A 72,089-nucleotide genomic window follows, 5' to 3' on the forward strand; every position below is an offset into this window, starting at 1 on the left:
TATTGAATGTTGCCCCAATTTGGGAGGAAAGATGCTACAATTCTCTAAAGTGTCCCTCATGTCTGCAATTTACAGGTTATAGAGCAAAGTAGCTAACACACATCCTTGCTTTAGGCCCTCTGATGTTGGAATAGAATTATTAAAGTGTACCTGTTCAATCTGACAGCCACCGTAGTACCAGTTTAGAATTGTTTTATAAAATGTAGCACTTCGAGATTTATTTCCCAGTTTCAAAGCTTTTCCCATAGCCGACTGCGTACAACCAGGTTGAAGGCTTTAGAATAATCAATAAAGGCCACGTACAAAGAAGTATTTTTGGACATCGCCTTTCGCATCAGTTGCTGGATGGTCCAAATGTCATGCCCTTTCTAAAGCCAGTTTATTGCGGCAACAACAATTCCCTTTTCTTTACCAAATCGGAAAGGTGATCTAAAATTACAATACAAAACAGCCAGACGCTCCTAGCATTGCCAGAAGGCTGTAGATGTCAGGATCATTCCTGGGACCCTTCTTATGAACCGGGATCAATAGAGATTTCCTCTAAGCGGGGGGAATTACACAACAATTACTACTTTAAATAGTTTGGAGAGTATGCCAGCCCAGAGCCACAAATCAACTCATAAAAAGGAGTTTAGCCGGGCCATCGGAGCTCTGGAGGCTTTTAATTTCACGATTTTCGCCTGTATTTCACTTATGCTAAATGTGTAGGTCTAGTGAGCCTCTCAGAGCAATCTCTCGAGGGAGAGCAAGTTTAGGGGTACCAGATTTACCATATAGCAGTTGGACATGCGCTACCAAAGCCTCCTCTGTCAATGTAATTTTTCACATGCTGTTGTTGAAACTTCCTGAACAATTTCTAAAAAGACTTACTATCTTTTTTTTCCCTTAGGGTTTGGTACATCAACTGCCAATTCACCGTTTGTGTCGAATTTGTAAACATTTTTACCCAGTTCTTATATTTGGTACATAGTTTGGCAATATGATTTCTGCAATAATCATGCGCTATAAATCCCCGCTTGAGAAGGCGAATCTGGGTACGCTTGCTATATAAAAAAAACATTTTTTTTGTCTGCTATTGCTGCATCATGAAGACTCTTAAAGGGCATGTTTTTAACAAAAGACCCCCTTAGACATACCATGGATCTTGGCATATCCTGACCAGATATCAATTGCAGAATCAACATCGCATTTCTCAAACTCAGTTATAACTAAATAGTCAAGGTACATACATCGATTAAAATAGCAATATGATGTTTACTCCAAACAATTATATTGCCTTGCAATGAAACTTCATATTGACCACACATGATTTCTGGTTTAAGATATTCCAGATACCCAAGATTAAACTCCAACATTTTTTGACGACTATATTCAGATGCTGAAATACAACCCCCCCGTAACTTCCCATTTGGGGCACCTGGGACAAAAATGTAATCAATAATACTGGTATCTGCCCCATTAGACCAGGTATACCACATCACAGGACGCAATGCATTCTCATTCCGATAGACGAGGCCATAGGCTTCTAATAAATGTAACCAATTAAATCCCTTCTTAAACTGATTGTGTTTTTGAGGTAGCATTTATTCATTAATTCATTTGTTTAACCATATAGCATGGAAAGGCGCTAAGCAGCTTGGCCATAGTATATTATACATGCATACATATGTAGTGAGCTGGATTAGGCAGTCCACTTCAATCATCCATGTGTATACTTATAGCCATTACAAGTAGGGTGGCAGAACGTTCCATTCCGTTTTCTATTCAGCACAACATACAGCAGTTTGCTTGGAAGCTAATAGAAACAGCTCATGACACTGAGGCCTTGGACAGGGACTCGGGGGCATTTAGATAGATACATTCACTCAAAGCATGTACTGATAATTGTGCTCTACGGTTTTGTTGATAACTTCATCCAGGGTTTCTACTGATAAATAAGGCTAGGGTACATGGCTAGTACCAACATTATTATTTACCATAATTGCGAGAAATATGGGAGGTCATTTGAATCCTGAAGCTAGACGCTGAGAGGACATTGAATGTTTTGGGTAAGGGGATTTCCAAGAGTGGATACCCTATAAATATTCTGGCAGCCCACAGAACCAGGCTGCTGATGCCATGCAGGGATGGGAGGCGTGAGCTCTGAGCCTCACCTATATTTGATTTATGTTTATTTATTTTGCTATTTATATAGCGCACCTAACCCGTAGGCATCTGGGCAATTATCTTACAAAGGTGAAGTACATACATTACTCAGTTACAATGACTTTGTTACACGGTTCCTTGCCACTTACATATAGGAGAGTGGTACGCACATTTCTTAGTTTCCATGACTTTTGGCATTAGATCAGTAGTAAATATACAAGACACATAAATACAACTGTTATTCACACACATACAAGGCATCATTTCATATACAGGTATTATAATAATGCTGTTGTTCACATACATACGTAGGCTGAGCTTGCCACCTAGAGAGTACTGTTCAGTAATTAAGGGATCAAGCTGTTCGTGTGTTGTGTAGCATGAGTTAGTCATTTGTTCCCTGTGTGAAGAGGTGGGTTTTTAGTAGTTTGCGAAAAGCCCAGAAGGAGTTTTCATTTCTCAATGTGGCTGGTAGGGCATTCCATTGTTTCGCATCTATTGTAGGAATGCTGCTGCCTCCGACTTTTTGCAGTTTGAATTTAGGCGTGGCTAGAAGGTTCAGTTTAGCTGAGCGAGTAGGCCGGTTAGAATGGGCTCTGTTCATTTTGTCTGCTATGTATGTAGGCGCTACTTTGAACAGATGTTTGTATGTTAGTGTCAGGGTTTTGAAGTTGATGCGTTCTTGCACCGGGAGCTAGTGGGCCTTTTGTTGGGTGGTGGATATGTGAGTAGATTTGGGAATGTTAAACGCCGTTCTCAAGGGATTATTTTGTAGGACTGGACAATATACGCGCTATAGCCAAGGTGATACAACTGTCTGGTGACAAGAAAGGTCTACATGCGTTGATCAGCTTCCAAGTATAAGCTATTGCTGACGCAGGGGCATTTACCTGTTTGTCTAGAGTTAATGAGGAGTCCAAGTGAAAACCAGGGTTTTTTACTTCTTTAGATACTTTTAAAGTCAATGTCAAAGGATTGGAAGGCTTCATTTAGTTTGGTAAGGCGGAGTTGAGACTATATGATATGCAGCTCTGTCTTATCATTGAGGCAGAGTCCATGGTGGGCCATCCAGGCTTGGATCGTTTGGTAGATGGCAGTAAGCGTGGCAGAGTCTATAGCATGGTCGCCTGTGTTGCACTTCTGCCTGAAGTGCTTGCCCCGTGGGCGTGCGCGCTCGCGCAGCAAGGGAAAACACAGGAGCCGATGCGCAGTGCTTCTTACTTTATTTCTTACATCGGCGGAACTGCCGAACCCCCGTTCCCGTCCCTCCCCTTCCCCTGACGTCACGTCCGGGGCGTCATGTCCGTGGGGCCTCAACGGAGACCCACCCACACAACGATGTGGGCGACCCGACATCTCCCCCCTTTTTAACATGTAAGCCCTAGGGCCTCACTCTTACCCCATTTCTTCAATGAGTCGCATTGGCTTCATGCGGCTCCTCTGGGGTCGCTTTGCCTTGCTCGGGGTCGGTCTTTCTCTGGCGGGGTTTAGGAGGTGTGCTTCTTCTCCTGACTCTTCCCCGTCTCCTTGATACGCCTTTTCACATGGCCTGTCGTCGTCGCTGTCTCTGTTCATTGTCCATTGATCTTCCTGTGCTGGACAGACGCGCTTGAAGTGCGAGCTGTTCCTGGTCACCAACGACCAGTCGTCCCTTTGTGCGGTGACCATGGTGCCTTTCTTGTGCGTCACTATCAGGGGGGTGGACGCAAACGTGGCTTCTTCCTTACGATTCTTGGGTTGCTTGAGCCATACTTCGTCCCCTGGTTGCATTATGCTTTCGCGAGCTCTTCTTTTCCTGTCCGTGACTTCTTTGGTCTTCTCTTTCCTCACAGTGTCATTAGCTTTCGCTTCCTGCTCCAGCTGTGTCGGCTCTTGCGGTCTTAGATCCTCAGGCAGCCTCGTGGTGATCGGCCTCCGGAATAGCAGGTCTGCAGGGCACACTCCCGTCGTGCTATGCGGCGTGTGCCTGTAGTCTCATAATAACTGATTGAGGGCCTGTTCAAATGGCTTATTTTGAACATGGGCGATTTGTAAGGTTCTCTTTATGTTGGCCATGAACCTCTCGACCATGCCATTTGCTTGGGGCCATCGGGGGTTATTCGTCGATGTCGAAACCCCATGTATTTTGCGAAGTTTTGGAAGTCTTGACTTATGAAGGTGGGGCCGTTGTCCGACTTTATGATCTTTGGGATGCCATAGGCAGAGAGCATCCTGTCGAGGGCCGGGATGACACTCGATGTGGCGCTGCTTTCTACTATCTGAGCGTCCGGGTATCTTGAATGTTCGTCCATGAGTACGACCACATGTGTCCCGTTGTTCAGTGGTCCAACCAGATCTACCGCTAGCTCCTCCCACACTTTGTGCGGCATCGGTGATGACTGTAGTGGGTTTAGATGTGGTGGGGGCGCCACTTGCGCGCAGACATAGCAGCTCCCAACAATGGATTCTAGTAGACGATCAAGCTGTGGGAACCAGGCTTTCTGTCGAAGGAGGCGCTTTTTGGCGACTACTCCTCTGTGCCCTTCATGCGCCAGGTGTACTATTCTCTCTCGGAGTGGTCTTGGGATGACGACCTTGCATCCTTTTAGTAGCACGCTGTCTTCCACTACTGTCAGCTCTTCTTTTACTTGGTCCAACCACTTGACGTCCTCCCTCGTTGTTTCCGATTCTTCCCTGGCCTGTTGTCTCATGAGGGTCGTCTTGTTGGCCTGTAAACAGTGCCTTGCAATTCGAAGCGCTGGGTCCGCCTCTGACTGCATCGACAGTTCAGACCATCCTACTGGGAGCGGTTGCAGGTGATGTATGATATAGTTAATGTATGCGTCCGCTATGGACGGCTGTGAGACGGTCGTGGACATGGGGTGTCGTGAGAGGTAGTCCGCGGGGTTCTCTTCTTTCCCCGGGCGATGCTGTACTTGAAATCGGTAGTCCTGTAGGCGCAGGCCCCATCGGGCTATTCTTGGCGGCATCCTGGCTTTCGGGCTTCCATATATGGTGAGCAGTGCCTGATGGTCCGTGATGATGGTAAATTCCTTGCCAAACAGGAAGAGGTGGAAGTATTCGCAAGCCCAGACGACCGCCAGGCTTTCCTTTTCCGCCTGCGAGTAGGCCTGTTCTGTGGTCGTCAGGCTCCGTCTGGCATATGCTACCACGTGTGTGATGTGTGGCTCCCTGGGGTCTTTCTGGGTCAGTATGGCGCCGAGTCCGACCGGGCTGGCGTCCACGATAAGTTCGGTGTCACGGCTGGCATCAAAATATGCCATGTCCTCAGCTTGTGATATGGCCTTTCGTATTGCCTCAAACGCTGCTTGGCATTCTTGTGACCATATGAATGGCGTGTCTTTTCGGGTGAGTAAGCGTAACGGGTTGCTGACAGTGGCATAGTCTTTGAGATACCTGGAGCAGTAACTGGCTAGGCCCAGGAACGACCTTAAGTCTGTGGTGTTTACAGGGGGCGAGGCCGAGTTGAGGGCCTCAACTTTTTCTGGGTCGGGCCTCATACCTTTGTCAGAAAAGATGTGCCCGAAGAATCGCAGGGATCCTTTTGAAAACTCGCACTTGGATTTGTTCAGGGTTAGTCCTGCGCCATCTAGCGCCTGGCATACTCTGTGTACTGCCACGTCATGTTCTTCCTGTGATTTGCCGTAGACTAAGACGTCGTCCGAATAATTTAGACAGTTGGGGACGTGCCTGATCACCTTGTGAATCTCCTCCTGAAAAATTTCAGCGGCCGAGGAAATACCAAAACTGAGTCTTTTGTACTGAAAGAGTCCAAGATGGGTAACAAAGGTGGTGATATATCGGGATTCAGGCGTGATTTCAATTTGGTGATACCCCTTTGTGAGATCTAATTTAGAGAAGACTCTCGCGCCGTGAAGGAGGTGGATCATGTCGGTGATCCTGGGTGCCTGATGCCTCTCCCTTTCAATGGCGGTATTGGCTCTGCGCATGTCTACGCATAGGCGTATGGATCCTTCAGGTGACTTCTTGGGGACGGGGACGATGGGAGATACCCAGGGTGTCGGACCCGACACGGGTTCTATGACGTTCATTTTGATGAGCTTGTCCAGCTCCTCTTCCACTTGGCGTTGGATATTAAATGGAATTCCTCTATAGTGTTTGGCCACAGGTTTGACTCGAGGATTTATATGGAGATGAACTTTCCTGTTTCACAATTTGCCGAGGCCGGTGAAGAGTTTCGGAAATGAACTTTCGATTGCTTCCGGTTTGGCAAAGTACTTGTGGGCCATCAACCGGTATAAAATGTGCACTAGGCCCATGTTTACCGCTGTCCAGAAACTCAAAATGCATCCGCTGTTGGCCTCCGTGTCCAGGATGTATAACGGAATCTTGGCTGTGTGTTCTTTGTGGGTGCACCATGCCGTGATCATGCCCTTGCATGGCAGAGGGGTAGTGGAGCCATAGGGATATATGTCTACAGTGGCTTTCTTGATTTTGGGTGGCGTGGCCAGTGATTGGTATGCTCGTTCGCTTAAGATGTTGACCGTCGCTCCGGTGTCTACGAGAAATTTCACTGGGGTGTCATTCACTTGAAGTGTCAATATGGGACTGTGCTGAGTCGCCGCGGTATTGTCCTTTAGGGCCCACACGTAACCTTTCCTCCTTTGATCATCCTCTGATGATGGGGAGTCACTGCTGGTGGGGGACCGTGTTTCCACGTATCGTACGAATCGCCGTCTGTGCGATCGTCTTGTGTCCTCTGATGAGCGTTTGTCTTCCCGGGTGTATCGGCTTCTGCGGTCGCTGTCTTCTTTCCTGTTGTGTCTTCTTTCGCTGTCTCCCAATGATCTGGGGGGGGCTCTGACGAGTGTATCGGCGTCTGTCCTGATTTCGCTGTTTAGGTGGTGTATGTGTCGGTGCGTTCTTGCACATGGCCCTGTAGTGATCCATTCCTCTGCACGCAGCGCATTTTTGTCCTATCGCCGGGCATTCTCCTGTGTGTGGATATTCGTATCCGCATTTGAAGCATGTGGCTCCGAGGTGTTTGTTTCCTTGAGCGGGGTGGGTGTGCAGTTTGTTGATCGATTCAGTGTTTTCACTGTGTTGTTGTAGGGTCACCTTACCCAGACTGTCCAATTGAGAGTCCACCGCGGCTTCCATGCGGGCCAGCGCTAAGATCTCTTCTAGCGACCTTTGCTTCTGTAGGAGTTGCTTGTGAAATGGTTGCGAGAGGCACCCCGCTATCACTTGTGACCTGAGCGCTTCTTCGTTGGAGTATCTATGGAACTCGCAGTGTTTGAGTTTAATGCGGAGGCGCATTACGAAATTGTCTATTGACTCCCCTTTCTCTTGTCTGGTTATGTGGAACATGTGACGTTCATAGTCAACATTTGTATGTGGCGCGAAGTATTCTGATAATTTGGCGTGTAGCTCCCCATATCTGACTGTGTCAACATTTAACAGTTCTCCTGCAATGTCTCTTACCGGAGGTCCCACTGCCATGAACAGTGTGTTTTTTAGCCTTGTGTCATCTGTTAGCCCAATGGCGCCGGTGTAGAATTTAAAATCTCGGAGCCATATGTTCCATCTGGGTCCCAGGTTTGAAGTGTCCCGTATTTCAAAGGGGTTGGGCATATGCATGACTTGGGATGCCCCTCCCTCATTTCGTACCTGTTGGGCGATATCTTGCGCCGTGTCCGCATTTCCTGGTGCAGTTGCCGCTGTTGCTGCCCCTCCAGAAGAGGATGCCGTGGTGCTTGCCGTTTCTGACATGACTACGGACCAAAGATGTACCCGTGTGTGGGCGAGTGAATGTGGTGCTTGTCTTCCCCACGCTCCTGGCTGGTATCACGTGGTGCAGGGAAACGGAGCGCTGTGCCCTTCAGCGTGTGGCGTGGGGATGGCCTTCTGGCGTTCTTCCCCTTGCTCCCGAAATCCACCGGGTTTGCTGCGTGCACGTGCGCCCCCTCCGTCGTCAAGGAGGCGGACGCGCGGTGCCTGTGTGCTTCTCCCGGGCTTTTTGTCACGCGGGAGACAGGGCAGCGTTGATGTCGTTTGCCGCGAGCCTGCCTTATCAGTGTGCGCTCCCTCTGTAGGCAGACACGGGAGGCCCGTGTGCTTCTCCTGGGCCTTCTGTCACGCAGGAGGCGGGGCAACGCTGAGTGCAGCTTACCGCTGCCGAGGCGCGCCGACGCGCTGAACTGCCGATTGCAGACCTCGACGCGGCTTCGGCGGGGCCCGTACCCGCTCGTCGCCAGTGTTGCACTTCTGCCTGAAGTGCTTGCCCCGTGGGCGTGCGCGCTCGCACAGCAAGGGAAAACACAGGAGCCGATGCGCAGTTCTTCTTACTTTATTTCTTACATCGGCGGAACTGCCGAACCCCCGTTCCCGTCCCTCCCCTTCCCCTGACGTCACGTCCGGGGCGTCATGTCCGTGGGGCCTCAACGGAGGCCCACCCACACAACGATGTGGGCGACCCGACAGCCTGTAATAGGTATGAAGATTTGGTTGTCATCTGCGTAGTTAGTATAGGTGACACCCAAATCGTCCAGACGATAAAAAAGGGGCTTGGTAAAAATATAATATAGCATAGGAGAGACACATGAGCCCAGGTGGTACTCCACATGTTACCGGGCTGGGTGGTGCTTTCGCGCTAGGGGAGAAGACTCTCATTGTTCGATCTGACATGGATGATTTTATCAATAGGATGGCATTAGGGGAGAAGTGAGCTGCTGACTCTAGGGGACTGATTCATGGAATTTGTGCGCCAAAAAACGGGGATTTGTGCGCCATTCTGCCCGCAAATCCCTGTTTAACAAATGGGGATTTGCGGGCAGAATGGCGCAAAAATCCCTGTTTTTCGGCGCACAAATTCCATGAATTAGCCCCTTGGTGTTTGCATAGAATATTGCGGTCAACAAGATCAAACGCTGTTGAGGGGTCAAGTAGGAGGAGTAAGGCTAGTTTACCTTTGTCCTTTAGTTGATACATTTGGATTTTTAGGTCCAAAAGAGCGGTTTCCGTTCCATGTCTTGGACGGAATCCTGATTGTCGAAGGCCAAGGAGGTTATTAACTTCCAGGAAGTTTTGTATCTGTAGGTAAGCCACTCTATTATTTGTGTTTGTATTTATTTTAATATATATATCGCTTTAATCCAAAGCGCTTGCAAGGGCACTGTTGTGATAGGGCGGTAGTTGGTTGGTGTATTAGGGTCCAGTGTGTTTTTTTTTTAGAAGTGGGAGTACCCATGCATTTTTTAGGTCAGTGGGTACCATATTGTTAGCAATGGAGGCGTTAATTAAACTCGTAATGAAAGGGGTGAGTTCAGAGGCACAGTCCTTGATGACTGTGGCTGGGCACGGGTCACCTTGGCACCTTGATGGTTTAAGGCTGGAGATGAATTTGAGGACTTCCTGGTTAGTGACAGTTGTGAATTCAAATAGAGGCATTGGGCTGGTATTCATGGCCGGGATTGTTGAACGTTGGGGGTATGAAGGTTCGGTAGTCTTTTTTTTTTTTTTTTCGATTTTGGATTGAAGTAGTCCTATTTTTTCTAACAAAGCCTTCTGAATGTTGGAACACCAGTTTGTGTCCTTATTGCAAGCTTCCACTGGTGGTACAGGGGACTCTAATTCTCTAAGGATGGCAAAGAGTTCCTTGGTTTTAGAGTTGGCCTTGGTAATACATTCATTATAAGAGATGCTTTTGGCTTGGAGGACTGCTTGTTTATAATCGTGTGCCACTGTCATGAATTCTGCGTTGTTTACTTCATTGGGCCATTTTTTCCAGTTGGTCTCTGCTAGTCTTTTTGTAGTATGTAGGGTTATTAAGACAGGTGGAAACCATGCATTGAGGTGCGCTGCTGGCTTAATTGGCTTAGCTTTGCGCAAGGCATGTATGTCATGAATACGTTGATTCTTTGCATTTCTAATGTTGAATTTGACTGCCTGAACTGGGTGCATTTCTGGTCGTGGTGCACTGTGCTTTGCTTCATATTTTAGATGCACAAGTTGATTCAATGAATTATGCATCTTGGTTGGTTTTTAGAAGTAATAGAAATGGTTTGAGAACCTTTAGAAGTTTTAAACTTTTCCCTATAGACTGGGAAAAGTGCTTTAGTATTCAGAAGGGGAATTGATAATACAAAGTGCTTTGCTGAAGAGAAGTGATTTGAGACTCATCTCATGTAAATATATTAGCTGTGGTAATTGTAATGTTGGTTTTTGATCAAACTCATGGAACTCATGCTGATTAGCAAGATTGGAATGAGGGATTTTTTGATAATGTATGTAAATAAAATACATTTTTCTACATTCACGTTGTCGTTCTTGTCTTTGGTACATTATTTGCACATCAAGTGAATTATATAGATGGGTTCGCATATCAGAAGCATTGCATTATTTGTTCTTTTGTCTCTCTCCATTTGTCCCTGTGCCTTAGGATACATCAAAGAGTTGACGGAAAGATTGCTGCACCCATGAGTAAAATGTCAGGTTCTAAGATTTTATTGAATAAATGCTATGAAAGAGGGGGAGGGGTGAAACATACTTAACGCCTACACATCTGAAATTGTAGTGAGAACACAAATGGGCTCTGGTTAGGCACAGAGAGAGGAGGTCCTCTTTCTGCTGACCCAGTAACTGACAGTGTTCAGATGTAGGTGCATCGCCCACCACCGGAGTGCAGGTACTGCCTGAGGAAGATCATCTAACAGGGCAGCAGGATCTTGGCAGTGACGTAATGACCACGTGCCATGAGGATAGTAGCAGGGTTAATACGTTTAGGTTAACAGTCAAGATGTACAATTACACGGGATGAAGTGGGCTGAGGAGACAGTGAAATATCTGGGAGTCTTAATGGAATGGTCACAAATTATTGTACGAACGCAACCATGCCGACTACCTCAATGCGCTTGAGAATAAACTCAATCTATGGAGCAAGTTCCCATTATCATTAATAGGATGAATAGCCATTCTGAAAATGATTTTTGCACCTAAACTCCTTTACTACTTCACAACTATACCTATCTGGCCTGGTAGACAATTCTTTAATACACTCTGGAAACTATCAGTGGGGTTCATATGGGGCGGGAGGAACGCTCGAGCAAAATGGGAATCTCTCACGGCACCATACGACAGGGGGGGACTGGCAGCCCCGACTATGAGATGTACTACCTGGCAGCTCAAACCCAGTTTGTGGGCCTATGGTATAGCCCGAACAAAAATATTCACATATTGACCTCGAGAGACAGTCCGCCTTACCAGGAGATATACTGACCACCCTCGTATGCATGCACACACTCGACCCTTGCCCCTTTGATCTGTTACACACCACGCCAGATGCATGGAGGCGAGTGATGTCCAAATTAGAGATCACAAACCCATACAGTACACATATTTCATTATGGTATAACACTGCCCTCCCCACCACAATGAACGTGGATATTCAACGTGCCTGGGACCCAAAACTGGAAATGAAATTAGGCTACCTCTTCCCTGAAGGCAGGTTCGTTACGCTGAATGCATTTAGGAGTAAACTAGGAAACAGCCCAATGAAAACACTACAATACTACTGCATGAGAGCAGCGGTCCAACGAAAATAGCCATCATACCCGGTCGAACCCGAATCCAATGAATATATGAAAATGCTAATACAACCTGACAACAGAAGAAAACTATTAGAGAAACTAAACTACATGATACAACAAGGCATTCCATACCCCAGTATCCTGCGAGAAAAATGGGAGGAGTACACAGGGACTACAATAGAAGAACACAAGTGGGAGAAAATGTGCAGCTTGGCCAAGAAAGTATCACTTAACACACGGTTACGACTGATACAATACAAAGTACTGAATGGCCTTCACTAAACCCTTGCACACATCACCAAGTTCGACCCACAACGAACACAATTTTTCCTGAAATGTAACTCGGACAACGCAGACATAATACATATGTTCTGGAGCTGCCCCCATTGCATCAACACTACATAAGATAGTAGACATCCCCCCCGACGCCTCTCCCATTGAAGTACCTACTGGGCAAAGTTAACATCAAACCCGTAGACTCTTTAACCTTTGGTGCGTAACAGCCAAAAAATGTATATTACAAAAATGGAAGACGAGAGAAGTGCCAACATTGAAGCAATGGTACATCGAAATGACATATGTGAACGAGAATGAGGAATGTTAAGTACTAACTGTCATGGCCGTTTCACAGCCCTAAGACATATGGGCCCCATTCCGGTCCCACATGGAAAAATTGACCAGAACTAATGCCTAAGGCGTAAGGGAAACAACAACATGGTAAATAGATTGTACATGTATTACTGTATCTGAAAGGTAACATTGAATATCACTGTGTAACCTGTATTGTAAATTGATGAAACGAATTACAAGGACCTCTGTGTGTAACTGCCATATGTTAAATAAAGTTGATTTTTTAAAAACAGTCAAGATGTGACACAATATAGCACACAGTAGCACATTGTTGCTGTGCACAAGCAAGGCGGTGCGGCTTGACGACTCTAGGGCCTCTCTTCTAACCATCCGCAGTGGTCTGCCTCGATTGTTTGTTGACTGCTGGAGCTCAAACTTGGAGCTTGACCTTCGGAGCTTGGACTGGGACCGGGACAGGTTTGGGAGCTGTGGCCCAGGCAGTTGCTGCTCTCTGATTATCAGTCCCGGGCAGATGACATTGGCAGAGCTGGAAGCCTCAGTGAGCTCTGTTGGCAGGCTTTGCTGGGGTTCTATGCGTACTACTTACTGTTGCCTGTGTGTTTTCTGGCATCTGGGAGCATTTAATGGCTAAGTCTTTGCAATTGGTGTAGCTGGTACATTGGGCCCACCTTTATTAGCTAATCTCCTTTTGGTGGGCACGAACGGCAGGGGTTCTGTACTAGAGGTTCTATTCTCTTTCCTTCATATCAAAACGCCTGTTATTAGAGCAACCAGGTATAGAATAGCATTGAGCCCTGTCGATATGTCCTCTAACCCCCATATACATAGGCACCGTGTGGCTTTGGAGGTCTCTAAGTATTCTAGTGATAAAGCAGGCTCTCCTGCCCTTTTGTTACTGGATGAGTTGGTTGTTCCTTCAGCGCCGGGTGACCGCCACATGCTTGCTATTCAAGCTAGAAGTTCCTTAAGAAGGCAGCGCTTACAAAAAGAGAAAAGGGATTTACAACTCGATGACTTTTGTCAATCCTCTGCTCTGCTGATTGATGGTTGCGGCCAACCCACAGTTTTGTCATCCATCAGTAAGGTTGTGCTAAAAGAGTCCATGCCTGCCATCGGACAACAAAGTTAATAATGGTCCCTCTGAGACTACTAAACCTGAACAAAGTGAAAACATTGGACCCCTGGAGATCTCTCAACTTGGGCATTCTTCAGAAATTCAAATTCCAACCCTGTTAACGTCTGCAATATTAGATGCAATGCACCCCACTTCCAAAAGTATGGATGATGTCGTTGCAGAAGTTTATTTTCAACCCCAAGCTCTTTGCAAAGAGAACAAATGCCAATAACAACTGGCAAACCGTTAAGGAGAGAATTATTTCTGGTCTGATCAAATGTGAGAGTGTCCAGGATTTTGAGGTTTGTGTTGACTCCTTTGAGAAGAACATTTCACTGTTAGTTAGAATGGACAGAAAATGCCAAACAGACATTACTGCAATACAGACAGTTACCAATAAGGCAGAGGTGAGCTGCCAAACTAACCTGATGTATGTTACCAACCTACCTGTGACCAATGAAGTATCCCAAGTTTCAGTGCCTAAAACAGCTATATTGGATGGCTCCATCATCCCAACCTTCGAGGTGTCCGCAGACTCATCTAATCTTTTGAAAGCCAGGAAGCCCATGAACCACCTGTCGTACTCCTCATCCACTAGGGTCCTACGTATTCGTAAGTCATCTATGCCAGAGATCACTGAGCCATTCCTGAAAGGTCTGACTGCTGACCGAAGAAATATGGTCATTGTGAATGTTCACAAATTGTATAAACCAGAGCAGAGAGAAGGTTTGTTAAACAAAGTCCTGGCTTGGTTACGATCCACAATTGGCGAAAGTTGTTTTAGAATTATGGACATAAGATTCTTGCGAAGAGACCAAATCAAGGAGTGGGCCTCCATTAATGGACCAGATTCCATTATCATTGGTTATGGCCAGAGTGACCTTCCTTCCTTCTTGAATATTTGTAACAAGCTGGGAACACCCTTACCTAATAAGAATTTAAGACTTGTAATTGATTAGTTAAATTCAATTTTTTGTCTTGTCTGTTGTTATGTTTTATTTATCATTGTTTGTTACATTGTAGCGCTCTGAGGCCTATGGGCGAGTTGGCGCTCTATAAAAATTAAATAAACTATAAAAAAACAAAACATAGGCAGTGGTTCCATTATAATGTGTGCTTTTCGCCAGCATTGTGGCACATAACATTGTATTGCTTGCATTCCCTGCACTTAAAAGAATGGATGCAGCACATCATTTTTCAAGTAGCACATTGCCCCACATCTGAGCATGACATGAAGCACACTGCAGAACACTGTACATACTACACTTTTTCTGCACCGACGATGGAAGGAAATATATGGTGCATGGAGTCAGATTCCTGCATGTATCACACTCCATAGAAAACACACAGCTAATTGTGTGACACACCTGCCCACAGTCCAACTCATGACACCACATCTTCGAATTGCATGGCAGCTGGACAAAAATTGCATAGCAAACACACAAACATTCATCAGCTGGCGCAGCACACCCACACAGCTCACCTCGTTATATTTTTCCTGCATGTGCCCCTTTTGTTTTTGGTAGTTTTAGAACACCTAGTGTGAAGCACATGACACACCATCATTGAGTCTTATGCCTGTAGGGATGCTAGGTGCTATGAGCAAGAGCTTTGCCATTTTTGAGTAGGCCTCAGCTAGAGGTATTGAGCTGATATTATAGTGTATTAGGCCACAGTTGTTAGCTGAGAGCACTTGATTGAATTTTGTTTTGTCCTGCAAACATGCAGAGAGCTCAAGGACAGGTGAGGAGGGGTGTGAGATAGTTGCCAGCTTCTTATTGCAAGGGAATCATCCAGGGATGAATGCTCGGTCCCAGAGAGCAAACACTGCCTCATCAGATAGAGAAAGAAAAAATAATGTTTGTGAAGGCTGCAGTAAGGGTTCTCAGGCAGCCACAATGTGAAATGGACTCAATATTATGGAGAAATTAGCAGAAATGATGGTCCAAGGGCGGTGGTCATCAGTGGACCGGTCACGTTTTTTCTAGAAGGCCATTAATTGCAGGAAGGGTACTAGAAGTTGGCGTACCAGGACTGCCAAAATGTAACAAGATAGGGAGTTACATAGTGAGCAGGTGCAAATGGTGGGAATGGGAAATGAATAGAGGATGTGTGTGCCATGTTGGTTTGTTACTTATTGGTCCATCTTGGTGGGATGTTGCAGCCCCAATTGTCTGAGGTGGCATGGTCCAATTAAAATTAAGCCCTTTATCTAACTGTTTTCTCGAGATGGGATTTGTGCATTGTTCGGGCTGACCAAGGAGTGTGTGATCATGATGGGTGGGTGTGTTCTTTTGTGACAAAATGGTAACTGACAATAGTTTTTCAACAATGTATAGGGCTGTTTGGTGAGCTAGTGACTACCAGCCAATGATAATGTTTGGATGATGTTTTTGCTACATTTGTTCTGTGATATATTAATGTTCTGTTTGTGGCTATAAAATGTCCAGCAAACAAGTGGCGAGTTGAAGTTGGCTTGTTCTGTTCACCTTCACTTGATGTACATGTTTTTTCCTGCATGTGGTGCACTTCTTTTTGAGTTTTTGTGGATTGTTTTTCCCTGCCTTTGGAAGTGTTGGGAGCACCCTTAGCTCAACATTTGGAGGCCCCAGAACCTGAGGGGAGGAGGGCTCTCTGCTGCATGCCCAGGGATGTGGAGCCAGCCTGTAGAGACCAGCTCCAGTGTGCACAAACAAGAAGGTATCGCCCATGCCGAGTTTCCGAAAGGTCTGCCGTATCACTTGGGCCTGGCCTCATGCCCCGGGTGGTACAAGCATTTGGGAGAGGTCCAGCGTCGAGGGCGTTGGAGGATCGACAAACACGTGAGTGCACCCTTGCATGAAAGCACAAGGCGCAGCCTTGTAATTGATCTTGTTGAATGTTTTCTTCTCCCTTTTTTATTATGGAGTAGTGCAATTAGTGCAGGGACCTCCTAGTAGTTAGGGAAAGGCTCTGTCATGTAGTAGTGCATGCGGATTGGAAAAGGGATCTCTCCAGAGGTGAAGAAAGATTCGCAGTGCAGTGGTGTATGAGGATTTGGTGAAAGAATCTTCTCATGTTGAGAGAAAAGATGACATCAAAAGTAGTGTAATATTGTGGCATAGTAGTGCATGCAGATTAAGGAAGGGGATCTACTATGTTGGGAAGAAGAACAAGTTACTTACCAACTGTAACGTACTTTCGACTGGATGTTCCTCCCACGTATTCCTCATCTTGTGATAAATCGTTATCTCCAGCTTCGCTGCTTCGGAAAAAAGTTTTCTCGGCAGAGGGCGCTGTGCTCGAGGTCGTGGCGTCGATTGTCCCTCGACGTACTCCGTACTCTGTCGACGTCACCGATGGTATAAATAGCTCGAGCCGCGCCCGTTGCTTCAGTTCTGTTTTTTCGATGAAACATATAGGAGGAACACCCAGGCGTGTCCCATGACCGATACATTCTTCGTGAGAGGAAAGTGTAAGAAAACATAAACTGTACTGTGGGGTAGGATGGGAGGGTTGATGAGGAATACGTGGGAGGAACATCCAGTCGAAAGAACATTACAGTTGGTAAGTAACTTGTTCTTCGAATGGATTGTGTCCTCCCACGTATTCCTCATCTTGTGATAGGCTCCCATAGCAGTATCAATTTTTGGAGGTGGGAGTACCAATTTCAGTTTTCGTGGACAGAATGCAGAACTGCCTTTGCAAATAAACCCTTTTTAGAGGAGGCAGTATCCAAACAATAATGTTTAACAAAAGTATGCATTGTTTTCCAGGTTGCAGCTGCACAAATGTCTGCTGCCGGGACTCCCCTCTTTAGAGCCGCTGAAGTAGCCATTCCCCTTGTAGAATGGGCACGAAGCCCATCTGGTGGTTCTTTTCCCGCTAATCTGTAGCATTCAACTATGGCTAATATGATCCAGCGGGAAATGGTCTGTTTTGTTACAGATAAGCCTAATTTTTGACCAGTATAACCCACAAACAGTTGGTCATCTTGTCTCAATTTAGCCATCCTAGAGATGTAAAAACTAAGAGCCCTCTTGGGATCTAATCTGTGTAATCTCTCCTCTTCTTTGCCCAGATGAGGAGGATAAAAAGTAGGTAGTACTATTTTTTGTGACAAATGGAAGTCCGAGACTACTTTTGGCAAAAACGAGGGTTTAACTTTAAGGACTACCTTATCTTTATAAAAAATAGTATATGGTGGTTTGCATGAGAGAGCCTGAAGTTCGCTAACCCTGCGGGCTGATGATAGGGCCACAAGGAGGACAATTTTTAGAGTCAAAAGCCTCAATGGACATGAGTGCAGAGGCACAAAAGGGATGCAAGTCAAGAATTTTAATACTAAATTTAAGTCCCAGGTTGGTACATGAAAAGGTACTGGAGGGTATACATTAGTGAGCCCCTTTAAGAATTGAATTATTAACAGTATTTTGAAATATGAAACATCTTCCGAGGAGCGCTTGAAAATGGACAGCGCAGCAAGGTATCCTTTGATTGTTCCTATCTGGAGCCCCAGATTAGCTAGATGTAGCAGAAAGGAAAGCACCATTGGGGTGCCACACTGAAAAGGGTCCACATCCTTGTCTTTGCACCAGTTAATAAACCTATTCCAGCGACATCGGTACAAAGACTTTGTTGCTGGTCTTCTGGCCGAAAGCAAGATTTCCATTACGTCATCCGGAAGATCCCAATCCTTGTATCTCAACCTCTCAGAAACCATGCGTGAAGGTTGAGTGTCTTGACCTCTGGATGGAGAACCCGACCTTCCTCTTGCGAGAGAAGATCCTCTCTTTGCGGAAGACGTATTGGAGGGCAGATGGACATGTCTAGAAGGTCCGGGTACCACGTTCTCCTGGCCCAATCCGGGGCAATTAGGATCATGGTTTCCCTGAACTTTCTCAACCTCCTGATTACTTGAGGAATCACGGGGACTGGGGGAAACGCGTACAGCAGTGGAAACTTCGACTCCACTACAAATGCGTCTCCCAGAGCTCTTCTTTGAGGAGATTTCCTTGAGCAGTACTGATCGCACTTCCGGTTGATCGCGGTGGCGAACAGATCCACTTGAGGGGTTCCCCAAAGGGCGAAGATCTCCAGAAGGACTTCCTGAGCCAGCTCCCACTCGTGAGAGACCGTGCTCTGCCTGCTCAGAGCGTCTGCCGCCGTGTTCTTCTCTCTGGCTAGGTGAATTGCTGAAAGAGAGATTCCTTCTCGTATTTCCCAGAACCAGAGCTGCATTGCCTCTCTGCACAGTGGCAGTGACCCTACACCTCCTCTCTTGTTGAGATAGTACATGGCCACTGTATTGTCCGTCATTATCAGGACATTCTTTCCCTGTACAGAGGGCAGAAAGGCCTTCAGAGCTAGTCTGATTGCCCTCAGCTCTAATAGATTGATGTGTAGTTTGGACTCCGATGGAGACCAACGACTGCTGATTGTCAGATCGTTGGTGTGTGCTCCCCACCCCGTGAGTGAGGCGTCCGTCACTACCGTTATCTCCGGCCATGGTTGCCAAAAAGACTCCCCCTTGGGAATGTTGTCGTTGCAAGCCCACCATAGAAGATCCTGAGCAACTGCGCTCGGGACTTGCAGAAGATCCGACATATTCCCTAAGAATTGGGACCACTGAGTTCTGAGTGCCCATTAAAGGGATCTCATTCTCAACCTGGCCTCTGGTACTAGGAAAATGCAGGATGCCATGAGGCCGAGCAACCTGAGAAAATCAAAGGCTGGTAGATGTTGGGCATTCTGAAACTTCGTTACCATCTGCTGGATGTGGAGAGCTCTCACTTCGGGAGGCGAGGCTTTTCCTGATGAAGTGTCCAAGACTGCTCCGATAAACTGGAGCTTCTGGGATGGTATCATGTGGCACTTCTTGAAATTGAGGGAGAAGACCAGTTTGTGGAGGAAGTGGCAGGTGATCGAAAGATGTTCCTGAGCTTCTTCTGGAGACCTTGCTCTGATCAACCAGTCGTCCAGGTAGGGATATATGTGAATACCCCCTCTCCTGAGACTTGCTGCCACAACTGCCAACAGTTTGGTGAAAACTCTCGGGGCGGAGGTCAACCCGAATGGCAGAACTCGAAACTGATAATGAGAATTGCCAATCGCGAACCTCAGGTACTTTCTGTGCTTTGGATGGATTGGCACATGAAAGTAAGCATCCTGAAGGTCCAATGATACCAACCAATCTTGGAGTTGGAGAGCCTGAAGGATCTGAGAAAGAGTCACCATCTTGAACTTGTCCTTCCTGAGGAACTTGTTCAAGTTTCTCAAGTTCAAGATGGGTCTCAGTCCTCCGTCCTTTTTTGGGATGAGAAAATATGAGGAGTACCAACCCCTGTTCCTCTCCGCTACAGGTACCAGTTCTATGGCACCTTTCTCTAGCAGGGTTAACATTTCCTGCAACAGGAGCGGATCCTGAATTTTGGCAGAATTGGCTCCCGGTGGATGATTCTGAGGCCTTTTTAGAAAGGGGAGACAGTAACCTTGGGCTACTGTTTCCAGTGCCCAAGCATCTGAGGTAATGCCCCGCCATTCCTTCAGATGTTCAGAAATCCTGCCTCCCACTGGTGTTATGTGTAACAAGGTCTCAGAGGGATTTGGAGGCAGCTGCAGGAGTGGCTGAGGGTACAGATGCCGCTCCTGAGGCTGATTTTGCACCTCTTACTCGTGCTCCACGCAGGAAGTTTCTTTTACCCCTTTGAGAAGCTTGTCCTCTTCCTCTACCAAAAGAGGAGTAGTATTGAAAAGAACGACCCCTCCAGGAAGATGAGCCGGAATAGGGTTTTAGAGGCTGGCGCAAAGAGGCGCTAAGTGATTTAGCTGCCGCTTTCGAGGTCTGAAGTTTTTCTAGGCTTTCATCAGCCTATCTGCCAAAGAGCCCCGAGCCATCAATGGGCATGTTGAGGAGTCTAGCTTGCACGTCCGGTGCAAATCCCGACTTCCTCAACCACGCAAATCTGCGTAGCACAACGCTTGCAGCCATGGATCTGCTGATACTATCAGCAGTATCCAGTCCAGACTGGAGACATTCCCCCATTGCCTCCTTCCCGTCTTTGACTATATTCAGGAAGCCTTCCCTTTCCTCGCCTTCCAGAATATGATCAGCCGCCGCCGAAATACAGTCCCACAGGGTATGGGTAAACCTGGCTAGGGTACAGGTGACATTTGCCGATTTAAGTGCCATACTGCCTGACATGAAAACTTTACGTGCCCAGGCATCAATTTTTTTATCCTCTCTATCTGGAGGGATAGTTGGATAAGCAATTTGTTTCGAAGTAGATGCTGCCTGAATGACTAAACTCTCTGGAGTCGGATGTTTATTCAAATATTCAGGATCCGTTCCAGCTGGTCTATATTTTCTTGGAAAAGTGCTATCTGCAGCAGCAATAGTTTCTGGTTTCTCCCAGTTTTTCTCCACAGTCCTTTGAAGGGCCCTGTGAAAAGGGAGAACAGGATCTTTGTGAGGTCCCTTGACGATAATATTCGTCATGTCATCTTGTTCAAAAATGGGTGATGTATTACCCCAACCCATGTATTCAACTACCCTGGTTATAAGACCCCTGTACCCAGCATCTGCATGCTCTACAGGATCAGGTTTGGCAAACTCTAATTCTGGGGATGTGTCAACTCCACTAGCAGAATGTAGAGTATCACTCAGGTCTCTCATTCTAGATTCCTGGTCAATATGTTCCTCAGGAACTTGTCTTGTACCATAAGTAACTCCCAAAGGAGTAACCTCGTCTTCTTCTGAAGCAGACTCTTCATAGATTGCTGACATAGATTTGAAAAAGTCTGATCTGGGCAAAGGAGTGAATCTCCTTTCTTCCTCTTCCATCTGCTTCGAAGGAAATGGCAAATCCCTCGAAGTTTTCGAGGGTGTCTTCGAAGTCTTTGAAGTTTTCGAAGACGACTTCAATAATGGCGTCGATGACGCATTTGGCTTTGGCGTCAAAATTATCGACGTCGAGGGCGTCGACGAAGTTGTCGAAGTCTTCGACGACTTGTGTTTCTTGGCCGAAACTGGAGAGGTGCTCGACTCTCGAAGATTCTTCGACGGTTTTACGTCGACTCGAGGTTTTTTGTATTCCTCGACGCTACTGGTCTTGGCCATAGTAGCCTTGGACTTCCCTTTGTCGTCCAATGGAGCAACTTTAGGGGTATGGCTTTTTCGAGGTTCTTTCGAGGGGGTCGAGGCCGCATTCTCGAAAACCTCCATCATCTTTTTGCGGAATTCTTCCCACTTACTGGGAGAATCCGATTTAGTCGGACAACAAATTTCTTCGGTCGAAGAAGATGATGAGGGAGATCTATGTCTCCTCTTCATTTTTTTCGATGACGACGAAGAGTGTCTCTATCTACTCCTATATCAAGATCTCTTCGAGTGCCTATGGTGATTCGATTCCTTAGAATCAGTTGCTTTCTTGTGTCTTTTTGACGAAACCTTTTTTGAGGCCTCCCTCCCCACCGACAGTTTTAATGAGCCCTGATTCCTGGTGGGACTTCTTTTCCCGCCGACTGGTAGCACTCAGAGATGCATCAAATGATCCAGCGTGAGATGGTTTGGTTAGTAATCGCAAGAACTTTGCAGGAAAGAGAATGGGCGACGAACAACTGGTCCGTCTTCCTGAAATCCGCTGTGCGGGCAATATAAAAACTAAAGGCTCTTTTTGGATTGACACAGTGAAAGCGCTCTTCCTCCATTGAGGGGCGAGGAGGAGGGTAGAACACTGGCAAGCCAATCGATTGTGAAAGGTGGAATTCCGAAACAACCTTCGGACAAAATCCTGGTCTGAAATTAAGAGATACCTTCTCTCTGAAGAAACGCAAAAAGGGGGGCTTGCAGCATAATGCCTACAGCTCGCTAACCCTCCTGCCGATGTGATGGGGTGAAAAAGGCTGTCTTAAGGGACAACCCCCTAAGTGAACAAGAATGCAAAGGCTCAAACTGAACCACCATAAGAAAGGTGAGAACTAACTTAAGGTCGCAGTCTGGAACAACAAAGGGAGTTGGCAGGCTTTTGTTGAGAAGGCCCGTCAGGAATTGTGACATGACCGGTGTGGTGAAAAAAAAACCTTGATCCAGGGACCTTTTAAACAGAAAAGACTGCCAAATACCCCTTGACCGTTGCAACCTGAAGGCCTGCAGAGGCTAGTGACAGAAGGAACTCCATCACCATTGTAGAGGGGCTAGCGAAGGGATCAACCTCCCGCTTCCTATACCATGTCTCAAATATTCTCCATCTGCACGCATACAGAGTTCTTGTAGACGGTCTGCGTGCAGCCAGCAACACCTCAAGAACTTCCTCGGAGAGGTCCTAGTCATCATACCTCATCCGCTCAATAGATACATATGTAGGTTGAGGGAATCCAGGGTCGGATGCAGTATCGGACCCTCCGACTGGTTGAGGCGATCTGGCCGCCAAGGCAACCGGTGAGGTGGACAGATCCAAAGATGGGAGTACCACATCCTCCTCGCTGAATCCGGGGCGATCAAGATCATGGTCGCGTGAAACCTCTTCAACCTCCTGAGAATCCAGGGAATGATCGGAGGGAACGTGTAATGGAGAGGGAATGTCCAATCCACCAGAAACGCATCCCCCAGTGCACCGTTCGCTGGGAATTCCCTCACGCAAAACTGTTTGCACTTCCTGTTGGCTTCGGTGGCAAACAGATCCACTGCTGGGGTAACCCAGAGAGCGAAGACCACTTCCAGGACTTCCTGGCTCACTTCCCACTCGTGTGAGACAGTGCTCTGCCTGCTCAGAGCATCCGCCAAACGGTTCTCTGCCCCCGTCAGATGAACTGCAGAGACCAAGATTTTATTCTCTAGCAACCAGAACCTCAGTTGCATCGCTTGTGTGCAGAGGGGACGGGAATGCACTCCACTTTGCTTTTTCAGGAAGTGCATGGCCACCATGCTGTCCGTCAGAATCAGGACATGCTTCCTGTTGAGCGATGGAGCAAAGGCCTTGAGGGCCATCCTGATGGCTTGCAACTCCAGCCTTCTGATATGCCACATGGCTTCCGACGCAGTCTAATGGCCGCTCACCCGCAAATCCTCGCAGTGAGTGCCCTTCAAGGACGTATCCGTGACCACTCAGGTCTGAGGCCAAGGAGGCCAGAAGGGTTTCCCCTCCTTAAGATTCCCACCCGTGTTCCACCTGCTGAGTCCACGAACTACCTGGCTAGACACCCTGAGAGGATCCGAGAGAGCTCCCAGATACTAAAACCACTGGTCTCGTAGGAGCCACTGAAGGGATCTCATGTGCAGTCTGGCCTCCAGGAAAATGCAGGAGGTCATGAGGCCGAAAAGGCAGAGAAAGGTGATAGGGTTCCAGAACAAGTGGACCATCTGTTGTTTGTTGTCGGCTCTCACCTCGAGAGGGAAGGCCTTCCCTGCCCGAGTGTCTAGGAGTGCCCCGATGAACTGGAGCCTTTGGACCAGTGTCATGTGGGACGTCTTTAAGTTCAGGGAGAAGCCCAGCCTGTGCAGTAGCAGACAGGTGTCTTCCAGGTGAGTCAAAACCTGTCCCGCTGACTTCCCCGTCCAGGTACAGGAAAATGTGGACTCCGGATCTCCTGAGGTGAGCCACGACTACCGCTATGAGCTTGGTGAAGACCCTTGGAGCGGAGGTCAATCCAAAGGGCAGCACTTTGAACTGGTAGTGCTTGTCCCCAATGAGGAACCACAGGAATTTCCTGTGCTTCTGATGTATGGGCACATGGAAATAGGCATCCTGTAGGTACATGGACACGAGCCAGTCCTGAAGCTCGAGAGCGTGGAGAATTTCTCTCAACGCCACCATCCTGAATCTGTTTTTTCTCAGGAACTTGTTTAGAGCCATGAGGTCCAGAATGGGACAGAGACCTCCTTTTTTGGGTACCAGGAAATACCGGGAATACCAACCCGACCCTCTCTGATCGGGAGGAACCTCTTCCATGCACCTACGACAATAGGGCTCTCAGTTCTTCCTGGAGCTCCTATCCAGTTGGATCGGTGAAGATGGGGTATGTCAAGAGGTTTTCTTAAAAAGGGCAGACAATAACCCCACTGAATTAGCTGCAGGGCACAGGCATCAGAGGTTATCTCCTGCCACTGGGACCAATGCCCTGTCAATGTCCACCAACCGATACGTCGTGGGAGGGAGGGGCCAGCAGCGGCTGTCTGCTGGCCCTAAGAAGCTCCTCTGCCCCTTCTGGGACGCAAGACATGCCTCTGCCCTTGCTTGGCTCGTGGGGGCTGCGCTTTCTTCGCATAGGGCACATAGCGCCTATAGCCTCATCCTCTAGAGGCAAAGCAGAAGGCAGGCTTGGCTGGCTGAGCAGCCAGACCCAGCAATTTACCAGCAATTTTAGACTCCTTACATTTCTCAAAAGAGTCATCCGCCTTCTGTCCGAAGAGCATCTCCCCCTCAAAAGGCATGTCTAGAAGGCGGTTTTGTACATTGGGGGAGAGGCTAGAAGTTTTCAAATAGGCCTGCCTTCTCATAACTATTGCCGACCCCATGGAGCAGCCAATGCAGTCAGCAATATCCAGGTCTGTTTGCAAGGACTGCTTGGCAGTTTCCATCCCATCCTCTGGCAGTTTCCATCCCATCCTCCACCAGCTGTATAAATCTGTCCAGCATATGACCTCCCGGGACATATTCTGCTGGATGCTCGACAGCCTTCCACAAACCGTAGGAGAATTTAGCAAAACCGCAAGCTATGTTTGTGGCCTTGATAGCCATGCTCCCGGAGGTAAAAACCTTCTTGGCCAAAGAGTCTATTCTTTTCTTCCCTTCCCTGTCTGTAGAGAGATTTGATGTGGATGCAGTGGGCCTGGAGGATATAGTGGCAGTCTGAACTATCAGCCCTTCCGGGGAAAGGTGTGTTGAGACGAAGGAAGCAGGGGGCAAAGTGCATTCATTTTGCCTGATGGAGTCCAAAGGTCAGCTATGGCCCGATTGCAGGGCATGTTGTGCTCAATAGCCGGGCCCTCATCCACGATATCTGTAAGGTCTTATCCTTGTTGGGGAGTGACGGACAACTTGAGCCTGAAGGTGTCAACCACTTTTCTCCAGTAATGTCCTAAACTTGACATGAGAGTGAGTGTAGGGTTGTTTTTGTTGCATCTCAAGGTCTGAAGATGTGTCCAACCCACTGGCATCTTGAAGGCCCTGAGCAAGTGCCACCAAATTGTCTCGTAAAGATGGGGTCAACCTCTTCGTACTCCTTGGCCTGATCGGTGGCAAAAATCGACTGCATCGAGTTGAAGAAGCTTGTCTGCGAAAGCGGTTGAAAGGTGCTGAATGTCGCTGGTCGACTTCGAGGGCTTTTGTTTGGCTCTGTTGTCCTGGATGCCGAGGCAGAGGTCTTAGTTGCTTGTATCGCAGCCTTAGAGGAAGACGGAGTGGTGCTGATGGCTATGACAGGTGATGGGTGCCATGGGAGAGGCTTCTAGAGGGGGATTTCTGCACCCTCTTGGGGCACAGAGCCTGAAGGCTCAGTCGGTGCCAAAGGCATCGACTTCCTGGCAAACGTGGGGTCGGGGATACCAAGCGCCGCTTTAACTGACAAAGCCTGCTGGTCGGGGGTGGGAGCCGCGCCGACAGCTGCCTGTTGCCGAAACATGTCAAGCATTTCTTTTGTTTAAAAGAATCCCACTTTTCACGAGTGGTGGGTCCCTTAGAGGGCTTACCTCGCTCTGAGGAAGGATTCGATTCCCGCCGATGGTGGCGTCGCTTCTTCTTCCGTGAGGAAGAATATGAGATAGGCTATTGGAGTGGGTCCACTTTTTCATTTTTTTGCAGTGTCAGCCCTTATGACGTGTGGGCTCCTCAACCTCAGCCTCAGACGACCGGACCCGAGACCACGCCAGAGACTTCGGCGACTGTCAGCCCAGGGCCAGCTTACCTCACCTCTGTCTCACAGGAACTTGGGTTGCATCTTGGTGCACGACGTGCAGGCCTCCGTGTGTCGTGAGTGGAACCCAAACACCATAAACAGACGTTGTGTGGGTCAGTCACCAACATTCTGGCCTCGCAATCAGAGCACCACTTAAAACCTGAGATCTGTTGAGAAGACATATCGAGGTGAATCGAAAAAAAACTTGGTCTGAAAACATTGAGTGAACTTGAGTAGGTTCCCGATGCAGAGTGTGAGTGTGTGGAAAAAAGGAACTGAAACATGGGGCCTACCGACGTGGTATATGTATGGTGCCTGATGTCACTTCCGGCCCAATGATCGACCACCCCGCAAGACGAAAACGAAACTGTGGGAGAAAAGCAATCAATTGAAGCTGAAAGTTCCAGTCCACCACAAATGCGTCCCTCTCGGGGGAAATTCTCTGGAATAGAAACGTTTGCACTTCCTGTTCACACTGGACGTGACCAGATCTACTTTGCGGGGGTTCCCGAGAGAGCACAAGAAGGACTTCCAGGCACAGCTACCACTCATGGTAAACCAAACCCTGGCTGCTCAGTATGTCTGTAGTCATATACTCCCCTTGCGGGCGTGGTGAATTGCTGACAGGGAAACCCTGTTCTATAAAATCCAGAACCAGAGCTGTGTTGCCGCTCTGCTAAGGGGGAGTGAACCTACACCACTCCTCTTGTTGATGTAGTGCATGGCCACTGTGTTGTCCATCGTGATCAGGGTAGTCGTCCCCAGTATGGAGGGCAAAAAGGCCATCAGTGCCAGTCTGATCACCCTCAGTTTTAACTGGTTTATATAAATGTTTGTCTCCGCCAGGGACAACAACCCACTCACCGTCAGCTCGTTCAGGTGAGCACCCCAGACTGTCAGAGACGTGTTCATCACTATGGTTGCGTCTCGCATTGGTTGCCAAAACGTTTCTCCCACCATCACATTCTCCCTGCGAGCCCCCCATAGAGGATCCTGGGCAACTCAAATCCGTCATAATGTCAGAGAACTGCAACCATTGAGATTTGAGGTTCCATTGGAGCGATCTCATTCTCAATTGGGCCTCTGGCAGCAGGAAGATGCAGGATGCCATAAGGCCGAGCAACCGTAGGAAGTCTAGGGCTGGCAGATATTGGGCTTTCTGGAGTCTGGTGACCATCTGCAGGATGTGTAGAGCCGTGTCATCGGGAGGAAAAGCCGTGTCCGAAGGAGAATCCCAGACCGCTTCGAGGGTGTCAACTGAGACTTCTTTAAATTGAGGGAGAAGCCCAGCTTGTGAAGGAGGTGGCAGGTGCGATTGAGATGATCCAGGGCTTGATCCGGAGACCACGCTCCGATTACCAATCATCCAGGTAGGGAAAGACACGAATCCCCCTTTTCGTGACACTGGCTAACACTATCGCCAACAGCTTGGTAAAGACTCTCGGGCGGAGGTTAGCTCGAAAGGTAGACCTGAAACTGGTAGTAAGTGTGCTTTGGATAGACCAGCACATGGAAGTAAGCGTCCTTTAGGTCGAATGACACCAACCAATCCTTCATTTTTAGGGCCTGGAGGCTCAATGAGAGTGTTACCATCTTGAATTTTTTCTCCCAGAGGAATTTGTTCGAGCATCTCAGGTCCAAGATGGGTCGCAGACCTCTGTCATTTTTTCGGACCAAAAAATAATGGAAGTACCACCCTCTGTTCCTTTCTTTTACTAGTACTAACTTTATGGCACCCTTCTCCAAAAGAGAGGAAAACCTTTCAGCAGCAGAGGGTCTGGAACAGGAGGTGGTCTGGACAGAGGGGGTCAATCTGGTGGACACTTTAAACAGGGGAGGCAGTAACCTTGAGAGACCACCTGAAGTACCCATACAACTGAAGTAGTAATGCACCATTCTTGAAAATGAGGCGACAGACGCCCCCCTACCTGTGTGCGATGGCAGAAGTGCTCAAAGAAGTTTTGCCGCAGAGAGGGGACAGGCGCAGAAGTGGCCTGTGCCTTACCTCCTCTACCTCTGGAAAGTCGAGAGAAAAGTCTCTGACCTTGGTGGCCAGTGGTTTTCTTCCCCTTTTGCTGTGGCTATAATGACGGATAGCACTGGTGCAAAGCGCTGGTCTTGGAATCTCCGATCTGCACTTAGAAACCAAACTCAAGTATGGTATTAGGCGCGTTATACAAAAACAATATGAAAAATATAAATAACGAAAGGTCTTGTCTTTCCACTTAAAGGCAGTTTGAAGAGGCTGCCTTCCTTAGCACCGTCCTAGGGACTTTGCTGCAGCCTTGGAAGCCTGCAATTTCTTAAGGCTGCCGCCTGCCTTTGGTCTAAATAAGTGTGACCATTCAAAAAGCATATCAAGTAACTTTTCCTGTACATCTTGTGCAAAGCCTAATTTCCATGGCCGAGCAAACCTTCTCATGACGGAAGTTGTCGCCATGGACCTTCCAATGCAGTCATCTGTGTCAAGTCCTGACTGTAAGGCTCTTCCTTACCATCTTCAATAATATTGAAGAGCCTGTTCCCGTTTTCCCCTTCGGGGACGTGTTTTGCCACTTCAGCTATCACAGACCACCGGGTGTGTGTATATTTAGTCAGTGCACAAGAGACATGTACTGTCTTAAGTGCCATGTTGCCAGAGACAAATACTTTTTTTGGCCAGAGCATCATGTCTCTTGTCTCTGTCTGGGGGCAGAGAGAGGTAGGCGCTTGCCTTATTGCCAATAATAGTTGCTTGGACTGTCATGTGATGGGAGTCTGGCAAGGAACTCTGGGTCTGAAGGAACCGGTCAGTACTTCCTGGTAAAAACCTTATGGACTGCAGAACCTGAGCAGGGGGTTTTCCACAGCTCTAAAAGGTGATTTTATATGGTGTGATGTGACTTAGGTCTGACTTCTATGATGACACTATGGAAAATTAGATGTTGCAGATTATGTATAAAAATGACTTTGGAAGTAAAAGAGAGCAACAGTATGTTGAAGAAGATAGGTACTTTGACGCACAAACAAGGTAAAATTAACACTGTAATGAAGGACCTGGAAACCACTTCCCTAACATTTATGAATATGATAAACATGCAATTACCAAAAGAAATGGGTAATGTGAACCACCTGTATAAATTGTTGAAGAAAAAAGCTCTACAATGGGACTTAATTAACAATTTAGACAGATTGGCAACGAAGTGCAGGTTTACATCTTACTGCCTACAGGGAATGCTAATGAATAAATCTCAGAGCTACCTGTGGAAGGTTGGTAATAGAGAACTCTCCAGATTTATTATGCTGCTTAGGTTTAATATGCTTCCTAGCTACGAATATGTGGAAGCTTGGAGTGGTGTTCCTATTGAAAAACAAGTCTGTAGGTTCTGTAAATTGGAGATTGAGACATCTAGACATTTACTCACTGCATGTATAAAAATGGAAGGATGGTATTATAATGGCTTTAACGGCCTGGTCTATGATGATAGAATGATTATGTCAGACCAATTTTGGTCCAGTATCTATATGGCAGAGCCTTTGGTGTATCTGGGAGCTGCAAGTTATGTCTGGAAAAGAATTGTGACTGAAGGGGATATATTGAGGCTAGAGTTTTAGACAGGTGGGAATGACAGGAAGAACAATTCTTAATTATAATTGGACTAACACTAAGTCCACCACATGGAAATATTGACCCAAATTTAGCAGATGGTTTTTAGAGAGTGGTAACATACAGAGAACAATACTCGATTCTTGAGAAAGATATTTAACAGAAACAAGAATGTAATGTATACATTGATTTTAACAAATTTTAACTATTATGTGAAAGAAATGAATCAATAGTAAAAATGCAATGTGATTTGTTTAAGGAGGACAGTATTGAAATTAAAAATGTAATTGTATTTACAGGTGTGTATATGTTAGGTGATAATAGTGAAATGGTTTTATTTAGTGGATATGAATTGGATAATAATGAAATGTTTGATTAAGTTTTTTTTAGTAAGTTTTATACATTGTATAATTTGAGTTGTTATCAGTGATAAAATAATGATGAATTGTTGTGATGTATTTTAATATTAAGTTGTATTATTAAAATGTTTATTCAAGTGTTTAAGGTTTTAATTAACCATATACATTATAATAAAATAAAAAAATGTTATTGGGCATTGTGCCTTTCTTCAGGATGTCTGAATTCTCTATCTCCCCCCAGCCCAAAGCATCAACCACTGTGACCATAACTGTTCTGTCTGCCACACAGGGGAGGTATCTAGGCCACTGGCATCATGCAGTATGGTAGCCAGATCAGCCAACCTGCTCGCCTCAGCCTGAAACGCCTCAGGTTGTCGAGGAGTACCCATGGGTTCCAACCCACAGGGAACCGAGTCATCATCCTCATCGGAAATGCCTTGAAAGAAGACATCAAACCCCTTGTCGACTTAGGTGTGAACCACAAAGTCCAGGGGTCTTCTATTGCTGACCGATCCTTTGATCCTTCGATATTGATGCCGAAGGAGTTGGCGGGACGTCGAAGAACATGGTGGTGTCGATAGCTATCGAATTTGTGATGAGGCCTTCACCGCTCCTGAGATTTTAATCGCACAAGGATGTTGGTGATCCGAGTCCCTGTCAGCTTTTGTGGGCACAGTGAGCTTGATGGTCTTCTTATTTGAGAAGGAGAGAATGGAAAGGCCCGCTTTCTCGAAGACCTACATCCTCTTGATGTAAAAGTCTTCCCATTCTTCCATCAAAGCGGTTTCTCAACAGAAAACTTACCTGTTCCGGTGAAGAGTCCGAGGACGAGTGCCTTCTCGTTCTCGTCTTCTTTCGGGATGAAGAAGAGGACGAAGGACAGGAGTCGCTCCTCCAGTAGGAACTTTAACAGTATTTTTTTTACCATGTTCTCTCTCTCTCTGGTGATTCCTCGGCTGTGGAGCTCTTGGCATCATCGGGTCTTTATTTTGCTATAGACAAACTCTGCGACTTTGATGTCAAATGGCTCTACAGGATAGTAAGTGGGAGTCAATGAGGGGCAAACTCAGCTCGCCATAATTCAGAGGGGAAGAAGCGACTGGTTTGGCCATGGGTCAGACATGGGAGACCAATCCACTTACAGGAAGAATTCTTTACTGACATTAGGCTAAAATGTTTCTGGAGCTACTGGGGCTTCCTTCTGGTCTCAAGATGGATCAGAATGCTGGGAGAAGGAGAAGATAGCTCAGATGAGACATCTGTCAAGACCATGACCACTGGTAACTTGCTTTTCTTGGAAGCTTTGCCGCCGTTTTGGATTTGCTTTCAAAAGCATTAGGAGATCTTGGGTTCTACAAGGGGGTTAGGTGCACTAAAATGCCTTCCTGGAGCCCCTTGATCAAGGCATGTACAGATTTCTTGCTTGACGTGGAGCTCCAGGGTTTCTCCGAGACAGAGTTTTTGTATGTATTGTGTTGTTCTTTAGCACCTTATGTAAAATGTGGGGAGTATTAGTGATCAGTGCAGGGCTCCATGTGCATGCTGTAAGGAAGGTATGGTTATCAGAAGCATGATAGACCTAAGGAGTACAATGCAAGGGTGTTTAATTGTGCAGTATATGGGTGAGAAAAACGCGTAATCTAAACTTAAATCTAAGATGGGAGCAAGCTATGACGATCAAAGTAAAGAAAAAGCTGTCCTAGTGGTGTTGTGTCAAAACAAAAATGGCCTATACTAATAAACCTATTGCCAAATCCTTACTCTATATAACAAAAGGGTGTGGGAAAATGATTTGTAAAACAAAAGAGTGTAATGCAAACTAAAATGTTCAAAAGGGTTTCGATAGTTAAGGACTGCTGAAGTAATACACTCCCGTCCCCACGTTGCATCATGGGACAAGGCGGAACTGTGTCATGACTGTGAGCACCCTTGAGTCTATAGGCATCAGGAAGCGGTTTCTTCCGAAAAGGCACAAACCCTCAAATCAATGTCTTTTGCTTGGCAGCACAAGACTTTTCCCAAGCTCTTACCATGCAGAATTCCCCTCTTTCGCGCCTTTCTCGTGATACCCCTTCGTTGGGAATACCTTCGTCTTTACACCACTGTTCAGTCACTTTATCAAATTGCAGGATTCACTTTCCCTTGCTTTTACTTGGCATCCCTCCGTTGGGGGTTAACTGTAGCCTTCAAATCACAGTTCAGTTAACTTTACCAGTTGTACTAGCTTATAGCATTCAGAAACTCTTAATGTCTTTTAAACAAATATTTGGTTCCCTTTCACCGGTTCACTCAGGCCCCCATCCTCCGTGCTCAGACCTTCCTCTATAGGCACTTCTGGCTTCCCTCGATAGGGCACAAGCCTTCAAACCGATAGCATCACACGTGTTACTCTGCAATCTTTCACGCTTTCGCTTTTACACACTTGCTAGTTCGATACAGAGACTTCTGAGAGGCGATCCCGTCTCGCCTGGCCACTCTGTTATATTGAGGCAAGTGCATTTACTTTTCAAAATCAAGCCTCTCTTTCTCATGCAACCCACAATACTGGATACAGTTCAAAGTTTTATACCGGCCTCCTCTCCCAAGGCCTTCTGGTATCTGCAGTTCCTTTCACTTCTTAACAAAGACTTTCGACTGTGTGAGGGTCTTGTACCTTTGACTTTCTCCTTGTATGACCATTTTGACTATTTGCCTCCTTTCTTAATTATTTTCTTTCACGGCTTCTCTCACAAGCACAATCTCGGCATTCTTCATTCTTGCTACAATGTGCTTTCGCTCGTGGTTTCTCGACAGCCTAATGCGCATTTCAAGCGTTAATTTACTTTTCATTTATCGACACAAGCTGGTCTCCCTTTTCACTCATCAGCAGCATCTGATACAGTTTATCAAAACCTTCAGTTCTGTCAAGGCTTTTGGCCCAGCGCAGCAAGACTCCTTTCAAGTCCTCACGCTGCACATGGAGAAGGTACCGCCGTGACTTTCTGCAGTGTCAGGGAGTTGCCCCTTTGGGATTCTGCAGTGACCTTCACCTCGCAGCTGGTAGGACCCCGGCCGTTCCTTCTCCTCCTGGTCTCATCTGCTCTGCTTCCATAGTCGCGTCGCCTTCCTGGGATTAACTACCCTACCCTTCTGCTGGTTTTGCTCGCTTCGCTTGCCCTTCTCGCCTTGCTCTCCGGGTGCTTTCATGCTCTGCCTTTTATCCCAGTGGGGAAAGGTAACAGGATTCAGGTGTGAGGCATTAAGATTAAGTCCCTGACCCTGACTGACACTGATGATGGGACATGCCAGATTGACTGGTTGTGTGTGAGTCTGTCTTTCCCTGAAGCGCTTTGTCCGTGCAGAAGAGCGTGTAAAGGGTCGGGGGGAGGTACAATTCCTAGATAGTACATGGAATGAGGGTGTTTTACAGGGAAATGGGCACAGGGATACCACGCCTCTCCACCGGGTGCCCCACTCCCACTCTCCAGGGACCCCTCATCCATGTGATCCTCCTGCACGGCGATGGCCGTGTCCTGGCCACCTCGATGACAGCAGCCCGGGAACGGAGGCAGTGAGACACCCTTTGGTTTCTCACATAGCCCCTTCAGGGCCTGAGGGAGATTGGGGCCCAGTGGAAGGATCCAGATGCTAAAGCATGCCTCTGGATCCAGAGGGCCTAGTGAGAGCGTTGTGAGCACCACATTCAACCATATAGGCCTTGGGAATAACCCTAGTAAGACGATAGCTAAGCATGACAGGACAAGAGTCCATCCCCCTAAGGACACCCGAAAAGCTTCTCCTGCGGTTTGCTGAAGACAATAACACCACACTTACACCTTAAGTTGATGTTTCTTTGCCGGAAGGCATTTTCTGATGTGCTCTGGCCCATACCTGCTGAGAACTTTCCTCCAGCACTGAAACCCGCATTATAATGTCCATGGAGAAAACACATGACAGGACTCACAGTCACCCAGGAAATGCCTAGGGCCTAAGTACTCCAGACGCATAGTGTGAGTCAGCTGCTATATAGTTGCTTCCTCAGGACCTTCATGAAAAAACAATGGTTGAATCTGACAAAAAGAGAATGATGGGCAAAGCAGGAGGAAAAAAAAAGTAATTCATAAAGAAAAAATAAATAGGGAAAGATGCTGAGAAATAAATTGTCACCCCCAACCCCCTCTGCTCTGTTTAGTGTTTGGATAGTAAGACGATAGCTAAGCATGACAGGACAAGAGTCCATCCCCCTAAGGACACCCGAAAAGCTTCTCCTGCGGTTTGCTGAAGACAATAACACCACACTTACACCTTAAGTTGATGTTTCTTTGCCGGAAGGCATTTTCTGATGTGCTCTGGCCCATACCTGCTGAGAACTTTCCTCCAGCACTGAAACCCGCATTATAATGTCCATGGAGAAAACACATGACAGGACTCACAGTCACCCAGGAAATGCCCAGGGCCTAAGTACTCCAGGCGCATAGTGTGAGTCAGCTGCTATATAGTTGCTTCCTCAGGACCTTCATGAAAAAACAATGGTTGAATCTGACAAAAAGAGAATGATGGGCAAAGCAGGAGGAAAAAAAAAGTAATTCATAAAGAAAAAATAAATAGGGAAAGATGCTGAGAAATAAATTGTCACCCCCAACCCCCTCTGCTCTGTTCAGTGTTTGGATACCAACAAGATAGAATATAAAAATCTGCCATACATAACACGAAAAAAGAAACCTGTAACAACAGAATCCTTAATCCCAATTCCAGAACTAAGGAACTTTTCACTATCCTAAGGGAACTTGAGTCTCCAGCCCCACCCACTGAAGCCTGTGTGAAAGATGCAGACTGGTGCGCTAAAATTCAAAAAGCTCTCACCGATAAAATCACATTCCTTCAATCTAAAATTGCGTTAAAAAAGAACAGCCTGGCCAAAAATCCTAACACCTCCCCTGCACCTAAAAACATCACCCCCACATGCCCACACTTCACCTTCACACCTGTCTCACCCAAAGAAGTCGAATATATCATGAAAGGCCTGAAACCTTCAAGATGCCAAGAAGACATCTGTCCGGCCTCTATCATTCATGAAGGTGCCAAAGACTTAGCCCCTTTCATCACTACCCTGATCAATTACTCGTTCGAGTCAAGCTCAGTCCCCAACAACCTCAAGGAAGCATGGGTTATGCCCCTTATAAAAAAAAATGAGCCTAGCCTCGAATACACCCACGAACTACAGGCCCATCACCACTGTCCACTACCTACTAAAAATATTAGATAGAGTGGCCTATCTACAAATCCAGAAACACCTGGAGGACAACAACCTATTTGGCCTTAGACAATCGGGCTTCAGGCCAATACACGACACTGAAACAGCCCTCTTGGACCTCAAAATCCAAATGGCTGAGGCCAAGGATAATGGTAATCTGGCTATGCTCCTGCTGTTAGTCCTATTGGCAGCATTTGACCTTGCTGATCAGCAGATCCTCACTGATCACCTGACCAAAGCAGCTGCCTTCTCTTACAATGCCTCGACCTGGATACAGTCATTCCTCACCACCCAAACTACTATGGTCTTCGAACCCGCAGCTTCAGCCGACCCAATCCCCATCTATTGCGACGTGCCACAAGGGTCCTGTGTCTCGCCGACACTTTACAACATCTTCACGAAGCTCCTCTTTGACTGGCTTGACAAGCTGGGTGTCACATATACGAATTACGCTGATGACACCCAGTTTCTCATTACGCTGACAGGGTGCTATGAAGATGATTCTAAACTGATTAATGACATATATCTGGAGATTCAGGCATGGATGGCAGACCATATCCTCTGTCTCAATGACGAGAAGACAGAGCTCAGAATCGTCGGCTCCCAAATTCGCTTAAACAAATTAGATCCAAGTTTACAATGCTTCTACCTGGATACAGTCATTCCTCACCAACCAAACTACTATGGTCTTCGAACCTGCAGCTTCAGCCGACCCAATCCCCATCTATTGCGACGTGCCACAAGGGTCCTGTGTCTCGCCGACACTTTACAACATCTTCACAAAGCTCCTCTTCGACTGGCTTGACAAGCTGGGTGTCACATATACGAATTACGCTGATGACACCCAGTTTCTCATTACGCTGACAGGGTGCTATGAAGATGATTCTAAACTGATTAATGACATTTATCTGGAGATTCAGGCATGGGTGGCAGACCATATCCTCTGTCTCAACGACGAGAAGACAGATCTCAGAATCATCGGCTCCCAAATTCGCTTAAACAAATTAGATCCAAGTTAATCCGCATTCAACATCGATGGGAACTTCATTACAGTTGCCAAAGAAATTAAAACTCTTGGAGTCTACCTAGACTCCACCCTCTCACTAAAGAAGCAGGTGAATGCCATTGACTCCACGACTGCTTACACCACCAAGCTGATTAACGCTTGTAAATCATTCCTGTCACCAAACAGCTGCTCTACACTGGCCAGGGCCCTTGTACTCTTCAAGATCGATTACTGCAACACCCTCTTCTTAGGCTCCACTGAACGGAACCCTAACAGACTCCAGATCTTACAAAATAACGCCTTGAGATCTGCTTTGAACATCCCCAGATCCAACCACATCACTAACTTCAGACAGGATGCCCACTGACTCCCGGTACGTGATAGAATCTCTCTCCTCACTCTAGTCATCACCCACAAATGTCTGACTAACTCTGCCCCTAAGTACCTATCAGATAAATTCACCAAACATCAGCCATCCAGAGCCACCAGAGCTCTATACACGTATTGTCTCACTGTCCCAAGGTTTAAACTGAAAAGAGCTGGAGGAGCTAGCTTCCCCATATTAGCCGCCAAATACTGAAACGCCCTCCCCCTCACCATCCATAAGATTCCTCACCATCAGAACAGAACCTTCATTCTGGACCTTCAAAGCTAAAGTAAAGAGCTGGCTCTTCGAGAAAAACCTCTAAACGAACACATAAGCAGCCTAGCAAAACTCAACTGCCTGCTCAATCCTCCAGTTATTATATGTAATACTGTCAGCCGGCTAGGGATGACCAAACTGTAACACCTAGCGATCCGTACTTTGGCCCACCTGTACTTCTTCTCCAGCGTATTGTATTTTTCTGTTGACATTATTGTAACCTTTGGTCGGCCACCTGCACTTACTGCTTGTCGTTTATTGTAATCCTTTGTATGCCTGTTACATTTCTTAAGTCTGGCCTTTACCCTAGGGTTCGGTGCGCATAACAAATAAATAAACTACACTAAACTAATAATGGAATGACGGGTGTTATCGGTGGGCGGAGTCAGTGGGCAAATCATGCCCACACTGCCAAGCCCTACTGCACTGCAAATATGAGGGAAATAACAGATTTTGCTGTGCAAATTGCTCTAGTCCAATCCATGTTGGACAGACTCCCATATGTTTGGAGGAAAGGGTGCAGAACATAGGAGTATTATACCTTGACTTCATATCCCATGCTGGGGAAACATAGCTTTAAAATAGTCATGCCATATAGTGTCATAAGTCCAAGTGGTGGTAGTCACTAAAGGATAATTGGTTATGGGTAGGCTGGTTGGGCATATGCTCGTAAAGGGGAAAACACCTAATTAAGTAGGTAAATTGAATAGTTAAATAATAGGAGCAAGCAATTGTCCTAAATCAAACAATGCTTGAAATCCAGGAGCTCCCAGCCTGAAAGGGCAGAATTTTCATTGGTATGTGAATCTATAAAAGACACAGTCCTTCACAGCGCTTAGTGCATGTAATCCTTAGAGACCCTTACTTAAGCTCTACAAATGGGGTTCAACTCCCCAAACTTCATTGAATGGAAATAAAAACAGGTACTTGCCATTTGTTGTGTGGTTTTCTCTTCTTTTATTTCAACTACAGGTTTTGCTTCTGGTTGATTCTACAAAAAATAGATTTACAAATTCGTCAGGAAGATTACAAAGACAGAGCATCATATTACTTTTTCTTAGCAGGAAAACACGCAAACAGAATGGAATGGTAAGCATACTACATACCCATTGCAATTTTGTGTTTTTGCTCTTCTGGTGTTTGCACTAACAAGGATTGAAGTAGAATAGAGTTGCAGAATCCTTGCTCAAGTTTTACTTCTTCTTTGGTCCCAAAAGGGCCCTCTCCACTTACTCAGATTCTTGTCTTCTTGTAGGGGAGCCATACAATGTGGGCAGAGTAGGGATTTTGCTGGGATGCAACACAACAGCATCCTTGCCCTTCATCTGCCCTGCACGACTTGGGGAGAGGGAGCCCTTCAACACTTCACTGTTCATCTGCAACTGACCATTCTACTACGCTGGCATGAGGGTGCAGCATCACTGACCCTCTGATTGTCAGTACAGACAGGCCAGAAGTTGAAAAGGATATCCGCTGATCAACACAAAGAGAAAGATGAAGTGTCCTACGAGCCAAGGACCACCTGGGCGCAACAGACTGGGCCTGCACTGCATCTGGAATAAAGACGCACACTCACGGAGCTGGAGTAAACACACCTTTATTTGTTAGCTCCTTCTTCCAGACTACTTCCCCTCAACCCGTCACGTCCTCTCCCCTCCCCACTCGCTGGTACCGCCCCCACCCAAACATCTTTTTTTATTTTTTTTATTGTGTTATAGTTCAAAAAGAACTTTTCACAAAATAAAAACATAATAACAAAACAATAGAAATAATATATACATTAAATTCAGCACAATTAATCCAATGCAGAGAAAAGAAAAGAAAAAAACAGGGAATTAAATAGAACCAAGCAGAGATAAAACCAAACATCGAATAGTATATACAATAAAATAACATAGTTAGGCACTTTACACAGCAGTACCAGATACAAGAGCCTATACATCAATATTCTCAGGACCCATAAGCAATTTAACCTCATCTTCAAATTTACATAGGTGTTCTTTTGCCACTTTCCATATCTGAGTGATTGCAATAATCAGATAGTTACTCCTCCCGGAAAGACAACGCAACCAGAAGTTTTCACTTTCAATATCATTATTTTCCAGATCAAGCTTGGCAAAATATTTATCATAGATAGATCTCATCGAATAGCAGCAAGTGAGAACATGTCTTATATTTTCCACCTTGTCATTGATCGCACAAAGCCTGCATATCCTTTTTTCAATCGGTAGACCCATCCATGTTCCACGGACCCCCAGGACATTAAGACAGTTGAGTCTAATATCCATGAAGATTCTACGATTGGTATGTGATGGCATAAGTACGAGATATCTTTGAGGTTCTTTATACCTAAAAGGCAACATTGCGATGGTATGTAAAGAACTCATGGAAGAGACCTTATCGTGGCTTGTCACCCAGTCCCACTTTTCAATGACATTTTTTAAAGATTTTAACACTGCACCTTCACCATGTTCCCACCTGGGTGTCCACCTGATTTTTTCAAACAATTGCAAATTAGGTTCTTTAAATTTATTAAGAACCTCCATTTTACCCTTCTCTAAACCTTCCTTAAGGATGTATAGAAGGGTTCTAGGATGTGCAAATTTAATTTTCACATTGAGTTTGGCCCTATTATGTTCAATTTGAGAGGCCAAGGAAATAAGCCCTACTTCCAGGCGGACCGCCTGTACATGTGTATAGTTGTTAAGACCAAGCAATCTACGCCATATGATACCTTCAGTAACATCAGCCAAATCAGACCAATCTGCAAATGATGTCTCCAATGCATACAGAAACATGGCCACAAGCTTTTGTTTATATATAATGATAATTCCCAGCAAGCTATATCCTGCCGTTCTTTTTGAGAATGACATAACTGCTGTGAGTGTGGCCATAACTTTAGCTCTTTTATTCTGTTGTACCAGCTTGTTGATAGTACCTCTGTTACCGCAAAGCTCATAACCCAGATATTTATAGGAATTGATTTTCCTGATCACACCCAAAGAGCAGGGAATTCCCGACTTCTTACAACTATTCAGACCCACAGCCATGAAATGGGTTTTGTTAAGGTTGATAGTAAGGCCATTAGCATTCGCATAATCACATACATCATTAGCACTATTGCAAATACCACTATATGTATTATCGAAAATAACGATGTCATCATTGTAACATATCCAGACGATTTTATGTGAGCCCATTCTAGGGAAGGCATTCATCTTAGATTTAAATATTCCACCAAAGTCCGCCTTAAATAAGTTGTAGAGAGTAGATGCCAATGTACAACCCTGTCTGACCCCTTTAGCGATAGCAACCGGCTCAGACAAAGAACCCTCATTGTCTATACGAATCCTGGCTTTACTTTCATCATATATCATTTTACAGACATATAGGAGATAAGATGGCATACCAAGCAGCTCAAGTTTAGCCCACAGCCTTTCGCGCTCAACTGAGTCAAAGGCTGAGGAAAAATCAACAAATAACAACCTATTCTTATCCTTAGCCTGTTCAATGAGAGTATTGACTATAAAGATATTGGGCCTCATTACACGTTGTCCGGTAAAAATCGGAATTTTACGGCATGGCGCTATTAGCGTGACCGCCCTCGCAAGAGGCCGCTAATAGCGTCCCATTACGAGTTCGCGGACACGAGCATAGCGCCATGCCGTAAAAGTCTGTACCGCCATGCCGCAAAAGTCCCCAAAATGCCCCTTACCAGCTTCGACCAAAGTTCTGATAGCACCTCCGCCCCCACGCTACATGCAAATAGGGGTCCCCGCTATTAGCGGTCACCGCCATTAGCGGTCACCGCTATTAGCGGTCACCGTAAAAAAGCGGAACCGAAAATAGCGTCATCGCACAGGAACGGGAAGGAGCACGGCGGCCATCTTTAAAAACACAATCCATTGCCATCCTCTGCATCCAGGACCTCTTTCCGGAGAATCCCAACAAGAAATCATCCAGGAAAGCCCGAAGATGCCCAAGGCGCTAATAAAATCTTCAGATCGTCAGCGGAAAGAAAAATTCTCAAATGAAGAGCTGATCATGTTGACCGGTACACTTGCAGCTAATGCTGAAGTTGTTTTCGCCAATGATATGCGGCAGGAGGCCATCAATAAGAAAAAGGCCATCTGGGTCGAAGTTGCCCGCAAAGTCAGTGTGGTGGGCACTACCACCCGCAGTATCAAGGACTGCTGCAAGAGGTGGGACGACCTCCGGGTCCGTGTGCGGAACATACTAACGGCCAACCGTAACCTGGCAATGGCCACAGGAGGTGGCGCAGATTCCCCTTTGAAGCTGAAGGAGTGGGAGGAGACATGTGCCTCCACAATTGGAGTGGAATCCATAGAGGGAGTCGGAGATATGGAGCATGGTGTGGCCATTTCATCCGATGGAGGTGAGTGTATACATCAAACAATGCACAGTGAAGGGTGAGGGGTCCCCCAAATATGTGTCCATGACCAGGCCATTGATCCAGCCACACACATACATGCATGCATCTCCATATGCACGTGCAACAGAGATCCATCCATGCATGACCAACCCGACATCCCCATTACTAGAATCAATGATAAAGAGGCCACAATGCATAGAGCAGCATGACGTGAACATTCTGCATAAGGCACCTAGAACCATTAACGTTGATATACCCTATTTTTGTCCTCTACAGGATCACCGACAGACACTGAAGGCACATGCACTGCAACACGTACCCCCCCAGCAGCATTATGGAGGGGTGAGAGGGTGTTTTTGGGGGTGTTGTGGGGGGAGAGGGAGAGGGGCGTTTGCAAAGTAGGGGTCATGCACATTTTTATACACTGTTCTGAAGTTGAAAACCAGGCGTCGTCTCCATCATTGTGTGTGTGTCATTTATTGTGGACAGGGTCCTTTGTGGGCCTCAAAATATGCACCAGGGCAACAATACCCATCTCCATCCATGTAATTTCACCTTTGTACCTGATGAAATTCCTGATTCAGATGCTGACGCACATTGTGTGCCTCCTTGACATCGCCTCTTGCATGTCCTGCCGGAGCATTTCACCCATACTCTGCCCCATCCACATCATCCCCATCTGGTGGTTGCATGTCAATGTCAAGTGGCATAGGCACATTCCATCAGATGCACATTTTGTGATGCTCTACACATGCCATGGTTGTCTTTGCCACTTTGTCACGGCCGTACAGGAGAGCCTCACCCAGGCCGCTTAGGCACCAGCGCACTGTCATTGGAAGGCCGAATGACGGCTCTATCACGACGCGGGTACGGGTATGTGCAATATTGTAGTCCTCTTCCTGCTGGTTCTGTGGGTTCCGTACAGGAGTTAGGAGCCACCTCTTCAGTGGAAAGCTGGCATCGCCTGTATGGTGTGAGGAATGGGTACCTGTTACGGGTCACCTCTGGTACGGCCTGTTGTTGTTGGTGCTGCACTGCAATCATGTACTGAAGCCCATGTCATGATGGTGGTATTGGGACCATCTTGGTGTGGGAAGGGGTGTGGGAAGGGGTGTGGTGTGCTCTTTTGTGCTGCGTGTCTCCATTGCCTCCACCTGTGCTGATTGTGTCCATCTGTGACAGATGGGAACACTGCTCAGGTCTCTTAACGGGTGCTTTTAGATGCCGTTATTTGTGCCATGCCGGTAAGGGGGTTTGGGGTCTTTTCCATGCCGCTAATGCCATGTCCGCATGGCTTGTGATGGCGTGATATTAGCGCCATGGCGGGATCGCGCGCCCACGGCCTTGCCGCTATTAGTGGCACCGTACTTACCGGGTCCGCTAATACCTTACCGGACAACGTGTAATGAGGCCCATTATCCTTAGTAGAACACCCTTTGCAGAAGCCAGTCTGAGCCCTATCAAGGATAAGGTTACTATCAATCCACTTCATTATTTCACGGAGGACTATTGTACAGAAGATCTTACTGGACACATCGGTAGGAGCAAGGAGCCTATAATTCTCAGGTAGGCTCCGGCGTCCCGACTTAAACACAGGAATGATGTGAGACATCTTCCAGGAAATCGGCATAACACCAGTATTAATAATTTTCTGGAAGATAATCCCCAATATATCGGACCAAACCTCCAGATTATCTTTAACAATAACATTACAGAGGCCATCAGGCCCAGACGCTCTTGATGTTTTAAGACCCTTAATTACCATAAGGATATCTTCCCTAACTATAGTCAGAGTATCAATGGGTCTTTTAACCAGAGTTATTACATCTCCCTTAAATTTATTAGCAAGATACCTAACGCATGTGTGGCTATTAATAGGGATTATCTGCTCAGAATTCCCAGTTTTGCCCAGGGATCTAAAACTAGCCCAGAATTTCCTAGTATTACCATCAAGAAGTAAACAAACCATATATTGCCAATTGATATTGTTCTCAGAGGACAGATATCTTCTTATCTCATTCCGATATCTATTCCTGATCTTTCTCTTCTCATTACACAACATCACAGGATCCCTACCACTAGAGTCACACAAGCGAAGCTTTCTGAGCTTCTCCTTTTTCATATCTCTAATTACCCTATCATAAACTCTGATCCCATTAGGATTGTCCTTATAGGGTCCAAGCTGACATCAGAAAGGCATGATATCATGTAAATGTTTAGATAGCCAAATACTAATATCATCTGCAGAGAGGTAAAGAAGATGATCAATATTAATATCTAGGCACCATTTTTTATCCTTACTTAAGTTGACATCAGACCAACGAATCCTATTACCACGGTTAGAGATAGTGATCCCCTTGGTTGCATCAACCTCAGCAATCCTATTCTCCCAACTAGCCGTACATTGTAATAGGGAATGATCACTAAATTCATTAGCCAAAATATGGAAACCAGTGGTATAATGAAATAGCTTATCACTCATACAGATGAAATCAAGCATGGAGGAATGGCAACCATTTGTCCAAGTAGCGGTAAAATTATTGTGATCAAGACTACTTCCATTCAGCACCACTAGATCCATTTCCTTAATAAAGGTAGACAATTTTTCAGCTTTCGTCATATCTCCCAGATTATAACACAGGATATTGGAATTAAGATCGCCACCAAGTACAATATTGGTCAGGCCATCGGTCGAACATTTATGAAGCAAACATACTCTGTTGGATAGCAGCCGTGAATGCATTTCCCGGAGGATCATAGATGTTAATCAGTAAAATATGCGCCCCATACTGCATATGCATCTCGACAATCAGTACATTAGGGTTGGCAGAAACCAATTCACATTTGGAGGCATGTATACGATTGGATACCAACGTTAGCAGTTCCCCAAATGGCCTGCCCTTTTCACCTTTATTTCCAAGATTGTAATATGCCGTGAAACCATCAAACACGGCCTCCTGCATGAGCCATGTTTCCTGTAGGAGGACAATATGAGCATTGGATAAGAGATCATAGGAGCCCAGTTCTGTATGGACAGGGCTTGCACTGCATCTGGAATAAAGACGCACACTCACGGAGCTGGAGTAAACACACCTTTATTTGTTAGCTCCTTCTTCCAGACTACTTCCCCTCAACCCCGTCACTTCCTCTTCCCTCCCCGCTCCCTGGTACCGCCCCCACCCAAACATCACCCGACCCCGATGCCACAACCTCCCCCAATTTAAACAATAAGTTTGTCACTTTTACCCTTTTTCTTCAACAAGTCTCCTTGGCCTCATCCTGGCCCTCTGAGGTCGTTCATACCTCACTTGTGACTGTCCAGGTCTACGCAAGAGTTTAGGATCAGCTCATTCAGCCCAATCCGAGGATCTCCATCACCTTGATAGGACTCATCAGATGAGTATAGAGTCTCTGCTTCTCTGGTGGTGGTCCTCCAGTTCCAGCCAGCAGCTGGCAGTTTCCTGAAGTGCAAGGAGTTTCTGGTCACATGGCATTGATCTCCTTCTAAGGTGATCATGGAGGCATTTGTCAAATAATTGAAACAAACCCCCCCTCCCTCCCATACCCCCATCCCCTTGAGAAGCCGCTTCTCCAATTCCGCATCTCACATACACCTCCTCCTTTCGACGTTGCCCTTCACCAATCACCAGTGGGTCAGTCCATGTCCAGCACTCTAATGTTTTGAGGGCACCATTGTTGCACAAAGTCGCTTTTTAGAAACCGTAGCATTTCCACCCATTCTTTCTGAAACTTGTCTGCATCCTCCTGGACCTTGTAAGTAATCCACTCCATTGCCATTATGTCCCAGAGCTTGCAATACCAACTGACCATCGACGGGGGAGATCTCTGTTTCCATTCTTTCGCGATTATCGTCCATGCTGCTGTTAAGGATCTTTTCTGAGATTTTGAAATTATATATAGCACAGGTCTCAACATACCTCCCATACTCTCAGCTTGCGTAAGGGGTAAGGCTTCTGGGACTATTTCCTGTAAATTATTCACAATCTCCTCCCAAAACCCTTTTATCTTAGGACAATCCCACCAGATATGCAGCCAATCCCGAGACCCTTACATACCCTCCAGCATTCCTCGGATGAAGACCTGAACATCTTGTACAGCTTATTAGGGGTGTAGTGTCACTGAATCATTATTTTATACCACTTCTTTCAGAGTGGCAGGACCTAGTCAGTATTGGTATGTTCCTCCACAATTCTGCCCAGTGTTCCGGGGTTATCTCTCCACCCAATAGGTCCTCCCATGCCGCTTGATACAGCCATCGTGTTAGGTGAGGGCATTCTTGTAATAGTCTATACATATCCTCCACTAAGTGCTTGTCCCCCGAGTGTGAGGTGATGTATATCTCACATTCCGTTAGTGATCTAATTGCGGCTAAGTAGGTCTCTTTATGTCTTGCCAATGTCTCATTTGCGAGTACTGAAATCTATCCCCCTCCACACCCCCACATGTCTTTTGCACTCTTTGAATGACATTACCTCCCCCTCCCATACCATGTCTCTGATCTTTACACATCCCATCTCTTTCCACCTTAATCCCTTTAGCATGCCCGGGGTGAAGTTGAGGTTGTCAAACATTGGAGTGAAGGGAGAGGATACAGAGGATAATTGCTCTTTCTTAATCCTCCTGTCCCAGCTATCACAGTTTGTGCGTAAAATCTACTGCGTCTGGTTGACAGAGGTCTTTCGTTCCCTCGCAACCAGAGTAGGCCTGTCAGGGGCATCCCTGCCACAGCCCTGTCTATTCGAGCCCATATTTTGCCCTTGTTTCCCGAGAACCACTCCCTGACCGCTCTAAGCGGGGCTGCTTCATAGTATTGAAATATATTGGGAAGCCCCAATCCACCCCTGTGTCTAGGGGACCTCATTAATTCCCTTGCCGCCACTGTACTTGTCAATTTTATACCCAAGTATGCTAAACATCCCTTAGCAAATCAAAATGGGAAGTTATTCTGTAGCCAACTGGCTGATTCCTTCGAGAGGCCCACCTCTAGCATCTTGGATTTCCCCATGTTTATTTTCAAACTGGACAACCCCTCCTGTTCTTTCAGGAGGGCAACTAGTGCAGGGATAGACCTCTCCGGGTCTACTAATGTTACTAACTTGTCATCTGCATAAGCGGCCGTTTTGTGGATTTCCCCCACCAAATACGACCCCCTTGATAGACTGATTCTGTCTGATTACTGCTAGCAGGGGTTCTAAGTAAATGGCCTCCCCTGTTCTACCCGTATTGCTTCTGAAATGTGATTGTTAATGTTCAGGTGGATCATCGGATTGCTGTAGCTGGCCCTGACCATTTGCATGTATTTGGACCCAAAGCCTATCAAGTCCACCGTCTGAAACAGATACGGCCACTCCACCCTATAAAAAGCTTTCTCAGCATGCAGGGAGACTAAAGTGGCCGGTATCTGCTTAATTTAAAATGTTTCCAAAAGATGGATCACCCTTCTAGTGTTGTCCCAGGTTTGCCTTCCTTTTATAAACCCTGATTGGTCTTGCCTGATAACCCCCGGCAGAAGCTCTTTAATCATATCGGCTAATATCCAGTGTAGATTTTAGCGTCTGTATTCAATAGTGCAATAGGTCTGTAGGACCCGATTTTGGTGGGGTCCTTATTCGGTTTCTGGAATAGTACCACTTTCGCTTTCGTCATGGATCCTGTCACCCCATCCCCATCCCTAGAGGTATTGAACAGTTTGGTCAGGAAACCTTTAACCTCTTTGCAAAAAACCTTATAGAAGCCCCCAGTGAAGCCATCTGGGCCTTGCAATTTGTTGTTGACATGCTTTTAATAGCTCTTTCCACTTCTTCCTCTTTGATTTCCCTATCCAGCCCAGCCCTTTCTTCCGCCATAATTTTGGTCAATTCTATCCCTCTGAGGAATGCCTGTATTTCTGGATACCCTGTGGAGTATAGCTCCTTATAGTATGCTAAGAAAGCCTTTGTTATCCCACCTGATTCTGTAATTATCTCCCTGTCCGCTAGTTTTATTCCTTCTACATGTCGTTGACCCTTCTGTTGCTTCAAGTGCCTGACCAGCATTTTATCCGCCTTGTTGGCGGCTACATAAAATCGTTGTTTAAGCATTAACAGGCGCTCTCCGCCTTTGCAGTGCTCAATAATCGCAGTTGCCTCTGTGCCTCCTTAACTTTGTTATAGTTCTCTTTGGTCTCACGGCCCACAAAAAGGTTTTGTGCCTCTGTCAACGCATCCTCTAGGTCTTTCTCCATCCTATCCTTTTCTTTACACCTCTGGGCTTTTAGAAAAGTTAGCACCCCCCCAGTACCACCTTAAAGGCTTCCCAAACGCTCCTCAGCGGGACTCCATGTGTAGTATTCAATTAAAAATATTCTCTCATTTTGCCCCTCACCGTTTCCTGTAACACATGATCACTCAGGAGGTCCCCTGGCATCCTCCACACCCATAAAGGGTTGCATGGGTTTAGTTCCCCAACTTGTATCCTCATTGGTGCATGGTCTGATATAGAAATCGGGCCTAGTTCCAATTCTTTGACGTCCCCCATGCTAAATCTATTCTGGAATATGTGTGGTGCACATGTGAAAAGCATGTGTACCCCGGATCCTGTCCCTTTTTCGCCCTCCATAAGTCCTTTAATGACAAACCTTCTATTCTATCCTGCAGCGCTGCCGCTGGATGCATACCCCTTTTCGTGTTCTGTTCACTCCTATCCGTCTCCGATGTCATGTTGAAATCTCCTGTGATTATAATTTCCCCTATAGCGAACTGCTCCAGCTTCCCCAGGACATGATTCAGAAAAGGGTCTTGTCCTGTGTTAGGGGCATATATGGTGGGTAATGTAATGGCTCTTTCCCCTATTTCTGCCTACACAAAAATGTAGCTCCCATCCCGGTCTTCAAGTGTTTTAGTTATTTGTGAGCCCAGTGTGTTCTTCAGAACCACCATTACCCTTGCAGTCTTGTTACGTGCATTTGCCTGGTATAATTGTGTGTAATTTGGTTTTTGTATCTTATGTCTGTCTTCTTTTCTAATCTGTGTTTCCTGTAGTAGGAATATGTCAGCATTATATCTCTTTATCTGCGTTGACACTTTGTTCCGTTTTACTGGGGTGTTCAGGCCCCGTTCATTATGAGAGAAAATGAGTAGTGACCTTGCCTTTAGTCACCTATCCTACTCCTCCCTTGGACCTTGTTCCTTGTATGAGCTTCCCATTTCGGTAGTGTGTCTCCCAGAATGAGGCGCCTCAACCCCTCCTCCCCCTCCCATTCTACTTCTGCCCCCCTTGCGCACCCCCACCCCCTTTCAGGTCTGACACGGTATCCGAAGATACTTCTCACAATTGTGGGCACCGACCCATGTTTCACCTGGACCCTAAGGTTAACCTAACCTTTTCATTCCAAGTGGTGGCTCCTGTCCTCTCGACCGGGCCACCATTTGAAAGGAAGGGCTCTGTTAAGGATGAGGGAGCGCTGTCGTATGCCCTTTACCTTCCTCCGATGGTTTCAATCTTGTCTGTCCGATGTGCGACTAGAATGTTCCAGAAGGTGTAGAATGATCTCTGCTTCATTTCCTGGGTCTCGGCCCTTTCAACTTCTCTCCCCTTTTCCCATGTGCCACTCACTGTCCATTCCCAGGGTTTAGGACCCGGCCCTTCGTGAGTCCCCGATTCTCTTCTCTAAAGCCGTGTCTTCTGTTTCCAGCCCAAGAACTGCCATTCCTACATCCATGATGTCACTCTCTGCTGTCTCCCTTCCCAAGGAAAGAGTAACCCAAAGGGGAACATACATTTATAGGGGCTTTTTTTTCCTGCAGTTTCCTTGTCACCGGGCCCATCACTCTCCTTTTTTGCAGGGTCGACATTGCCAGGTCTTGGAATAGGCTCACCTCTGTGCCATTTATTGTAATTGACTCTTGTTCTCTTGCAGCCCTTAATATCTTCTCCTTCTCCTCATAGGAAGCCAGGGCCACCAGGACGTCTCTGGGCCTATTCCCTTCTCCACTCCTCTTCGGGCCCACTCGGTGCACTCGCTCTATCCGAATCTCCTCCAGAAAGTCATTCTTCAGCAGAGTGGCAAAGCATTGTTGGATGGTAGATTTCAGTTCCACGTCTGAGGTCGCCTCCGCCAGGCCTTTGATCCTGATATTAGAGCGTCTTCATCGGTTTTCTAAATCCTCTGCTTGTATTTCGAGGTTTTGTGTGGCGGATACAATCTGTTAGAGAAGCTCTGAGTTCTGGCGCATCTCTTTTTCTATTTCGGTCAGCCCTTGTTCTGCCACGTCCACCCTACTCCCCAAGGAGTTAATATAATCTCTTATTTCTTTGATTGAGCCTTTCAAGCTTCCAATCTGTTGCTGGAAGGAAGCCGTGATTCTCTCCTCCATGCCGAGCAGGCACTTTTGTAGATCTTCTTTGTTAAAAGCCCTTCCCCTGGGTCCCTGTATGTCTTCCGCTGCCCAATTTGCCTGACAAGGGCCTTCTCGACCCGTTTCCGCTGGCGCCTTTTCCCAGTATCTCTCCATTTGGTTTTATTTATGACTTTTCTTAGGAGGCTGTTGGTCCTGGGTCTGTTTGCCCTTTGGGCCTGGCATCTACAGGTGGAGGCGTTCCTCTATATCTGTGTTCCCTTCTGACCCTCCATGTGCTTCCTTTGCTATTACTATTAGGTATTCCCCCACCTCTCTCCCCGGTTCAGCACTCTGTTTTCATCTTGACTTGGCCTCCTGTGCTTCTGTTGTTGCCACCGGAGTACAATTTCCACATGGGCCTGCTCCTAGCCTGTCGGTTTCACTCACAAGGAGCTAACCGGCCAGAGTCTGCTTCACATTCCTTCCTTGTACTTCTCCTTCTGATTTGTCTAGGTGCCGCAGATCGACTTGTGGGGCCCTTCCTCGCACTTTGCGGCTTAAGTGTGTGATTGCTCTCTGGTCCCTTTCTTCTTTATCCTCCCCCGGGCCCAGTAAAAGCTTTAATGCTCCCCCTGGTTGCAACAGCATGTTACATGCGTATTAATTGATCCCCTCTGGGTCCACGTTGAGAACTGCCATGGGGGCTGTGCGGTCTGGCTTCTTGCTTCACTTTATCCTGTTCGCCGTGTCTAACTTACTCCGCCATGGGGCTCATGTAGCTGCTCCTTGTTGCGGCTGCTGCACAGTCGTGTATTACAGAGTGGCTTGTCCCAGGCTCCTCCGGCTCGGCCTGCCTTGCTCTGTGTCGCGTGTTGTGAAGCGGCTTGCCCGGTGCTCTGCCCGGCTCTGCATGTCTCGGTGGCGGCCCCCCTGCACCTCTCGGGCACCGGAGCCCTGTCGGCACCCTCAACGTTTGCATCTCCCCGGGGGATCTCCGTACCTTCCAGACTTCCTTCTAGGGCACCTCCGCAGCAGGGCTCCTCCTCTCCCTCACTTCTCTTCGTCTCGTCTTCGGACCGCTGCACCCTGCTCCTCGCTCACAGGACCTGAAGAATCTTGCAGGGGTCCGCTCTGCAAGCTGGCTTCCTCCGGTCCTCCCTCCTGCGCCACAGCGCCTGCCAGACAGATCCAGCACGGCACTGATCTTGCCCAGTCTCACGCGAGTTCATGGAACACCGTCTTCCCTCGATCCGAGCTTTACTGCTCTGCTGCCTGCTCCGGACATATATTCCACTGCTCCTGCTTCTCTTCCTCCTTCCCACCCTGAATGTTTAGTTTTTAAGGTATCCTTCCACCTATATAATCCACCTTTCTCACTCCTTGGCGGCCACCTTGGCATTCCCACTTCACTTTTCTATGGATGCCATATGCCGTGAATATCCTGTCCAAGACCGGTATCCCAAGATGCGCCACCGTAGAGGCCACCATCTGTGCTCTCCGGGAACCGTGAATACTCGTCTAACACAGCTAACACATACTTCCCCCTTCAATGGGTCTGAAGAATTTGACGGCCACTTCTTCCCACACTCCTTCCGGCAGCTCTGTCATTCGGAGCGGTTCTGGATGTCTTGCGGGGGCAATAAGACAGCAGGTGGGACATTCCTTGAGTAGTTGCTTCACTAACATTTCTAGTCTCGGAAACCATGCCTCCTGCTGTAGCATCCTCTTCGTTACAGAGATATAGAGGAGTAGAGTCAGCGGCTACCCAGGCCTAAGGCGTGACAGGGGGTCACAATACTCCTTGCAGGAGAGCTAGGAGAATACTAGCTTGAAAAAGAGGTCACCGTGGAGTTCAAAAAACAGGAAGATTTATTTTGACAAGAAGACATATTTACAGAATTCTTTATGCGCCGTGGCACATAGTATATGCATACTTGAAGTACATTTGTAGTTTGCATATCGGTGGGTTAGTAATCATAAAATAGTGACAAAATATTCCATGTATTGTTTACATTCACAATACATTTAACACAAAATGCTGCCTCAAGGACGTGGGTACCACCAACTTGTTCCCCTTATCTAAGAGGGCCTCATCCGACACAGCCAGCTCATCCTTTACCAGTAGGAGATTGTCCACATCCCTCTTCACCTCTTCTGACGACCCCACTCTTTTGCCCTCCTCCACCTTCCCGACTGCAGCCCTTCAATGATGATTTGCATGGCAACATCCTTTTCCACCTCCTGAGCAAGTCTTACAGGATCCACCCCCTGCTGCACAACATACCTGATGTACCTATCCGCCTCAGTGGCAAGTTGGCTTTTCTCGGGTGACGGTACATGAAATTGGATGGATTTTCCTCTTTGCCTGGTTGGTGGACAATGTCGAATGCATAGGCCTGCAGCCGCAGACCCCAACGGGCTATGCGAAGAGGCATTTTCGCTTGGGGGTTGCTCTAGAGAAATAATAATGCCTGTTGGTCTGTAATAATGGTAAATGGCTTCCTGTATAGAAACAAGGGAAAGTGCTCAAAAGGGCACACAACCGCCAGGCTCTCTTTCTCAGCCTGCGAGTATGCTTGTTCCATCTTTGACAGGCTTCTTCTGGCTTAGAAATGATGCGTCTTTGCTACTAGTAGTCATTTGCCTTTTGCGCCAGGATGGTACCCAGCCCCACTGGACTTGCGTCCACATTCAGTTCAGTGTCTCAAGTGACATCAAAGTTCGCCATGTTCTCAGCCTCCTAAATCCGATCACGAACAGTGCCGAATGTTTCCTGGTATTGCATGGACCAGTGAAATGGCACATGTTGCTTCATGAGTGCCCTCAATGGCGCACTATTTTTATTTTTTTAAATCTCTTAATTGAGTTTTTAACAACCAAACAACATGAACATCCATCGCCAATCTGTCCCTCCACCGTCCACATCCCTACCCCGGTCTAGCTCAGTCCTTGCCAAATATCCAGACATTTCCTTCCCCACACCCGCATCTGCCCAACACTATACCCTTCGTATCACTTGAGTAGCCATTTGGCTTGTACCATATGCCTCTTCCCCTCCCTACTGCAATAGTTCACCCGCATATATCAGGGAGGAAGATTGTCCGGAGGACTTTGCAAGTCGTTCAGGAGCATGTCCCATGCCATTCCTTGCACCTCATTCCCGTCTTTCCTTCTCATTTCTTGCACTATCTGCTGCTCTGCGGCTACCCACTGCTGCGCGTCAGCCAGCCACTGTACCACCACAGGACCCTTTGGACATTTCCATGCAATTAACAAACTGTGTTTTGCTAACAGTAGCAAGAAACCAACCATCTTTTTCCTCTGATGCCCTCAGGTCCCCCACTGGGACCACCCCAGGCAAGCATATCTTAGGAGAACACTCCAACTGGCACCCTACAAGAGCGTTAACCCTCGTTATCACCTCCTACCAGTAGTCCTGTATTATCGGGCATGTCCGTACCATGTGCCAGTAAACAGCTGAGTCCTACTTACATCTGGGACACTGGTCTGGGTGCTCTGCGCAAATCATGTGTAGTTTCTGTGGGGCCATGTAGACCCTGTGCAGGAAGTTGAGCTGAATTAGTTCAAAGCACACATTCCTGGACACTTTACCAATTTGTGAGCATATTTTTCCCCACTCAGAATCCTCAAAGGTTGTCTACATATCCTGTTCCCATTTTTGCTTAACTTTGAGTTGTGTTTGGGGGCCGCTTTCCTGAAACGCCACATACAGCCTTACTACTATATGCCTATCATTCTCCATCATGAGTATGGCCTGTAAACTCATTGGTGGCTCCTTGGGTATTGTGCCCCACATGCTTGCGAGTGTGCTGGTCAGCCTGGCATAGTTTAGGAACTGCCCCTTGGGCATCTGAAACTTCCCCGCCCACGGAGCAAATGTCATTAAGGGCCCTTGTTCGAAGAGGTCGCTCATCACCCGGCACCCTTCTTGTGCACACTTTGCATCTCCTATTTTCTGTATTATCCCCGCTACTCTCTCTGCCTCAATGGCTCACTAATGGTGCAGAGTGCTTGATGTATCTTGTGCGATGGCTTTCCAGCCCCAAGAATGACCGGAGTTCGGATGCACTTGTCAGTGGAGGAGTCTCATTAAGTGCCGCCACCTTCTCAGGATCTGGTGTCATTCCCCTTTCTGAGGAGTTATGTTCAAAGAAGAATAGGGTGCCCTTCCTGAACTCACACTTGTCCTTGTTGAGGGTGAGGTTTTCTACCTCTAACGCCATGCACACCCTTGATAGCATGCCATTGTGTTTCTCTGCATTGATGCCAAATACTAAAATGTTGTTGCTATAGTTAATACAATTGGGAATATGTTTAATCACATTGTGTATTTCCACCTGAAATATTTCTGTCAACAACGAAACACCGAAACTCAAACTTGTGTACCTGTTCAGGCCAAGGTGAGTCATGAAAGTTGTGATGTAGCAGCTCTCCGGGCTTAGGACCAGCTGATGATAGCCTTTGTTGAGGTCGAGCTTAGAAAATACTGTGGCACCATTTAGTAAGTGTATCATGTCAGTGATACTGGGGGGCCAAATTACGTTCCCTCTTGATGGCTTGGTTTGGCTGCATCATATCCATGCACAGACGGATTGCGTCTGAACTCTTTTTCGGTACCGGCAAAATGGTTGACAGCCACAATATGTGGGGTCTACCGCTGGCTCTATTATGTCCTGCTCCAAGAGTTTGTAAAGCTCTTCATCCACTTGTCGCTGAATGTTGACCGGAATGCCTCGGTAGTGCTAGGTTACTGGTGGTACTTCTTCATCTATGTGGAGCTTGATCTGTTTGTTTTTTAGTTTCCCAATGCCTTTGAACTATGTCAGGAATATTTAGTCTATCCTGTCCACTGTGTCTATCTACTTGTTGACCATCATTCTATATAATACATGCATTAGACCCATGTCAACGGCAGTCTTAAAGCTCAGAATGCACCCACACTTGGCTGCACAGGAATTATTATTTCTTGTGCCTTATAACAGCATGTCACTACAAAGAAGCCTATGCAGGGTAGCAGGGACTTGGACCCATACAGGTAGATGAACAAGTTACTTCTTACCTGGTAACGTTCTTTCGATGGGATGTTCCTCCGACGTATTCATTATCTTTGATAATTCGTCTCCAGCTTGCTGGCCTCGGAAAAAAATTTCTCAGTAGAGGGCGCTGCGCACGACATCCGTCGAGTTGGTGTCCCTCGACAGCCACCGTATCGGCGCCGACGTCACCATGCCCATAAATAGCCAAGCGCAGCGTCCGTTGCTCAGTTCCGTTTTGTAGCATAAGATAAGTCCTGCATGAATTGGTTATTGACCTTGAAGGAGCATAAACTGCAACCTCAAGGGAAGTATTACTGCGGGGATGGATGGGAGGGGCGATAAGGAATACGTCGGAGGAACATCCCATCGAAAGAACGTTACCAGGTAAGAAGTAACTTGTTCTTCGAAGGGATTGTGTCCCCCGACGTATTCCTTATCTTTGATAGACTCCCATAGAAGTGGTGTGTAATTGGAGGTGGGAGTAAAAACGCCATGTTTCCCTTTAGGAATGAACAGAATGTAATACAGCTTTGCCAAACCTAGTCTCTTGACTAGAGGGGGAATCCAGGTTGTAAAATATTGTGAAGGTATGTGCGGACGACCATGTGGCAGCCGCACATATGTCTCGAACCGGAACCCCTCTCTGGAGGGCCGAAGAGGCTGCAATACCCCTGGTTGAATGAGCCCTAAGATTTTGAGGAGGCTCTTTCCCTGCTAGTTTGTAACATTCCAGAATGGCCAAAATAATCCATCTGGAAATGGTCTGTTTTGTTATCGGTAGTCCCAATTTGTGCCCTGAGTAACCTACGAACAGTTGGTCTGCTTGCCTAATCCTAGCAAGTCTGCTGATGTAAAAGTTTAAAGCCCGCCTTAAATCCAACCTATGTAGCCTTTCTTCTTCTTTCCCCGGATGGGGAGGAGGATAGAATGAAGGTGAACAGGTTACTTCTTACCTGGTAACGTTCTTTCGATTGGATGTTCCTCCAACGTATTCCTCATCTTAGATGTATTCCATCCAGCTTTGTTGCTCTTCGGAAACTTTTTCGGCAGAGGGCGCCGTGCGTCGATGTCGTCGAGTCGATGGTCCCTCGAAGGCCTCCGTCGAGGGTGACGTCATTGGGTGCATAAGTAGCACGCGCGGCGCCCGTTGGCCTCAGTTCTGTTTTTCCCCTCTTTTTTATCTGTGATCTTGTACTGTTTTTGTAGATTGTCCCGGCAGACAGGTATCAGCCTTGCGAGATTTGAGATGGCAATAACCCGGAAAAAATCTACAGAGGGGTAGGTTGGGAGGGCGATGAGGAATACGTTGGAGGAACATCCAATCGAAAGAACGTTACCAGGTAAGAAGTAAATTGTTCTTCGAGTGGATTGTGTCCTCCAACGTATTCCTCATCTTAGATAGGCTCCCAAAGCAGTATTTTGCATAGTTCCTCTGGAGGAGGGGTCATATTTTTGTATTTTTTTTAAACTGCCCTTAGATGGCAGAGTAAAGCACTGCTTTTCCAAAGGTTAGATCCCTAGACTGGGAAGCATCCAGGTTATAGAATTTTGAGAAGGTGTGAAGCGAAGACCAAGTTGCTGCTTCGCAAACAGACCTTATAGGGACACCTCTTTGAAGGGCCGTGGAAGAGGCGATGCCTCTGGAGGAATGAGCCCTTAACCCTTCCGGAGGGTCTTTTTGAGCTAGTCTGTAGCATTCTGAAATGCAAAGCACGATCCAGCGTGAAATTGTCTGCTTTGTTACTGATTGACCCAGCTTTCTTCCAGTGTAGCCTATAAACAACTGGTTGTCCACTCTAAGTCTAGAAAGCCTAGAGATGTAAAAGCTTAAAGCTCTTTTTGGGTCCAGTCTGCGTAGTCTTTCTTCCTCCTTAGAAGAATGAGGTGGAGGATAGAATGAGGGTAAAACAATTTTCTGATTTAAATGAAAATCAGATATTACCTTCGGTAAAAATGATGGTTTAACCCTCAACACAACCCTGTCCTTATGGAACACAGTATAGGGTGGCCCAGAAGACAGAGCCTGCAATTCGCTCACTCTTCTTGCTGATGTTAGAGCAACTAAAAATGCTGTTTTCCATGTTAATAATCTTAATGGAGACGTGTGCATAGGCTCAAAAGGGGCACACATTAAGAATTTTAATACCAAATTTAGAACCCAAATCGGTACTTGAAATGGGTGAGGAGGAAACACATTAGTGAGACCTTTTATGAATTGTGTTAGTAAAGGAATTTTGAAGTATGAGCATTCTTCCGATGAGCGCTTGAAGACGGAAAGCGCCGCAAGGTAACCTTTTATTGTTCCAATGTTCAGACCTCTATGTGCTAGGGTCAGAAGGAAAGATAGTACTTCCGGAATAGAACATAGAAAAGGATCGACATTCTTTTCCCTGCACCAGTTGCAAAACTTTTTCCAATGGCAACGGTACAGAGACTTTGTTGCTGGCCTTCTTGCCGAAAGCAACACCTCCATAACATCCTCTGGAAGGTTCCAATCCCTGTATCTCAGCCTTTCAGATACCAAGCATGAAGGTTGAGTGTTCTGACCTCTGGGTGGAGAACCTGACCTTCCATTTGAGAGAGAAGGTTCTCTCTCTGAGGAAGACATACTGGAGGACAGATGGACATGTCTAGATGGTCCGGATACCACGTTCTCCTGGCCCAATCCGGGGCAATAAGGATCATGCGGTTCCCGAAGCATCTCAGCCTCCTGATGACTTGAGGAATGATGGGAATCGGAGGGAACGCGTACAATAGTGGGAAATTCCACTCCACCACGAATGCGTCCCCCGGGGCTCCTCTCGGGGGAAATTCCCTTGAGCAATACCTTCCGCATTTTCGGTTGATTCCGGTTGCAAACAGGTCTACTTGAGGGGTTCCCCAAAGGGCGAAGATCTCTTGAATGACTTCCTGAGCCAGTTCCCATTCGTGGGACACCGTGCTCTGCCTGCTCAGAGCATCTGCCGTCATATTCTCTTCCCCGGCTAGATGAATTGCCGTTAAAGAGATTCCCTCCTGAATCGGCCAATACCAGAGCTGCATTGCCTCTCTGCACAGGGGTAGTGACCCCACACCTCCTCTTTTGTTTAGGTAGTGCATGGCCACTGTGTTGTCCGTCATTATCAGGACATTCTTTCCCCTGACAGATGGCAGGAAGGCCTTCAGCGCTAGTCTGATTGCCCTCAGCTCCAAAAGGTTGATATGTAGTTTGGACTCCAATGGAGACCAGCGACCGTTTATTGTCAAATCGTTGGCATGTGCTCCCCACCCCAGGAGTGAGGCGTCCATCACTACTGTGATCTCCGGCCATGGTTGCCAAAAGGGTTCTCCCTTTAAGATGTTCTCTGCACAGGTCCACCATAGAAGGTCTTGTCTGACCTTGTTCGGAATCTGAAGAAGATCCGTCATTTGACCCGAGAACTGGGACCACTGAGTCTTTAGGGCCCATTGAAGAGATCTCATCCTCAAGCGTACCTCTGGCACCAGAAAAATGCAGGATGCCATGAGGCCGAGCAACCGTAGAAAGTCGTAAGCCTGAAGATTTTGGGCATTTTGGAATTTTTAAACCATCTGAAGAATGTCTTGAGCCCTCGTCTTGGGAGGCGAGCTCTTTCCCAAGGATGTGTCTAATACAGCTCCTATGTATTGAAGCTGTTGGGAAGGTGTCATTTGAAACTTCTTTAAGTTGAGGGAGAAGCCCAGTTTGTGGAGGAAGTGGCAGGTGACTTTCAGATGATCCAAAGCTTGCTCAGCAGAGCGCGCTCTGATCAGCCAGTCGTCCAGGTAGGGGTAGACATGAATCCCCCCTCTCCTGAGGTGCGCTGCCACCACTACCATTAACTTGGTGAAGACTCTCGGTGTGGAGGTCAACCCGAATGGCAGGACTCGAAACTGATAGTGTGAGTCGCCAACAACGAACCTCAGGTATTTTCTGTGCTTGAGATGAATCGGCACATGAAAATAAGCATCCTGGAGGTCCAATGACGCCAACCAGTCCTGGAGTTGAAGGGCCTGACGGATCCATCTTGAACTTGTCTTTACTGAGGAACTTGTTCATGTTTCTTAAGTCCAAGATGGGTCTCAGTCCTCTGTCCTTTTTGGGGATCAAAAAATACGGGGAGTACCAACACCTGTTCCTCTCCGCTGCAGGTACTGGTTCTATAGCACCTTTCTCCAGCAGGGTTAGAACTTCCTGCTGTAGGAGCGGATTTGAAAGTTTCAACGGGTGACTCCCTGGTGGGTTGCTTTGAGGTTGCTTTAGAAAAGGAAGGCAATAGCCTTGGGCTATTATTTCTAGAGCCCAAACATCTGAAGTAATGGCTCGCCATTCTTGCAGATGCTGCGACAGCCTGTCTCCCACAGGTGTTTTGTGGTGCAAGTCCTCAGAGTGGTTTTGTGGCGGATGTTGCAGCTGCTGATGGCAAAGAGGCTGCAGCTGGAGCTGGCTTAGCACGTTTTCCTCATCCACCACAAGTGGCCTTTCATTGGCCCCTTTGACTGGCCATTCCTCTCGTCTTCCCGTATAAGGTGTAATAACGATAGGATTGTCCCCTCCATGATTGCCCTTGCGCACGAAAAGGCTGAGGTTGCCTAATAGCAGCTCCTAAAAATTTGGCCGCTGCTTTTGAGGTCTGCAACCTCTCAAGGCTCTCGTCAGCCTTGTTGCCAAAAAGGTGAGACCCTTCAAAAGGCATGTTCAGGAGACGGTTCTATACGTCTGGTGCAAAACCCGACTTCTGTAACCACGCAAACCTGCGCATTACCGTGCTAGTGCCCATGGACCTGCTTACACTATCCGCAGTGTCCAACAGAGATTGAAGGGATTCCTGCATGGCCTCCTTTCCATCTCTAACGATGGCTAGGAAACATTCCCTTTCTTCCCCTTCTGGTATGTGCTCCGCCGCCATTGCGATGCACTCCCACAGAGTGTACGAAAATTTTGCCAAGGCACATGTGGAGTTGGCAGATTTTAATGCCATGCTCCCGGCTGAAAATACCTTCCGTGCCCAACCACCCACACAGTTATCGTCCCTGTCTGCAGGTATAGACGGGTACGCAAGTTTGTTGGAAGCTGTGGCTGCCTGTATGACCAAACTCTCCGGAGTTGGATGTTTTGACAGATAGCCGGGGTCGCTACTGGCTGGGCGGTATTTTGATGTTAGGGATTTATTCACCGGAGGAATAGAATCCGGAGTTTCCCAATTCTTAGCCACCCTGTGTTGTAAGGCTACATGAAAAGGTAAAACTGGGTCTTCAGTGGGACCATGATCTAATATGTCTGTCAAATCGTCCTGGACGAATTGGGCTGTTGGTTTATCCCATCCCAAGTAGTCTACCACCTTGGTCATTAATTGATGATAAGATGGACTGGCATGCTCTCCTGGATCTGGTCTACCAAAATCATTCTCAGGAGAGGTATCAATGCCACTTGCATTGTGCAAAGACTCCACCAAATCCCTCATTCTGCTTTCCTCTGAGATCAAGCATTCCGGGACATTTGGGGTGCATTACTCCAATCCAAAAGGTACATTTTCATTCCTCGGATCTCTCCTGTTCCTCAAAAATTGAGGTCTAGGATTTGAAAAACTCCTTTCTAGGGAGAGGCTTGAAAACCTTCTCTGGGATAGGAGGAGGAAGAGGTGTAGTACCAGGCGCTGAAGGAATTACATGTTTTTTAAACTTTTTCATTCTGTTTTTCTGGCTGCCCTGCCTTGGTTGGAGCCTTTGGCGGCGAGGGTTTCGGCGTCGACCTCGATAAAGGCGTCGACGGTGTCGATGACATCGTGGTCGTCGACAGGGTCTGCTTCGAGGGAGTTGAGGCGGCCTTCGACAGTTTCTCCTTCGAGGTGTGAAAGGTCTCGGACGGCGCCGGTGACCTCGAGCGGTCGACTCGACTCGAGCGTTTTTCGCTCGGCGTCCTGGAAGGTTCCCTATCCTTCCTTTTTCCATCAGCCGGGCTTGAGGGCGCCCAAGTGTTGGCTTCCGAAGAAGGCGCGGACCGAGGCTTCGCTTTCTCAAACACCTCCATCATTTTGACCCTAAATGCTTCACACTTTTCGGAAGACGAATGTTTTGTGGGGCATTTCATTTTCGGAGACTCGTCTGACGACGAGGTGGAGGGAGATCTACGGCGTTGTTTCTTCGACTTTTTCGACGAAGATGACGAGCGATGAGAATCGCTTCGAGATCTGGATCTATGCCTTTTGCGTCGAGGAGATTTTTCCCCATGGGGTCTCGACTCGACGCTAGAGGCTTTCCGATCCTTCCGACCTACCTGTAGCTTTCCTGTCCTTTCTCGCAAGGCCTTTCCCGTCATCGCCTGACTCTTAGAACAGGCCTCCATGTCGTGGCCTTACCCGAGACACCACAAAAACTTTGAGGGTAATTCATAGAATTTCGCAGAAAAGTGTCGCAAGCGGCTGGCGCAGAGTGTCCGCGTGCGATTGACTGCGCCAGGCACGTGCGCTAAAACCGATTTCCGCGCACAGCGTATTCATGGATTTTAGGCTCCCAAACCAGCCGTGGCGCAGAGTATCGCAGCGACCCTGCAGCAGCGCCAGTAACGCCCCCAAGAACGCCCTCGCGCAAGGAAAAGCCATCAAAATCGCTAAATCATCGCAAAGGGCTGCGCTAACCCTGGACCAGTTTACAGGGCTGCCAAACAAGGAACGCAAAGCGGGTAACGTGCATATCAGGGGTACGCGTGAAGTTATACACGCGATTAGCCAGGGTACGTGTATTACAGGGGTACGCGGGAAGTATAACACGCGATTAGCCAGGGTACGTGTATTACAGGGGTATGCGGTAAGTTTAACATGCGATTAGCCAGGGTACGTGTATTACAGGGGTACGCGGGAAGTTTAACACGCGATTAGCCAGGGTACGTGTATTACAGGGGTATGCGGGAAGTTTAACATGCGATTAGCCAGGGTACGTGTATTACAGGGGTACGCGGGAAGTTTAACACGCGATTAGCCAGGGTACGTGTATTACAGGGGTACGCGGGAAGTTTAACACGCGATTGGCCAGGGTACGTGTATTACAGGGGTATGCGGGAAGTTTAACACGCGATTAGCCAGGGTACGTGTATTACAGGGGTACGCGGGAAGTTTAACACGCGATTGGCCAGGGTACGTGTATTACAGGGGTATGCGGGAAGTTTAACATGCGATTAGCCAGGGTACGTGTATTACAGGGGTACGCGGGAAGTTTAACACGCGATTAGCCAGGGTACGTGTATTACAGGGGTACGCGGGAAGTTCAACACGCGATTGGCCAGGGTACGTGTATTACAGGGGTATGCGGGAAGTTTAACATACGATTAGCCAGGGTACGTGTATTACAGGGGTACGCGGGAAGTTTAACACGCGATTAGCCAGGGTACGTGTATTACAGGGGTACGCGGGAAGTTTAACACGCAATTGGCCAGGGTACGTGTATTACAGGGGTACACGGGAAGTTTTACACGCGATTCGGCTGGGTACGTGTATTACAGGTATGCGATTTGGCCAGGTACGTGTATTACAGGGGTGCGCAGGAATTATCACACGCGATTTGGCTGGGTACGTGTATTACAGGGGTGCGTGGGAATCATCACACGCGATTTGGCTGGGTACGTGTATTACAGGGGTGCGTGGGAAGTCACACGCGATTAGGCTGGGTGGGTCCTCACAGGTGTTCCCTGTACACCCTCCACGGCCCCTGCAGGCAGCCTACAAAACAGGGGACTACCCTGCACACCTGCTCATGTCCCCCTGCACCCCCACCCCCCAGCAGTGCAGGGGCAGCCTCCACCAGGCCCCCACTCATGTCTCCCACCACCCCCACCCTCCCGCCACCAGGGGCAGCCTCCACCAGGCCCCCACCCATGTCTCCCACCACCCCCACCCTCCCGCCACCAGGGGCAGCCTCCACCAGGCCCCCACCCATGCCTCCCACCACCCCCAACCCCCAGCAGTGCAGGGGCAGCCTCCACCAGGCCCCCACCCATGCCTCCTACCACCCCCAATCCCCAGCAGTGCAGGGGCAGCCTCCACCAGGCCCCCACCCATGTCTCCCACCACCCCCACCCCCCCGCCACCAGGGGCAGCCTCCACCAGGCCCCCACCCATGCCTCCCACCACCCCCAACCCCCAGCAGTGCAGGGGCAGCCTCCACCAGGCCCCCACCCATGTCTCCCACCACCCCCAACCCCCAGCAGTGCAGGGGCAGCCTCCACCAGGCCCCCACCCATGTCTCCCACCACCCCCACCCCCCCGCCACCAGGGGCAGCCTCCACCAGGCCCCCACCCATGCCTCCCACCACCCCCAACCCCCAGCAGTGCAGGGGCAGCCTCCACCAGGCCCCCACCCATGCCTCCCACCACCCCCAACCCCCAGCAGTGCAGGGGCAGCCTCCACCAGGCCCCCACCCATTTCTCCCACCACCCCCACCCCCCCGCCACCAGGGGCACCCTCCACCAGGCCCCCACCCATGTCTCCCACCACCCCCAACCCCCAGCAGTGCAGGGGCAGCCTCCACCAGGCCCCCACCCATGCCTCCCACCACCCCCAACCCCCAGCAGTGCAGGGGCAGCCTCCACCACGCCCCCACCCATGTCTCCCACCATCCCCACCCCCCCGCCACCAGGGGCAGCCTCCACCAGGCCCCCACCCATGCCTCCCACCACCCCCAACCCCCAGCAGTGCAGGGGCAGCCTCCACCAGGCCCCCACCCATGTCTCCCACCACCCCCACCCCCCCCGCCACCAGGGGCAGCCTCCACCAGGCCCCCACCCATGCCTCCCACCACCCCCAACCCCCAGCAGTGCAGGGGAAGCCTCCACCAGGCCCCCACCCATTTCTCCCACCACCCCCACCCCCCCGCCACCAGGGGCACCCTCCACCAGGCCCCCACCCATGTCTCCCACCACCCCCAACCCCCAGCAGTGCACGGGCAGCCTCCACCAGGCCCCCACCCATGTCTCCCACCACCCCCACCCCCCCGCCACCAGGGGCAGCCTCCACCAGGCCCCCACCCATGTCTCCCACCACCCCCACCCTCCCGCCACCAGGGGCAGCCTCCACCAGGCCCCCACCCATGCCTCCCACCACCCCCAACCCCCAGCAGTGCAGGGGCAGCCTCCACCAGGCCCCCACCCATGCCTCCCACCACCCCCAACCCCCAGCAGTGCAGGGGCAGCCTCCACCAGGCCCCCACCCATGTCTCCCACCACCCCCACCCCCCCGCCACCAGGGGCAGCCTCCACCAGGCCCCCACCCATGCCTCCCACCACCCCCAACCCCCAGCAGTGCAGGGGCAGCCTCCACCAGGCCCCCACCCATGCCTCCCACCACCCCCAACCCCCAGCAGTGCAGGGGCAGCCTCCACCAGGCCCCCACCCATTTCTCCCACCACCCCCACCCCCCCGCCACCAGGGGCACCCTCCACCAGGCCCCCACCCATGTCTCCCACCACCCCCAACCCCCAGCAGTGCAGGGGCAGCCTCCACCAGGCCCCCACCCATGCCTCCCACCACCCCCAACCCCCAGCAGTGCAGGGGCAGCCTCCACCACGCCCCCACCCATGTCTCCCACCACCCCCACCCCCCCGCCACCAGGGGCAGCCTCCACCAGGCCCCCACCCATGCCTCCCACCACCCCCAACCCCCAGCAGTGCAGGGGCAGCCTCCACCAGGCCCCCACCCATGTCTCCCACCACCCCCACCCCCCCGCCACCAGGGGCAGCCTCCACCAGGCCCCCACCCATGCCTCCCACCACCCCCAACCCCCAGCAGTGCAGGGGCACCCTCCACCAGGCCCCCACCCATTTCTCCCACCACCCCCACCCCCCCGCCACCAGGGGCACCCTCCACCAGGCCCCCACCCATGTCTCCCACCACCCCCAACCCCCAGCAGTGCACGGGCAGCCTCCACCAGGCCCCCACCCATGTCTCCCACCACCCCCACCCCCCCGCCACCAGGGGCAGCCTCCACCAGGCCCCCACCCATGCCTCCCACCACCCCCAACCCCCAGCAGTGCAGGGGCAGCCTCCACCAGGCCCCCACCCATGCCTCCCACCACCCCCAACCCCCAGCAGTGCAGGGGCAGCCTCCACCAGGCCCCCACCCATGTCTCCCACCACCCCCACCCCCCCGCCACCAGGGGCAGCCTCCACCAGGCCCCCACCCATGCCTCCCACCACCCCCAACCCCCAGCAGTGCAGGGGCAGCCTCCACCAGGCCCCCACCCATGCCTCCCACCACCCCCAACCCCCAGCAGTGCAGGGGCAGCCTCCACCAGGCCCCCACCCATGTCTCCCACCACCCCCACCCCCCCGCCACCAGGGGCACTCTCCACCAGGCCCCCACCCATGTCTCCCACCACCCCCACCCCCCCCGCCACCAGGGGCAGCCTCCACCAGGCCCCCACTCATGTCTCCCACCACCCCCAGCCCCCACCATCCAGGGGCACCCTCCACCAGGCCCCCACTCATGTCTCCCACCACCCCCACCCCCCCGCCACCAGGGGCAGCCTCCACCAGGCCCCCACCCATGCCTCCCACCACCCCCAACCCCCACCATCCAGGGGCACCCTCCACCAGGCCCCCACCCATGTCTCCCACCACCCCCACCAGTGCAGGGGCACCCTCCACCAGGCCCCCACCCATGTCTCCCAACACCCCCACCCACCAGCACTGTGGGGCACGTGGCCAGCAGGCAGTCAGGCAGCAGCAGATGGCAGGTGGGAGCGTGCTCAGGGCTCTGGGGGGCAGTAATTTGGCCTCCTGGCCAGGAGCGTGGTCTCTCGTGTGTGAACGCGTGGACAGCCTGATAGGGAGTGAAATCCCACACGTCAGCAAAGGCCCTTAGCGCGTAAACCCGTCAACAGCATATGCGCGCCTATAGTCACCTGCACGTGCAGGAAATTGTTGCGTGACACGTCCCAGTGTCAAAGCGTGTGATTGGTGAAAATGGATCTACACGTAGAAGTGACAAAGCGTGTGATTGGTGAACGTACACGCCGCGTAAGTGACGCTGTACGTGTGGGCCTGTATATAAGGTACATGTAGAACACCATTTCCTTGTACGTGCTTTTCGTGGAGAGCGAGTGGGTGAATTCTGTACTTCTTGTCGTTTCACACGCGATTTACTTCACGGCGTTTCCAGTTCGTATTCCCTGTTACCTCTGACAGCTTTTTCTCTTTTTTCTCTTTTACTGGTTTACCTGGGCCTGTTCCCTCAAACAGTGTCCCCTTCTACTGTTGTCCTGTCTTCTCAGACAGCGTACACATCTTCTTTTGGCGGGGGTTTAGCCAGCCAAACGCGCTCATTTTTCACGCTCTTTTACCTGGCAGACGGTGAGTCACGCACGTATCCAACTTCTGTGCTTGCCCCGTGTGTAGCCTACCCCTTCAGAGGTCATTCTAGGCTGCGTGTGACACGCATACGTTCATTCTTGTGTTACTGGGTGCCACAGCGTAGTGCAGGTTTTTCTTTCTGCACACGTGGTCTAGGAGGGGTTGCGTGCACGTCATCTCCCTTTTTTGGGCCTCCTGTGCGTTGCGTGACCCGTCATCTTTCCCCAGGGGTTACAATCAGCCGTGCTAGAGCACTAGGGTACAATTACCATCTGGTACCCAACCCCTTTGACCCCCAATTGCCCAGGACAATTGTCTACAGCCACTCCCATACGCACATTAATATCAGTGCCATGGCTGGGAGGCGAGGATTCCGTAAGGGTGGCAAAGGTGGAAGAGCCACAAGTGGTGGCCGTGGTGGATCCGGTAGGGGACGTGGTCGTAACTTGCAGGGTGAGCCTGTCCCCCCATGTGTGGAGGACCAGTCAAGGGCACCCATCATCCCCCCCCTCCCCCCCCTCCCCCCCTCCCGTTGAGGCTGAAGTGGCTGACACCATCCATGCTCAGCCCTTGTTGGACCAGCCCATTGTGGCACCAGACCTGGCTGACTCCATGGCTGACTTCCAGGTCAGCAGGGCTACGACACGTGCGCTGGTGCACGTTGATGCCATCATGCTACGTGGATCTGGGGCAGCAAGGTCATCTGCTGCACCAAGGAGGCAGGGCGGAGAGGCTGCAGGGGCAGCTGCGGCTCCATCCACCCCAGCCCTCACACACCCAGCCAGGACAGTGTCGGTCCTAGTCCATGCTGCTGACATTCCCCCTGACACCATCACACTAGAGCCAATGCCTGCACCAACTCCCATGCTGAGTGTGCAATCCCACACTCCTGATACAGAGTCCACCAGGGCTCCTGCCCCTAGTGTCCAGAGCGGCGCAGGACACTCAGGATCACCACCACCTTCCAAGCGGAAGAGGAAGAGTGCTCGTCCGGCACAGGCTGATGCCCCAGACACGGCTACACAGTCCGGCCCGTCCAGGAAGCCCAGCTTCACGGATGACGAACTGAATGCACTTGTCGAGTATGTGTCCGGACATGACAACGAGATGGTCATTGTTGCAGGATCCAAGACCACACCTGCACAACGCCAGGCACACTGGCAGACCGTTGCGGACATCGTAAGTGCCCTTGGAATCGTGAGGCGCACAGCCAATGATTGCTATAAGCGCTGGAATGACCTAAAGCGCAGGGCAAAGAGTAAGCTGGCCTCAAGTCATGCCGCAACTCTAGTGACTGGAGGTGGGTCTCCAGTAGTAGACATGGAACTCACTCCACATGAGTCAGTCGCTGGGACCTACGTCACGGAGGAACAGATCCAAGGCGTGGGAGATCTGGCTGATTACGAGGCATTGTCCGGTGAGTGCACATGCATGTGTGTGTCATCCATGTGCATGGTGTGTGTGTGAGGGCTTCTGTTCGGGTGCCAGGTGAGAGTGTGTGCGCCTGAGTCGTATGGGTCAGCCATGTGCTTCATGCAATCCTTCCTGCGCAGCTGCATTTGGCCATAGCAGTATCCCTTCTGCCAACAGTAGACATCTAGCACAACTGCACGCCAGTTGCCCTTGAAGTGTCACCTTGACACAACATATTTGCTTATTTTTCACTGTTCATTCAGTCAGTTTGTTTGCATTCCACCACTTTCACTAGGCATGTCGCTGTCCACTAGTCACATGTCTGACATGGGTATGGTAAAGTGGAGTGACTTTGTTACCTGGATATCATTTATACACACATGTCCCTGTGCAATTTGACCATTTCAGACTGGCAGCTCCAGGTGAAAAATCTGACCTGTTAGAATTAGAAAAGCTATTACATGCGGGAACTGGACTGAATGAATAGGTGCTGCCCTCCTCTCCATCTTCACTCAATAGCAATGGTACATGCCATCTGTGTGATGGCATGTGTGTTTCACCTGCCAATCACAGGCCAATGTGTGATGCCACTGCCAGGCAGCATGCAGAAAATTTGTTCATCTTCCATCTTGGTGTCATCAGTGTGTGCCATTTGCCTGCACTTCATACGCAGTGAGGGTGCATGCATGGGAGGGTTTTAGTCATGTGGGACATGTGTCAATCAAGTACTGGTTCTCTTGCTTCTCAGCCCTCAATGTGTGCCATGGTGCTAATGCCTGTTTCCATTTCTTTGTTTTCATGTCTTTGCAGGGGAAGACGCACCTGATACTGCTGGGGTTGTGGAGATGGTGCAGACCCAGGAGGTGTCCCAGGGCCGACCAACCACCAGTGAGGGACGTGGTGTGGTGGTGGGGGAGAACCCACAAGTGCTGCAGGTCGTGCTCTCAAGGGGTGTCTCTGGCTGCACCTCCCCCGAGCTGTACTCAGGTGTTGATTCGGATGAGACCTACGTGCCGTCGCAGGTGAGTGTTCCAGGGAGGGATTCTGTTCTGTCTCACCCACCAGCACCAGGGTCAATACCCTCCATGGGGATGTCAGTGTTGGCAGCTACGCCTTCGTTGGTTACGGATGCAGGGTCACACTCCGCGACATCTGATCCTGTTCCTGGGCCAGCAGATCAGAGGGGGAATGCAGTCCTGCAGCCTCAGGCAGTGCCGGCACAGCAAGGCGCAGTTCGCCTTGCCCCAGACAGGTGTGGTGCCCGCCGACGTGGTGGCCGTACGCCACCCGGCAATACCGCATGGGAGCAATCCATTTACGGTATGGCTACCCAACAGGCTGCATCATCCGAGATGATGGCTCAGGCCATGGATAGGGTGGCCACTTCCATTGTCCCCCCAGAAAGGCTGATGGAGCGACTAGAGCAGGCAACCGACTCCATCTGCCAGTCACACAGGGAGGACATGTTGGGGTCCAACAGGGACAGGCGGGCGGCACTGGCGACTCTGCAGGAGGCCATCTCCATTGAGTCCCAGGGCCACAGGGAAGCCCTGAGGCAGGAGCTCCTTCACCTCAGGACGACTCTTGTTGAGCTTGAGGCTTCAACACACCAAAGGACAGAACAGCAGCTGGAGCGTCTCACCCGTACGCTCTCAGCTGAGATGCAGGCAACGAGGGCGGAGGTCCGGGCATCCCGTGAGTTGTTGCATGGGGACCTCCGCACACTCATCCTCCAGAACCAGACCTACCACACCCGCATGCTTGCAGCCATGGAGGAGCAGACTAGGGCCTTGCGTGGGCTGCCTCCCATAGTGCAACCACCTCCGGATGCAGCTGCACAGGGTGATAATAGCGACAGCAGTGATACTCCCACAATAGGGTAGCCGTGTGGGCCATGAGCCCATGGAGGTGTTTTATCTTCCCAGGATCCACGCAGGTGGGTTCTGGTGTGCATCCTGTCCTCGGACCTCCTGGGTGGCCTCCCCAACCCCCCCGGGCCCATCAATGGCCATTTTTGATTGTTTCTTATTTTTATTTTTATTTTGATTTCTTTTATTCCCAATTTTTTTGGGACAATCTGTTGTCTTCGATCTGTTGTCTTCGATCTGTTGGCTTCGATCTGTTGGCTTCGATCTGTTGGCTTCCGTGGTTCCTGTGGGCATACGCTGCATTGTGGCTGGGCACATGCAGGCTTGTAATGTATTTGGTTCAGATGCTTGGGTTTGAGTCACACACACCCCTCCTGCTTCCCGTTTCCATGGGCTTGCAAAGGGTGTGCCCAAGTGACAGTGAATTACACAGTGACGTTGGACTCCCATGAGCTGTGTGGCCAGTCTGTAGTCAATACTGTGTATACATTCCTAGTGCATATTGCTGTTGTGTTGTACACTGCATGTTGCATTGATGTGTAACTCTTCTTCTGTGTCTACCTCCCAATTTGCAGGTCCCTTCCTCATGTCCACACAAGGACCTCTAGTCTGGAGATGGGGACCATGTTGGCAGCAGTGCACCTACAACTCTACATGGCGACAACACTGCACAGTTGGTAGTGGTGGGAGTGCAGGCATTTCCAGGTGGTGAGACTACTAATATGTAACATTTGTGATGTCATGTTAATGGTACTACGTGCTCAAGTATGTTGTTGGTCCGGCATTGCTGTGAGCATTTCAGGTGTTGCAGGTTTCTAATAGTGCCACTGTACATAGTGAGACTGATGTCATGTTGTGGGGATTGCTTTGTTTACCTGCAATTAGCATGACATGGCACGGTGTGTCGTGTGGCGGTGCTGGGGTTGGGTTGGCTGACATGGCACTGTCCTCTTGTTGCATTTTGCAAGTGGGTATTCATTTTAGCTGCTTCAATGTGTAACTTCACAAAACTGCATTGGTGGTGTCTGTGTGGGTAGGGATGCACACATTGTGACACTTCCAGGTGAACAATCTCAGGCTGACATGGTATTCCCGGTTCATTCTCCAGACATTCAGGATCAGTGTCAGGTTGAGTCATCATTGATTGTCAGATGGAATGTGCCAGGGCAGTGTGCACTCCACAGGGGTGTGATTTCTATGTGAAGTAATTAGCCACTAGCTGTGTACGGGCTGCCTCCCCCCGTGCCCTTTCCCCTCCCATGCGCAGCGGCTGTGCATGTGGTTGGGGATGTGGGGCCACCACCATGTCCACGGCCAGGCCCCGGCGTGTTGCAACGTTGTGCAGGACACATGCTGCCACTATGATCCTGCACACTACTGGGGGAGCGTATAACAGCTGCCCGCCAGAACTGTCAAGGGAGCGAAAGCGTGACTTTAGCACTCCGAATGTGCGCTCCACTATGCCCCTGGTTGTAATGTGGGCTGTGTTATATCTTACCCGGGGTGGCGTGGTGGGGTTCCGAATTGGCGTCATCATGTGGGGGCTGAGAGGGTAGGCACTGTCCCCTGTGGAGGTGGTGATTGGTATCATTGGTGGGGTTGTGACCTTGCTCAGTATCCAACATGCATGCATGTGCAGTGGCATACATACTCACCAAGCAGCCATGTATCGCCATGCCGCCCAGCATCTATGTCCCGGCATAGGGTGGACATTCGGTAAATGAAGCTGTCGTGGGTGGACCCGGGATAGTTGGCATATACTGAGGTGATGATTCCCTTGGCATTACATACTACCTGCACGTTGATGGAATGCCAGTGCTTGCGGTTCCTATAGATGTGCTCTGATGCCCTGGGGGGACGTAGAGCCACATGGGTGCAGTCGATGGCACCTAGCACTTTGGGGAATCGTGCCACTCCGTAAAAATCCAGGGCGGCAGCATGCCTTTCTGCAGGTGTTCTGGGCAGGTATATGTGCCTGCGGACTGATGGGCGTGCAGTCATGATGTTCAAGACCTGGTGTAGGCAGCGTGACTGGGTGGCCTGTGACACCCCACCCACTATGGCACTTGTCCGCTGAAATGATCCAGTGGCTAAGAAGTGCAGTACATTGAGGACCTTCTCCAGGGGGCTGAGTGCTTGGGAGCACAGGGTGGGTGATGTGAGGTCATCCTCCCACTCAGTCACCAGGTCCAGTATGATGTGTGGTGGAAACCTGTACCTCCCATACACCTGGTCATCAGGCATCCCGAAAAGGCTGGTTCTGGGTGTGAATATTCTGGCCCTGACTATCCTCCTCCTCCTCCTTTGGTAGCCCACTGCCACTGCTGCTAGGAACGGTATGTTCATCCTGGCGTCTGAGCTTGTTATTGTTAAAGTCCGCAATTTTATGCTTTGCGCGTGTTCTAGGCGAGCGTGTGACCCGCGCACCCCTGGAATCCAGTTCCCAGTCCAATAGCGTGTGGAAATTCACACGCACCACGGGATTCAGCGTGTGACCCGCGCACCCCTGGAATCCAGTTCCCAGTCCAATAGCGTGTGGAAATTCACACGCACCACGGGATACAGCGTGTGACCCGCGCACC

Source organism: Ambystoma mexicanum, chromosome 7p, assembly GCF_040938575.1.
Source record: "Ambystoma mexicanum isolate Mex_15411 chromosome 7p, UKY_AmexF1_1, whole genome shotgun sequence".
NCBI classification, from domain to species: Eukaryota; Metazoa; Chordata; class Amphibia; order Caudata; family Ambystomatidae; genus Ambystoma; species Ambystoma mexicanum.